Source organism: Lepidochelys kempii, chromosome 18 (genome assembly GCF_965140285.1).
Source record: "Lepidochelys kempii isolate rLepKem1 chromosome 18, rLepKem1.hap1, whole genome shotgun sequence".
In the NCBI taxonomy this organism is placed as follows: Eukaryota; Metazoa; Chordata; order Testudines; family Cheloniidae; genus Lepidochelys; species Lepidochelys kempii.
This window is the reverse complement of record NC_136397.1, coordinates 11,916,564-11,988,652: the sequence shown is the minus strand read 5'-3', so window position 1 is coordinate 11,988,652 and position 72,089 is coordinate 11,916,564. Positions and strand designations below refer to the sequence as shown.

The 72,089-nt window shown below is 44.7% G+C and overlaps 1 protein-coding gene across 3 annotated transcripts; it reads right to left on the bottom strand.

The window, feature by feature from the left end:
* Positions 1-16,752: 16,752 nt before the first annotated feature.
* DHRS3 (dehydrogenase/reductase 3) lies at positions 16,753-58,220 on the bottom strand. Of its 3 annotated transcripts, none has more exons than XM_073316660.1 (6): positions 57,210-58,220; positions 23,456-23,599; positions 22,132-22,251; positions 21,042-21,280; positions 19,938-20,063; positions 16,753-18,500 (listed from the first exon to the last, which is right to left on the bottom strand). In XM_073316660.1, exons 1-6 carry the CDS (start codon positions 57,402-57,404, stop codon positions 18,416-18,418), a joined length of 909 nt encoding a protein of 302 aa, XP_073172761.1. In that variant the 5' UTR covers positions 57,405-58,220; the 3' UTR covers positions 16,753-18,415. The 3 variants fall into 3 exon arrangements, with proteins under 3 accessions (XP_073172761.1, XP_073172763.1, XP_073172762.1); XM_073316662.2 differs by lacking the exon at positions 57,210-58,220 and adding an exon at positions 28,952-29,090; XM_073316661.2 differs by lacking the exon at positions 57,210-58,220 and adding an exon at positions 24,605-24,673.
* Positions 58,221-72,089: the final 13,869 nt, after the last annotated feature.

Sequence of the window (72,089 nt, the reverse complement as noted above, 5' to 3'; positions counted from 1 at the left end):
GCCCTCAGCAGCACCTGTTTTCATGTTTCAGTATGAACAAATGGCTCCCCATGGGCCATGTGGTGCTAGAAAAATAGACCATCAGTATTTGTAAAGGGGCAGGAACCGGTATTCCTACAAGCTGGCATCATGGCTGCCCAGGGTTCTCTAGTGCCCCACGGCTTTGCTGGTGGGTACAGGATAAATTCAGCATCCCCCCCAGAGAGGCCAGTTCACAGGCTGCATGCCAAAGGGAGTAAATCTCGCTCTTAAGAGCGCTACATACAGACAAATTGCCTGTAGCGAAGTGGAAGGAGATATCAAGTGTGCAGCCAGGAGGCATGGACCATCTCTGGGGCTGGAAGTGCATGGCAGAGTCCAGGGGTATCAGTGGAAGGAAGCTGGAAATCAGTACAAATATGGCTGAATCCTGGTAAGTATTAGGTCTTCTCCAGTGTGAATCATCTCCCAAAACCCCATTAGTCACTTAGCAGCCTCAAGGAGACAGAGGGGAATAGGCTAACGGGAACAGTCCTGTGCAGGCAGATGACCCAGTAGGTCTTCTCCAGCCCTTACTCCTAGAGCTTGGCACTCTCACTAAAGTGTCCAAGACGGAGGAATTCTTATGTAAGACACAGGTCCTAATTGATCAATTTGCCAAACTAATTTGTCTTTGGCCAAGTCGAAGTAAGAAGTGCTATTCCAATAAGCAGTTGCTCTTATTAGCAGCTGTGCCAGCAGGCTGGGAAACTGAGCTGCAGCCAGATTCTTATTCACTCTCCCACCAAGTCTGCATTTTGCCAGCTCTGTCAGTGCTGAACCATGTTGCTTTTCCGGTTGCAAAGGTGTGCTCTGTGCAGCCACGAGAAATGCCAGGTTTCTGCATCCGGCCTACGGTCCTGGCTTCCCAGGCAGGCAAGGGAGTAAACCTTTAGGAATGAAACCATGCTCAGAGGGGAGGATGGCAACTGCATAATGGGGTGTCGGATACCAAGTGATACCACAGCTCTAAGCGGGCGCTCTCTCTAGGCAGTTATCACAACAATTTACACTGACTTAAATGAGATCAGAAGTAGACCCTATATATATATATAGCTTAAACTAAGAGAAAATTAAACTTAATGGCTAACATACATGTAACGTTCTCTCCACATCTGTCAGCAATTATTTGTATTTTACTAGCCCTGCCAATGCAGAAAATGGTCAGTGAAGAAGAAACATCAGAATTCACTGGATTCTCATCAGAGCTTGGAATCTTCCCAGAAGGGATCCCCAATAGCCCTGGTTTAACCACTGTCCCCTCTTTCCTTGCCCTCTCCAGCATGGACTGTCTTCCACGTTCTGGTGGGATACGGCCAGAAGTAACAAAACCTCACTCTCCTCTCTGGCTGTGCACCGGTGAGACACAGCGGTTCCTCCTTTGAAATGCGTGGGGCTAACCTCGACGTGCGCCTGTAATGTTTCCTGTATTTCAAAGAGTGGCTCAAGCCCCTTTCAGCGCTTGCTTGGCTGGCCTCGGCCCTGGCCCATGCCTGGTGCTCGGGTAGCGGAAGGCCGTGGGCGTGAACGCTGTGCTCTCCACCTGTGCGGGGTCGGGTGAGGAACAGGTTAGCTGGGTGAAAAGTTCACTGCGAGCTGAGCTGTCTGTTCCCCTTGCTTAATTTATCCGATATTTGGCTAACCTTGCTCTGAACCCAGCCCCCGAGACCCTCTTCCTCCCAGCCCTCCCCATCGGGCTCTTGTCAGCCAAAGACACCTCCTCCCCGGCCCTGCTGAAGCGAGCGGGGGTTGGGCCAGGCATTGGCGGAAGACCTTGTTGCACGGGAGAGAGAATTATTTATGGGCTGCACTTTGACAGCCTCGTCCTCAGGAACAAAAATAAGAGCTCCACCATCCACAACGCTTTTGCCTTGTTCCCGTGGTCAAGAAACTCAGCCTGCCCTGGGCTGGACGGCACCCATCCCCCGTCCTGTCCTCTCTCTGCTCTGTCACGCTTCTAAGAAGGTGTCACTCTGCTCAAAGAGCTTGTAGCCTGTCATGGACTTTTGGTCCATGGACTCCCCGTTTTTATAGGCCTCTGCAGCAGGATTTTCTGACAGAGGCATAAGATACCCCCCCCCCACCCCCCTGCCCATGCACACTGGCATCCCGACTGGCTTCCTTCCCACATGTCCGAGCAGCTACCCCCAGTAGCTCCACAGGAACAGTCCTGTCCCCTTACTGCATAGGGAGGGAGTTCCCCAGAAGCAGCAGAACGGATGTAGCTCCACTGTGCTGGAAGGCGGGTAGCAGGAGGGTTTGGAAAGCTCATGCAGTCCACGCCGTAGCAGGATGGGTTACGGTTGGAGCTGGAAAATCCTTCATGGCTCATCCAGTTCTCCCTGACACCCCCTCCCACCCCCCACGGCACACAACTTTGTAAGGTTGCCAACCCAACGTGAAGCAAAGATGAATCTTGATGTAAAGATCATGTCGTGATGAAACCTCCAGGAATACGGCCAGCCAAAATTGGCAACCCAAGTGAGGCAGAGGCCGGGGTATTGGCCACAAAATTCTGCTGTTGATGCTTTTGTGGGCGGGAAAGACGCCTCCCCCCCAAGTGCTGGTGGCACTTGCAGCCTAAGCTATTTAGACTGTACACCAGAGAAACAATTTGCTCATCTCCGTAGGCTGAGCAGTTCCCCTTCTAAGGGGAGTGGCTGGGCCCCTGCAACATGTTGGTGACATCCCAATATCACCCCCCTACCTGGGCTGCAGCCGCAGCGCACGACTCTCGCTTTCTGGGCAAGCACAAGCCATGCCCCCCCCCCCCCCCGCCCAAGTCGGAGCCTCTCAAGCCAACTGGCACAAGCCATCAGAAACACTGCCCAAGAACGCTCAGTAATTGACATCCTCAGTAATCGCTGTACCGCACGGAGAACTGCCACCAGCTCCCTTTGTGCACGACAGAACATTCCTGGGCGGGGGGCCTTCCGATGCCCCAGGCAGACTGGTGGAAAAAGTACAACCACAGACCTGCCCTCTTCACACGGCTCTGCTGAGGACAGCTGGGCTGCTCTACACTGGCACGTGGATTTCAAAGGAGGTAACATTTTTCTTGTTTTTACTGCCACCCGGTAGCAATCTGACATGTTTCCCCCTCCCCGCCCCCTCACCCCCCGGACATAAAGGTGCATCCGTGGCCAGAGGAAAGCCCTGGAGTCATGCCAGCAAAAGGCAATCCTGCTGTGATGGTCTGTGTTCTGAAGTGTTTTGCTCACTACCTTGGTATTAGCCCTACCCCCAAATTAAAAGTTGATTGTCATCCCAAATCTACATATTCAGGCAGCCCGAGGCAATGTTTCTCAAGCTTTTTTGATACCAGGAACTGGCTTGTTACCTTCCTAAACTGTGTCAGGGACTGGTGCCAGACCACGGACCGGTCACTGAGAAACACTGGGTTGGGGGGATACAGATGATTCACGTAGGCCTAACTCAGCTGTCAGTGTGACAGCACATTACGGTCGAGAGGATTGTGTTCCAGGGAGTCAGAAAGCCCTTTGTCAGGATACTAAAGTTCTTCACCACTTCTTGAGTCATGCTGGCTGCTTTAGTGCCAAGGGAAACTAACAGAAAACAGGATGGGGGCGGAGGGGGGGGGGGGGGAGATTGCAGGGTCTTAAGTTAAAACCTCTTTTCTTGAAAGAAAAAAAAATCAGCCATGGAGGTGACAGTTTTATCGTACATGGAAATTCCTTGTGGTCTAAGAAGACTGTTTAACTGGCTTCTCAGGATCACCCCATGACCTGGCCATGTCACAGGGCTCAGTGTGTCTGCAACCGCAGACTGAAGCAGCTCTGATGTGGTCACTCACTTTTGGTGACACCATCCATTTCAACCCTCAGCCCGTCCACCTACACACAGACGCCACAACTGGCCTGTTTTGTAATAATGGATTCCCCCTCTATTAATGGAAGCCAGGGCAAGTATCAGGGAACAAGACTGAGCCCCTCCCACCTAACTCCTTGCATTGGTTTCAGGGCAGGAACACTGCAAAGATGAGTTGACTCTGTTTGGGCCAAAAGACAAAAGCTAAAAAGGCAAGATTACAATGAGATCAGAGGACCCCCCCACTAAAAACCTTAGCCTCTCTCACTATAGATATATCTATATCAAGATACATTTTTCCCAGGTATCATGGCCACGTACAATGTGGGCAGCTGCTGATGGCGCCATCCTGTCAAGGTACTTTAATAACCGTTATAATTTCCACTTACTATAGCTTGTATCCAGCATCTCAATGCATATTAGTTAATCTTGCTAACACCTCTTTGAAATGGGCATTATTAGAGCCATTTTTGCAGCTTGGGGCAGGGGTCCAACTGAGGCATGGGGAAGCTTAAGGGACTGTCATGTGCTTTAAAAATGGCCTCATTGAAGAGCTCTAGCTGTGACTTAAACCGTTTCAGGCCTTTCCACCACACCATCGAGCCAGCATTAGGCAATGACAGGAAATAGTGCAGAGAGGGCTAATGCCCAGCGGAAAAGGCTCCCTGCCTTGCGCATGCCAGACGCCCCTGCCTGCATTTTCACCAAGCTAGCGAAGGCAGCATGGAGGAAGGTCACAGCTCGGTCAGGCTCTAAACGAGTGCCAGAGTGGGGATTCGGCCTTGACAAGGACATATAGAGCTTTCTGATTATCGAGCCCTGTAATACCTTTTGAAACCTAAGGCTATAACTCATTTGTGTTTATATGTTTCCTTGCTTTAACCTTGTAAATAACTGTCTCATTTCCTTTTTTTTATTAAATAAATCTTCATATAGTTTCACCATAGGATTGGCTACAAGCCTGGTCTTTGGTGCGAGACCTAAAATGTTCTTGACGTGGGATAAGTGGCTGGGATTAGGAGTAATCTGAATATTGTTGTGATTCTTGATGTAAGGGGCCACCTACCACAAAGATACGCTCACCTGCGTGGCAAGACAGACCAGAGTACACCCCAGGGGACTGTGACTCTGTGTTAAGGTTGTTAACCTGCCTGCAAAGTTTGCACTTGGTGCAATGCGTTAGTGAAATCTAAGTTTAGACCTCACCACCAATTTGGGGGTTTGTGCTCTGGTTTTTAACAGTCTTCCCTGAGGTGGGTACCCATGCTCTTGAATCACCCTTAAGCCTTACCCTCAGCAGGTTCAGATCAACTCAGAGCTATTTGATTGGCTTAACAAATTGTGCCAAACTGTATTTGACAGCAAGCTCAGGCATCTGCTGGAGATGGACAACCCCCACCCCGCAGCCGCCCAGGACAGCACTGGACAGCGCATGGGTGGTGGTTTAGTAAGGGGAATGTCTACGGGTGGGATCCACAAAGGTACTCTGGGCTGTTCCACTGTGGAGAAACACGGAGGGCAAGAGAGAGAGACCCAGGCTCCAACCACACTGTTACTGTTTATGCAACAGGAGAGATTGAGGGAGGTCCACATCAGACTCCCATAGCTCAGTGGTTCAAGTCTGCACCTGGGAGGTAGGAGACCTAAGTTTAAATTCCTTCTCCTGCCTCTGGCCGAGAGGGGCAATTGAACCTGGGTTTCCAACATCCCTGGGCTAAAAGTTACAAGGTGGGGCACCAGCACCTCCCCCCTCCATACATTTTGGGTGAAGTGAGGAAGGTGCTTAGCTCATTCCCTCAAGAAATGTCTGCCGTTTGAATCCGGGTGGCGAGTGCTCATTCGTGGATCACTAAGCACAGCTAGGTGCCTCCCTGCAGTCTGGACTTAGGTGCCTACCTCAGAGAGGGGCAGGTCTTAGCACTCACCCCGTCATCAGTTTCTCCCACTGGCTAGCTTCGATGGCACTCTACCTAGCTTGCTGGCTTATGTGGATCACAGTCTGAGGTGCCCATCTCTCCCCACTGGTTGTATAAGGAGCCAAGACACTTAGCTCAGCTCCGTGGATGGCAGGGTGGTCCTGTGATAGTCTACATACCTAAAAGTTGGATGCTGTGATGCTCAGTGTTGCCATGGCTAAGTTCCTTGGGGGATCCCACCCCAGGTTCTTGGCCAACACTAACCGTCCCACAGGCAAGTTTGCTACCTACTGAGCAACCAAAATATTAAAAATCGTTAACATGTGGACTCTATTAAGCCATTTAGAAGGAATTCACATTCATTGTTTCATTTGAAATATACAGGTTATAAAACTTAATGACCACATGACAAGGAAACTATATGAAACACTTGGAGATTTACAGAGTAACTGTTACGATCTTTAAGCAGGTAGGCTGAAAATTGCTTAACGATAGGCAACACAACCTCTGGTTTGAGAGCTGGGATTTTCTGGCAGGTTCTTATTTTGACCCTGCCGACTGGTATTCAGTTACCACAGCAGCACCAAAGTAAAACAGAAACACAGCTTGTATCTTCTTTCAAGGATTTATTTCCTTTGTCCTGTTAACATGCAGTACTGAAAGGAATTGTAAGGATTTTAAAGAAAAGAAAATACCAACGTGATGGCTTAATTTCTCACAGCAAGTGCAGCACAAATGAACAGCAAACACATACCAAGGGAAAATGCAAGACAAAAGTTCAAGACAAAAGCATCCTGAGCGCCAGAGCAAACATTTCCACAACCAAATCCTGAGTCTTTGCATTTCTGGGTCAGTTTAGCACAGCAGCTAGTCTCTCTCTCAATGCCTCTTTCCCTCTTTCCTTCCCTCCCCTGCCCCCGCACGTAGTGCTACATGTCAATGGGCTAGAAGGGACATGTAATAGGGACACGGTTTCAAAAGTCTCTTCTCTGTGTTAACGAACAAAAATAAAAAGTGTGGATCTGCTGCATTATGTGCATTGAGTAGGCGACTGTAGTTTAGGGGACTGAACACAGGGCTGGGAGTCAAGAAAGCCAAGGTGCTGCTCCCACACTAGTCACTAAGTGACACTGGGCAAGTCTCTAAAGGGATCTGTGCCTCAGTTTCCCCATCTATAAAACGGGGACTATAACACTCGATTACGTTTGTAGAGTGTTTTCTGATCTGAGGTGGGAAAGTGCAATACAAAAGATTGTTATGATTGCTGCTTGGCCACAGAAGGCACTTCAGTTATGTACTCAGGTGCTGTGGTGGGGTGTGTGTTTGTGTGTGCAGGAACAATATAAGAAACTCAACAAAACTGAAATCTGTTCTGCAATGAGCAGCATTGAACAGAAACACCCCCACGTGACTTAGAGGACCAGTCCCACATGATGAATATTAATTCACGGATCACAAACACCCAAACCATTACCAATAGTCATGGTGAACAGTTCGAAAACAACTCATTTGCTGAAAAACTTTCAGTACAGAAAGTGTTTGTCAAATAAATTTTAAAAAACCTGACGTCTGTTTAAGGATAATTCATAAACAGAAAAAGGGGCTAATTTTGTAACTTGAATTGCTCACTTTCAACAGTTCCCCCAGGAGTAGTGAGGTTCTCCAGGGCAGGTTTTGTCCACCAGTTTAGGGTTAGATGCACCACGATCATCACCTTTTGCTGTGAAAAGGCTCTTTTATGTGCCCGTTTGCTCTACCCACTTTCAGGCATCATCAGCTTCTCCTTCACGAATCTCAAAATGTTTCAGGTTTGACGCCAAACTTCTGTGCTGACTGCAGCCTCGGGTAATTTATTTTCATGCCTAAATCTCTTATTACTAGGTTTAGCAAAAGAGCTGTCACATCAGGGTGTAGTCAACAAATCACGTAATATCCATGGTTATTGTGCAAGGCGTGTCCTATTGCCACATTGCCAGTGGAGTAGAGAGGGTTCGTATGTTTGACGGCTTGTACCTTTCCACTTCTTCAGTGCTGATCTACAAAGGGCCGTGGATGCTAAGCCCGCTCTCACTCCATCACTGCTACTGGCTCCATGACCTCTGGCGGCATGATTTCCCTTTAGCCAGTTTAGCTCATGGTTCTTCTGAGTAACAATCTTTCCAGGGGCAGGTCCAAGTCCTGCGGCTGGTGGAAGAGAGCAGTAGCTCCTGACCACTGGGTGGCAGAAGCAGCTCTAGCTTGTCAGGCTTTTGTGCCTGGTTCCTTGCACTGTGTGCTTTAAAGGAGCCTAAACTCAAAGATGTTTAAAGTGGGCTGCAATGTTAGCACATGATAAGGTGTGTACACAGGTGAGAGACCGCCTCTGGGGAAGGTGAGGTGAAGGATAATGTGCTTACACAGCACACTGACTCAGAGACACTCAAATTACAGCCCTTCTCAAGGAGAAAAATGGAAGGGGAAAAAATTATGTACACAGGTGTGGCGAGGAAATACCCAGGGCTTCACAAAATCATCTGGTACTGCTGTCAAACCTGCAAAGAGGGAGACCCAGCTAATATAAACTCAGCCTGGCTCCTATCGGCTTAGTCAAAGCGAGGTTCCTGTTTGGCTTCACTTATCTATAGATCAAGTCACTGCAGGAGAAATACACAGAGCGTGTGCGCTCCGGTATCAGAGAGGGATTCAGCTACAAAGTTAGTGCCATGCTGGTGTCTAGGCATAGTTGCGCAGTGCCCATGTGGAGTAGGTAGGTATTGTGTCTGGAGAGGGAAACTGAGGTACAAAAAGGGGAAGTGATCCAACACCATGCACACAGCCAGACTGTGAGTGAGACAGGAGTAGAACCTTGAGTTCAGTGCTTTAAATAGTTTCATGCCAAAGCAAAAAATAAAATTAATAGATCACATAGCTCTAAATGGCAATGTGTTTTAGAGGTTTTAATTATAGGGAAGTTTACCCTGCTTACCTGAAAGATTTCCTTTCTTCGAGTAATGTGGCCCACATATCCACCGCAGGAAGTACTTCAGTCTGCTTGCAGTTTGGGGACAGAACCAGACCTGCCAATCTCCAGCAGCAGGGGACTGCCTCGATCCCTTGACGTCCCCTCCAGTTGTGACAACTGCCACAGCCATGATAATTCCATTCTACTTCCCCAAATACAGATGATCTTAACTGCTCTTTGAAGAAAAAGCACTACAATTTCTCTGACTGCAGACCATGGGGCTAATTTTCTTTGATGAAATAAAACTGTATCTTTGGAAGTCAATTTCCATTTCTATTCTGGATGGCCTGATTGTCACCAGGTGTCCTGATCTCCGGACCTTAATATGCAAAGAAGCAAATTTTCAGATAAGCACAGATAATTTTTCCTATTTTTCATTGTCTACACTCCACAGATCCATTGCAGTGGGATTTTTCATAGCAGTGTCCCTGCAAGGTGGGAAGCTGGATCATCCTTTAAATAGGGACATACAAAATGAGGTTGGATCTTCTTTATCTTCTCCTGGACAACGAAGTAGTGGAGACAACTTCCGCCAAAAATGGCACTAGCTCAAGGTTGGATGGCCAATATGTAGAAGGTGGTGAATTTATGGACTGATGACCGCACAGGTACCTAGCAGATCTCATTACAGGAGACATGAACTCTCTGCCCAGAGATTGTCAGTGGTCTACACATTGGACTTTGATGCTTGACAGAAGGATGAATATTCTATGTTTTTACTTTGGGAATGAATGCCGTGACAGTTGAGGACTACTTGTCTGAATTAAAAGTAAAATATGGGACCTCTTCTGTCAAAGCTCCCAACATCATAAACTCGTCTGATTGGAGATCATTGTTATCAGGAAGTCTGCATAAGAGACAGCAAGTATGATGACACGTGCCATGTGGGTTCAATTGTGGCAGTGCTCTCCGGACCAGAATGATGTTTCAGGGTTGTGTTCCACCACATTGTAGGTAGTTGTCCTAAAGAAGCTTTTAATGTTGGGGTCTACACAAAACGTCATGTTCTTGAACATACCAAAAACATTGTAGTACAAAGACTTGAACTTTTGCTTGGACGCTCTCACAAACCCACATCAGAGGCATTCAAGGCTACGTGTCATTTGGTTGATGTGGCTTATAAACCATGGACTTTCCTTCAGCCAGTAGAATAAATTCTAGGTTGACTTCTTTCGAGGTTCCATGAGAGTAATAATTATTTTGTCCAAGTAGCCATTTTGAATCTGTTTGCTGTTGGAGGGATGATTGTTCTTTGCAATAGCAGTCTCCTGTGAAGTAGAGTCCTCAGATGGGCCAGGGCTAGGTTAACTGCGCCTGATAACCATAGCCTCTTTAGCCAGAAAATCATTAAAAAATCACTACCGCTTTCTCCTTCCTAGATTTTTTTGTATGGTCTTGGGGAGCAGTGAAAAAGGTAGGAAGGGATACAGCAGGGACCCTGCCCAGATTTCTGAAAATTATCTATCACCTCACATCCCAGGTCCCGAGACATGGGCTGCTGTTTCCAGATGCAAAGAGATAATCACCATATTGACTTACAATGAGTGAGGATACCTCTATGTGCAGGTTCCTCTCTGCTTAACCCATCTTCTGCCATATGAATCTTGGCGTTCATCTTATCCTTGACTCCTCATTACCAGACCAAGGAAGGAAGAGTGCTCTGAGACCTCAGTAGAGCACCGGGCTCCTGCCAGGGGATGCTGTATGCTCTCTTTTTGCGACCTCTCCATTTTCCTCAGCTAGCATTTGACATAAAGATTGCTCTTAGAAAAATCTGATTCTCTGCATTCAACAGTTGTGGGAGCAGAGAATAGGCAATGGGATCTTGACTGCTCCCAACAGATGTGCGAGGCTGGGATGTGGAGGGGATAACAGGAATTACTATGTTGGGTTTACAGGAACTCTAGTTCAGTGATGCATGTCTGTGCATGAGACCAGCATTCCCAACAGGCTGCAATAAGAATTGGAGTTTTGTGTCTGTGACACTGCTTGTTTTCCATTATGCACATCTTCATGCGCTGTTAACATGCTTCTGAGCTGAGACCCTGGTACCTTGAGACCTTGATTTATCCTCAGACCAGGCCTATGACTGTCTTCCCTGGTGCCATATGTCTGTGTTTATCATGAATCCAAGATACTCCAGTGTGTTTGTTTCAGCTCTCTCTGTGGACAGAGCCCTGAGTAACGGAACATTTCAAGAGAGAGACTTGAATTTCCTTCTTCTGTAAAGCCAATATTAATACCACCATGTTCCTGGAAGAGCCCCTGGGAGCACCAGTCAGGTCAAATGGTAATGATTGAAGTTGAAGAAAAAAAACCTACCATCCATCCATAAAGTATGAGAATTGTCCATAAAATGGGGCCATGAAGATGAGCTTCCTCTAGGAACTTGTTCATGTGTTCCAGACAGAGTGCTGCTATCTTTGTTCCTGATTATCTGAGGCTAGAAATAAGACTGAGAACAGTCCTTGATGAGGAATGGGCAATTATCATACTGATCTGAAGGAGATGAGGTATGGTCTCATTCATGTCTTGGCATTTCCATGGGCTTCTTGAATTTGGCAATGGGACAAAATTGTGTCTGTGATTCTTGCACAACTCTATAGGGTACCCCCCTCTGGATAATGTCCAGAGCTGTTGGTAGCCATTTGCTCCCAGGCTGAAAGAACCTGGAACTAACTGGGGGGGTTAAGTCTGCATAGGGCTGGTTGGGAGTCATGCAGAAAGCTCTGAGGCATCTGCGGGCAACTACTGACCTTGCCTCAGAATTCTGGATTTCTTCCAGCTACCACTTGCGAAGTGGTAATCTCTCTTGTACTTCAGGGACTTGTTATGTGATCTTTATTCTTTTCTGCAGTGTCTGGCAGGAGCCAAGATTGTAAATCTACTTTTCCAATGAGTCTCTGAATAGCCTCAGCTTTCCATAAAGTTTCCCACTGTAGCACTAAAAGAACTGGGATCACATTTGCCTGAGCATCTGGTCTCAATAACAAAGGTCCCATGTACCTGCATGAAACAAATTTGTGTCCCAATAGCTTTTTCAGGGAAAAATCTTTAGTCTATGTGGTTTTTAGCCTGAGAGGGATCATATTTGCAATACCATCCATTCATATGAGCATTGTATGTGAAAGCATGTGGAGGGTGTCCAGTAACATGTAATGCTTTTATTTTTATTTATTTCTGTTGTTAGGCTATGCTGACTGAGAACTTTCAGGCCCTGGCTGCCTGAAAAGGGTCTGTACAGTGAGGAGGCCAAACTTTCAGGTAAAGTAGTTCTCCCAGTTAGAAAAATGGAGTCCCTAACTATCATGGAAGACAGCAAGGTTCATCTTTGGTGTGATGCCAGGTTGAATTTGGACTAGTGCATTGAGGCACCATACGGCCTTATAAAATGGAGACCAAGGAGGCTAGTAAAAGTAAACAGTAGGTCAAGAAGCCCCCTACTTCCTGTTTGTTCTTCCACATCACACCACAGCCATCTGCTGCAGGAAGGAGGTCGAGGTGGCTTCGAGACACAGCAACCTGCAGCTGGGAACGGTAAACTGACCACTAGGACGTGGTGGCCCACAGTGGTTGCCGGAGGTAACAGGCTGATATTTAGGGGAAGGTGACCACAACAGTGGAAGGGGGTGACAGTCAAGACTTTCCTGGTCTTTAGGTGTGGCGGGAGATCTTTTATCATATCATCCCAGGGAACATGAAGGAGGATAAATAGTCATATCTTGTCTAGGGCTGCAACGGACCACGTACGCCTAGTTTCACAGTACTGCCTAATCTGCCTGAAAGAGTCCATCATCGGTTATGTCTGTTTTTTTAAATTATATATATTATGTGATCCCTTAACTCTGATTCGGACAGCTGGCCTTCCTCCTTGGAAGAGGGATTCCTCTTGTGTGTGTGAGAGCATGTGTGCACTCAGAGAAATCAGCACTGCACTCAGTGAAGGGGAGTAGGGGAAACCAGTGATGATTTTCTTTATTTACATCTCCTTTGGCAGTTTGTCCCTGTGATCCTGCTTCCATGCTGGGGGCTCATTGGGAGCTCAGACATTGCTCCAAAGATACTGCCAAGTGGCTAGTGAGCTCCTCGCCCTCAAAAGAGACTGGACTTAGTGTCTTGTCTTCCCAACAGTTCATCTCTCAGGGAAGGACTGTGAGGTTCAAGAAAGGCTGTGCCCCAGGCTCTATCCCCTTCTATTGTATGGGGTCCACGTGGGGCAGATGGAGCTGTGTTTCCCCTGGAGGTCGCAGGCCGGGCTATGAATAGGGATTGTGTAGTGGGAGGGAGGGCTTGTTATAGAGAGGGAAGCAGCAGGAGGAGGGAGCAGGGCCCAAAGGCCCCTTACTGAACTGTCTGGTGTTGACAGCATCTGGGCCGTGTCCAGACAGGAGAGACAGATCTTTCCTTGTGCCTTTCTCGGCCTGCCTCACTCCCTGAAGCCTGCAGAGGCGCCAGTCAAAGGGGAAGTGAAGCTCGGGTTGCCATTTGTCCAGGTTTTCCTAGGATTGGAATAGCTCTCCCAGACAAAACGGTTCAGATGTCCCGGGTTTTTGAATCTCGGAGGTGACAACCCTATGTGACGCTGAGGGGACAATCCCCCCAAAAGGCACAAGCAGCCCTGGGACACAGCTGGGAGTTAGATGGACACATTATAGAGCTGAATTATTAGTCAGGAATTTGATAAAGCGGAGAGAGCTTCGCTGTAGCACGGAGGGCCTGGGGAACAACTCAACAGTGGGGAGGCAGCTAAAACTGGAGGGAACTTCAGGGGGGAAAGGCGTTTCCTGCTGCCAGTGACTTATAGTGCTGGCTCTAATCCCAGCTGCAAGGAGGTTGAAATACCCAGACCTGTGGATCTTCACACGATGGAGAACGTGGTTGTAAAGAGATCACTTTTGACACGGCTGTTTGCTTGGTGACACTGGCAGCCGAAAATACAAGAGTTTACCCTCGTTGGCATCTTGCCAGACGCCAAAAGTTTATGACAGGCTCAGCCAAAGAGCGACAATATTTATCACCTTGAATCAGTTTATTAAAACCAGTGCTGGCATGCAAGGAAACCAAAAAATACAAAGTGCCTGATGCAAGGCTGCTCTGTTATCCTTTTTTCAGGCAGAAAAGCAGCTTGATTTCAATGAAAGAAAAATAACATTGGGCCAAATTCCCACAGGTGTGTCCCCACTAAAGACAAAGCACCCACTTAGGCGGAGTCTGAATTTGGCCTGTTGCTTTTTGAGATTTGGCAAGTGTTGGACGATCTGTTAGTACCTGAACGTGGGGGTGGTGGGAGCAGTCTGAAAGGCTTGTAAACCTAGATCGAATCACTCCCACCTACATGGATGAACACATTACAGAAAAGTATACAAGCTTTTCTTTGCAAATGCTGCAGTCACTTGCCCAGGCATGCGCTACAGTCCCAGGAGGCCTATGCGGATAGTTTCCACCAATGCTTAACTTGAAGAAAGAAATGGGGGTGCAGGACTTCACTGCATCGAGGGGAGCTCACTCTCTTCTCTGGATTCTTCTAAACCGACTCATCATAAAGGATACAGCTGAAGAGGGCAATTTTTTTTTGCTTCTAAGTGCACCAGGTTGCACTTAGTGGCATGGCTTTTCATTTTGGGGAGGGATCGCTCAGTGGTTTGAGCACTGGCCTGCTAAACCCAGGGTTGTGAGTTCAGTCCTTGAGGGGGCCATTTGGGGCACAAATTGGGGGATTGATCCTGCTTTGAGCAGGCGGTTGGACTAGACCTCCTGAGGTCCTTTCCAACCCTGATATTCTATGATTAAAAAATGTGAAGTGGGGAGGATCAGTGGCCTCACTTGCAAGGGAGTACTCCCATCCCCCATCCGCCCCCTCTGCAAATTACCACGTGCAAATACCAGCCTCTGACAACACACAGCACTGCCATATGCCCCCACTTAAACCCCAGGCACCCTGCAGGCTTTACGTCAGGACAGAACAAGTCCTAAAGTTTTCCTAGCATCTAGTTCTAAGAGGGGCAGCAACAGCCTCCTGCACAGGAAGAAGAAAATGCACTGTGGGTACTTTTCTATTGGGTCACACATTGGAATAAGTCGAGAAAACCTGAAAAGTTCTGCTAATTTCACAGGAGACCTCGACGGCCTGTTCCTGCAGCCTCATCTTGACTCCTTCTCCGACAGGCTAATAAATATATACCTCTGTCTTAGATTTATTCCAGACCCTCTGTTTGACATCTGGCTACAAGATGGTGGCACTGAAATGTGCAATAATGATATAGGGATTAAAAAAAGGGTGGAGAGAGCAGGGAAAACCAAAATTAAAATAAGTGGAAGGGCGGAAATTCTTTTGAGAAAGCCTTAAGGCTTCTACAAAGCATGCCTGCATGAGCCGTGCCTCCAGCTTACCCGCCTTACGTCTGAGGGGACAGAAGACCTCAACCAGCATTCCAGAGGAGGCGCTCCGTGAAACAAAGTCTTCAGAATGTATCCAGCCACGCAAGACACTAGTTCATAAAGGCGCAAAACATTCCTTCTCTTCGCACCAGAGGGAGGGATCTTGTCCAACTCGAATTCTAAAGAGAAGCGCCAATGTTTTCCTTGTTATTTTCTGTTTGCTGCATACCTCTCCCCCACTGTGACTGCTATTTGACCTGCTGTCCGCTCAGAGACCCTGAGGGGTGGGGAGAGCTAAGGGGGTGTGTGCGGGGAGGGGAAGGGTGAGTCTCGGGTGGCATTTGACTCGTTCATATTCATTAGAAAGAAACAGACAGTACTCAGTGTACAGAGGAGCAGGGATGGGGGGTTTGGTATATTCTGTGGGAATGCCTCTTTACCGCCTCTTTGAATTGGCATGTCACTAATTAATGGAACCTCAAACCAAAGTTTTAATTTAAGGGTCCCCAGCAGGGAAGCCCTCTTCCACCAGTTCTGTTTGTTCTTACAGCTGCAAGGCTGGCATGCCTGATCATGGATAATGAGAAAATATACAGGATTAGATGGGGAGAGGAGGGCAGCGTTCCCCCTCACCCCAAATGGATCTCAATACAGATGGTACCTTTGTATTCCTGGCAGATCCCTGGAAGGGCTCTCTCGTGAACTAACTAGAGCTCTTGCCAAATTCTCCTGCTTCTCAGAAAATAAATAAACCTCCAAGAGCCCACTGGGGGAACACTGGGGGTACAGAATCACAGAGACTAAATGCACCTTTGCAATCTCTCCACAGAGCTGCAGATATCTAGGGAATCAATACAAAACCCCACTGTAGGATGCCTTTTCAAAGCAGATGCCATAATTAAGCTTTGTGATCCTGACCTCAGGGGGAAAGCACAGTTAATCTCCAATATCTAGGGAAGTTGGACGCCATCATGGCAATAATGATCCCTCAGACCCTGATCCTGCAACGGGACCTACTGACTTCTCTGGGACCCTATGTAGGCAAAAAAGTCTGCATGGATCGATTTCTTTGCAGGATCGGCCTCTCAAGCCCGATCAACACTAAATTTAAAGTTAAGTCCACCCCACTGAGCAGTGTAGTTAAGCCAGCGTAACCCCCGGTGTAGACAGCGCTAGCTCGATGGAAGAATTCTAGCTACTGCCTCTTGGGGAGGTGGATTAGCTATACCAACAGGAGAACCCTTCCTGTCAGCGTAGGCAGTGTCTACACAGAAGCGCTACAGTGGTGCAAGCTGTGCCACTAACATTTCAAATGTAGACAAGGCCTTATGTCCGTGGGGCTTCCCGCAGCTCCGAATGGCCGGGAACATCAGCAAAATGTCTCATGGCCCGCATGAGGCCCATGGGCTGCCCACCACTGCCTTAGGTTGTGGAGCTCGCAAAATCCATTCATTGATGAATCTATATGGATATACACCAGCCAGGGATCAGACTGTCAGATTTTAAAAGCATCACCAAATCTAGCTCTTTGCTCTCCATTCTACACAATAGAACAAAGAGAGTATCCAAATGCACAGATCCACTTCCAGCTTTTCCAACGAAACACAGATCTCCTCTAGAAACAGATGTTTTATTATGTGGATTCTTCCTCTCGTCTTTACATTTTTTGCAAGTAACCTCTCCAACTGTAAGCAAACAACATTTTGCTCCCACCATTTGAGGACTGCAAAGCACTTGACAAACATTAAGGAACCGAGCCTCACAACAATCTTTGCTGAAGCACAATGAGAGAAGTGACTTGTCCCGGGGGTCACACACGCAGTCTGAGGCAGAGCTGCAAACAGAAGGCAGGAATCCTACCTCACGCTCCAGTGCTTTAGCCACAAGACTGTCCTTAAAGCACTTTTCTTGAGGTGCTCGCCGATCACACCTGCGGCCAAGCTATGCTGCAGTTATGATTAATACCTCCCTCGGTTGTGTTCTCTTATGTTTAGGACATGGTAGTATGCCCAGTGCTGCACGATGGATCGGTCATGGGGATGTGTAGCTGTACTTTACTGGGTTGTTAAAGAAACTGTATTGTACAAAAAAATAACAAGAACAATAAAAATGAATGTCTCGTTGGGAATTCTACCTCACTGCTTCCTCCCCTTTTTGGCTCATTTAGGGCTTGATCCAACTCTCACATAAGTCATTGGAAAGATCCCCATTGATTTCAATGGGGGTTACATCGGGCCTTTGCTCATTGCGCTTCCCACCTTCACATTTCATGTCCATGCATCACATCCTTCTACTTTTTGGAACATATTCCATTTCCTTCTCTGTGCGGGTTGATCAATGGGATTTCTCAGTGTAAGGACTGCTTGCATGAATAAGGGTGTGCCGAGGAAGGCCCTAAGGTTAATTTGTTCCCAAGCCAACACTGACTAAATGAGTGGAAATCTAGGGATTATTGCTAAAAGGAAATTATATTTCACCACAAATGAACAAAAATATTCAGAAGGACAATTACTTTCTGTATATGATTTCAGCAGTAGGCGGGACCTTCCACTATTCAGATTGTCCATCTCATGAAATATGTCTAGTCACTCCTCTTTCTGAGCTTGCCACTTCAGCCTTTGGACAGGCAACAATAAAGACTTGCTATGGCTAGCGCTGTCCTTCCACACTCAGGCTTCTTGAGTGGCCCCTGAGCGGACCAGCTATTTGCTCCTGTCCAGAGATGCAGAAGGAATGAGCGGAACAATCTGCTTCAATGGCTGTAAAGTACAGCCACCCAATGCAGTGAGCGGGGAAAAAAAGTGGGGTCCCAATAAACACCCTTAGCTAGTAACCCTGCAAAGCCATTTTTTAAATTCTCATTCAAAAAGCTGATCTGATATCAACACTAGTTGCTCTTCCTGTTTCTGTGAGCAGAGTGGGGAGGGATGTGCTGCACCCTGGTTGGAGCAGCCTAAGGGTACAATTAAAACGACAATTAAATCATAAAACTATGAGCGGATGTAAGAATCAGACTCTAAAGAACTAAACATTGTACAAACATCTCAACGTTTTTGTTGTTCTTCCCAAAAGTCCAGTCTAGCCATGCGGTCCTGTGCAAAGGTCATGTTGCTATGGATATGCCCTGCAAGAAATTTGTTGCCTGACAGCAGCACAAGTCACACGAGCAAGGCAGGCTAAAAGCCAAGACCGTTGATTCACAATCTTGTCAGGATTTTGCTGCTTGTGTTGGCTTCATTTTAGAATGAACTATGACCTCTAAGTATGACCAGGTCTATGTTCGCCCTTTAAACGTGTTCATACAGGTGTAGCTTCCAGAAAACTTGTGGATTTCTTCAAGTGCTGACCGAGGGAGAATGCTGCAGAGAAAGAAAATAAACACACTTTTTAATCTGTTCAAATGAGAAGACGCACACACACACACACACACACACACAATGTGGCATGAGGCAGTCATCTTTCCGTCAGAAATACCAAGGGTCCAGTCTTGCAAGCTGCGTGTTTCCAACAACTTCGGTGGGATCTGAAGTTGATCCGAACCTGGAATGACTGGCCCTAAGGGAGAAAGTGCTATAGAGTCTCTTCCTACTAAGAGAGAGCTTACTAAACAGGCCCTGGTAGAACAACGTAACCTGTAAGAAGGCATCATTCCCAGCCTCTGTTTCCCAGAAGCTGGGAATGGGCAACAGGGGATGGATCACTTGATGATGACCTGTTCTGTTCATTCCCTCTGGGGCACCTGGCATTGGCCACTGTCAGAAAACAGGACACTGGGCTAGATGGACCCTGGTCTGACCCAGTACGGCCGTTCTTATCTACATCTCTTAAATTGCAAGATTCTGTTCAATGTTATAAATCTTGAGAATTTATATTGAGAATTGAAGTGCTTTTTTCCTGTTGTCTTTTGTGCTGACAAGCTAAATGAATAATTCATAACAAATAATATATTTGACAGGTGCCCATTCTTCTTCTGGTTGTAAAGTGTCCACGAATGGAGCAAGGTTTTCTCAGATTTATTTGGTATTCAAAGGTATTTAACATATGTTGAGAATTTTGTTCACTTTTGGTTTCCTATCTGAAATCTGGGATGTGTCATTTAGTTGCGATTGGTGACATAAGTCACATGGCAATGTTTCAGTTCTGTGATTGGATGAGCTCTATTTTTAGATGGTTTCTGGTCTCAATGCTCACAGAAAATAAATTTAAAATGTGCTGTCCTCAATTATTTCAGTGAGCGAGACTAGGGTTCATTTTCTGCACACAGTTTCAAGTTCCCTTAAAAAATTGATCACATAAAAATAATTAATTTTGGTTTACATTTTTATGTTCTCATAGCTTTACAGAAAGAGTGGTCTCCAAATAGAAATGAGAAGGTGTATATTTTATACATTTTGTACAGTTGCTGGAATCTGGAGAGGGGGTTACTAAATAAAAAAATCAAATAGATAAATGGGTTAATAAGTAAGAAATTTCCTGGAAACAGATTGTCAGTACAGATCTCAGGGATCTGTGAGTTTTGAGGGCTGGATCTGCTTCCTCATTGGGGGGGTGGGGGCACATACGCAGATGTAACAAACTTAAGACAACTCTACAAATGGAACCGTGCAAAGTTTTCTCCCCATCCTTGATGCCCTCTGGCTTCTGTGGCAGGGGACAATCTGGTCCTAGGTAATTACTGTATCGTGCAACTGTCAAATGAGATTTGGCTTAGCAGACAGAAATCGGGGTTGCCTCCCATCTCTGCCCAAAGGGTAAAATGAGTGGGTCAGGCAGCCACAGAGAACTGAAATATTTACCTTTTCAAGATGACAAGTACATGCATTGTCCACGGAAGGAGGAGGAAGGCTTGGTTCAGCTGAACAGCTTTTACTGTTCTCCTGGCCACAGTCTCTGGCTTCAGTGGGGGGAAAAGATTGGGGAACCTGAGTGAAGAAATTAAGAAGTAAACTCATTACCTAATTAGGGTGCAGTACAATCCCAGTCCTTGGGCTCTCTGAGCTGCTGCCAGCATTCAACCACCCCACAAAACTGTCAGGGAGGAGCAGAGAGAGGATGAGACCCTGGTCCTATCACTCACTACCCAAACCAGTAAAGCTGGGCTGGCACCAAGGCCGAGGGGAGCATATGCTGCATTTTATAAGAGGGCATAACAGGGGCCGCTCCCTCCTCTTCCTCTCTCCTGCCTTTTTCTTGGATTAAATTACTGGCAGGCGAAAGACAAAAACCAGATGCTCCCATGCCTCTTAATACCAGGAACATGGATTTCCAGCTCCCAACGGCGACGTCACATTGCACCATTCACCACGGCGGAGGGTGCACGAACTGTGTTAGCAATTCATATCAAGAGATACGGGTCCACCACTGGTAAAGGGTTAATTTTGGCTAGTCATTAGCCCCTTGAAAACCGTTAACTTTCGTAGGAGCAGGCTAGGGTCCAGTGCCCTTCTCACCGCTGTCAGTGAAACTTTTCGCCATTCATTCCAGTGGGGGAGGATTGAGCCCCTCAACAGGAATAAAGAAGGAACTAGGAACTTGTCGTGTGGATTCCCAACTTGTAGGACTGTTCGCCCCTTTGAACAACCTCAGACATCAGTTTGATTCCTCTGCTCTGATGTCCACAGCTGGCTCCCAGTGCAAAAGTCACTTCTAATTTTCTCTCTAGAAACAATTGCCTGGAAGACACCCTCCCATAGGAAGGGCAAATTGAACTGTACACGTTAGGAGTGTACCAGCAAATCAGAAGAACCAGCCTGATGGCTTCAGGAGGCCTAGACTGACCCCTCTGCTCACAGGCAGCCAGATCAGATATCAAATTCTCTTTAAAAACCCCCAAGCATTAACGAACATGTTCAGCTGATTAATTTCAGTGAGATGATTTACACCATCTCCCCTGGACTGACCTTATTCTCATGCCCTGAAACATCTCTGTGCTGGTGTGGAATGGCAGGACTGTTGTAGCATTCACTCCAGGACAGTCCAGCAATCCCAAGGTCAGGCTTTCCATAAAGGCAAAGGAAGAGGCTTTGGAGGTGCAGTAGTCAATGGCACCAGGGATGGCTGACAAGGCCAAGACAGAGTTCAAGCAAACAATGTGCCCATTCTGCAGCTCCAGCATGCGTGGCAGGAAGGCCTTGGTGGTCTGTAAAGGAACGGAGAGAGAAACTAAAAAAAGAACTTCACAAAGGAGAGACACAACAGGAATTATAGCCACTAAGAAAACAAGCCTAGTGATGCAGGGCCCAATTGTGCTTTCCGTTGTTCAGGGGTATGCGGAGTAATTACATTCAAACTCCATGCTTCAGGCCCCGCTTCATACTGAAGGGAGCCTCGCTGCTCTGTGAGTGGTTCCAAAAAGCCTCAGTTAACCTGATTCCCGTGAACAAAACCAAACCTGTGCTATCACAACCCTAAGCCGTGCACAAAATAAAAGGCAATAAAGATCATGCCCTGTTCTGCTCAGATGCACATTATTTAGGGTAAAGACTTCAACATGGAGAGGAACAACACAAGTACATTAGTTTTTAACGGATCTAATTAGAAACTGAATGAGTTTAATGCAAGCTCTCTTCCTTGAACAATGCAGCCATGCATCTGGTCATGTTTCGCTCATGTTCCAGATGTGCATCAAACAGAGAAACTCTCTTTTGTGCGCCTGGGATTTCTCAAAGGAAATCAGAGTTTTTCTTGTAAGTCACAGGGTGAGTTTAAAAGAGCATCAGAGGCATTATAATTACTGGAAGCCTTTAATATGGTATTTTAGCAGAAGTAACTGAAATCAATTTGAGGGAATCTGTCAAACTCAATTTTTTCCTCAGACTTCTCTCCTCTGGCCTTTGCCTTTCACATTGTTTTTCCTGGCTCGTTTTCATGTCAGGCTGATCTTACCAAGCATCGTTTGGAAAAGTATAGCAGCAGCCAAGTGTTTACTGGCTGTAATTTGTCACTCTCATTTCCAAGTCTGAATACGCTGGATACAGGAGCTTATCTTACCCAGAACTGTCCCAGGGTATTTATGTGTTGTGATTTGAGTAGAGCGTCGTCATCGCTGTCCATCAAGCTCTTACCATGAACGACAGCAGCATTGTTCACTAGGATGGTGATATCACCCACCTGCAAAAAGAAAAAGGGGGCAGCTGATTGGTTACAGTGGACATCTCTTTTCACAAATACAGCAGTCACTTTGGTCCTTTTACTGAAGTGTGACTCCATGGCCTCTTCTGAGTTCCTGCCACACGGGGCTTTGTAATCTTTCTGGTGACTACAACGTACCCCAGGTAGCTTAAAGTAGCTGAAGCACAGGTACTTAACATTTGCACAAATGACTTCTCCATGGTTCTTTTTTCCAGGCAGTTTCGTAGCATGTTGTTTGGCTACTAATGAACTTCTACACCGTTTTGAAACAAAGACAAAGTGGTGTAAAACATTTGTCCCTACAAAGAGACACTCAAAAGGAGAAAGGCAGCTGGAAAGACGGCCAGGAGCATGAGAAGGACTAGCGATAGATCTATAGTTAAAAGAAGTTCTCCCCAAATCAACAGCCAGTTGCCTTTGTTGGGCTATTATTAGGATTCTCTTATATATTATTATAACTTGCATTTTATAATTCAGTTTCAGTCCTATAATATCTCCTAGATCAGGGGTTCTCAAACTGGGGGCTGTGACCCCCTCAGGGGCTTGCGACGTTATTACATAGGGGGGTCACGAGCTGTCAGCCTCCAATCCAAACCCCTCTTCGCTTCCAGCATTTATAATAGTGTTAAATGTAAAAAAGGTTTTTTTTAATTTATAAGGGGGGGTCACACTCAGAGGCTTGCTGTGTGAAAGGGGTCACCAACACTAAAGTTTGAGAACCACTGACCTAGATATTTCAAGAGAAGAGAGGCTGGCTCCGTGGTGGGATATTTGCTCTTTCACAGCTCCTTCCACACTCAGCTTCTTGATACAGTGTCAGGATCCAGCGTAAGACCTACCAGGACTTATTCCCTGCTGTCTTTACACTTTGTGCAAGTATTTCCTCTGTACAAAATTGGTGTCAAATGGACACCTGGTGTGAGTGGATAGAGAATTCTGATTTGGTAGCACTTCGTAACTTCTTTGCCCAGATATAAATGTCAAAGCAAGGTCAGAAGGCATTGGAGAATCAGGCCCTTTATTCCCTACTATCAAAGCAAGAAACGGACAGGGCCAGGCCTTTGCCAGATGCAGAATGTATAGCTGCCCTTCTTCCTAAGCCGCCAGAGAACATTTCCCACTTGCCATTGGTTAGGGGATTTTCTAAGCTCTGCCCATCACTGGATCCACCACACAGACCAACCTTTTCCCGGACAGCTTTGGCTTGCCGATAGACTTCCTCTCGGTTTCCCACATCGCAAATGAAGTAATGGCACTCTGTTCCCATCCTTCTAATCTCCTCTGTGGTTTCCTTAAGGCACTTCTCGGTTCGACCCCACAGGATGATCTGCAGCGAGAAACATTTGCTCAAGTAAAAATTGTTCCTGTTTTGAATCTACTGTAATTAAAATCTGTTTCTAACTTGAACAATTCAACATGGCTCATTTAATTGCATTTGCAGTGCCAGTCCTGTCACATTGTTTCATTTAGGGCTCCACTGATTTTTAAACAAAAATATTTATGTAACACATGGGTCTAGGGAACTACGGTGGTGGTGGTCATGCTGGTGGCCAGCGTTAAGTGACTCCATCGTGATGGTGACTGACGCACAATGTCCAGGTGAAGGCTTTTTATTTGCAAGCTGTGTAACAGTCGGCGCAGAAAATCGGAGCTCTGGGCCAAATGATTGGCCAGTGGCATAAGGTGATCATTAAATATGCCAGGCACATGGGCAATTAAAACAAACAAGCCATCAACACACACACAGTTTCTCTGATATAATCCTAATGTTGTCATGCAGACATGGGGTGGAACTCAGGGAAGTGGGTTAGGTTTAACCCTAAAAACATTGCCCCATATATACATACTGCATATTATTGCTGGTCATACATTGACAACTAAATTTTGTTAGCGCTTCTGCTCCCTGGTAAGGTAAAATACAGTCTAGCCGACACATGGAAAGTAACAGTTTAGAATGCTGACAATTTATAAGCTATTATTCCACGTCAATGGTTTTCAGACTGGGGTACGTACGTAAGCTCTCATCAGGAGCTACGCGAGAAAAATTCAGTAATGGCGGACAAAGCATTTTATTTTGTCAGACTTGGCAACCTAGTCATAGGTCTATTATGACGCTATCTCAGATGGGGGTATGCAGGAGACTACATCATTTGGAAAGACGTTCCCAGCCTAAAAAGTTTGGAAACCACTCTTCTAGGTGAATTCCCAATTCAAGAGAATGGAGGAGGAGGAGAAGCCAATACTATACCAAAGAGGAGGAAATTAAGCAAGAAGCTCATTATAAAACAATGTGGTGGTTTTCAGTTAAACCCACAAGAGCAAGGAGACTCACCATTTAGTGAGTTCAACAGGCTTTTTGTCGAAGGAAGGCCACAGACTCAAGCCCTATGATTCCTAAACCAACTTTGTCTCAGACTTGCTGTCCTGGGGACATTGCAGCTCCTATGCCATATGCTCAATATAATGGGTCAGCATCTGCAATGGGGCTGTGAGAACTCTAAACACACATTGACAAGGACATTTTAAATCAGAAACCTCAATTGTTACCTTTATTTATTTTGCAATTAATACATGCAAGCTCTCATTCAGCATTTATTTAACAAGCTGACAGCAACATTCTAGTTCCCATGCCTATGTCTTCCGGGACCAATTGCAGCAGCCCGCGGGGTCCCCTGAAGTGCGGGGCCCAGAGCAGTCGCCCTGATTCACCCTACCCAAGGGATGGTTCTGTCCATATCACTGCGAGCCATCGGAAACGTGTCATTTTACAAAAGTGAAATTACAGGACAGCGTGTATTCCTACAGACTTTAATGGCACTGACCTCCCCATGAGCTGGTAGGCAAAGCAGGAAAAAGAAAAGAAAATCTGTAGGTTGCTTATGCTCACAAGGCAGTTTTCACCACACAGAAATCCCCACAGAAGAGAACATTCTTAATGCAAATTACTATTCAGGATTAAGGGATCAACATGGCTAACGCAACATGGCATAACCAGTATTAAACCATAGAAGAGAGAAGAAATTCTCAGAGCCAAATGCTCCTCCTAAGTGGGTTATTCTGCATAAGAGATTAGAAAATTGGGCTCATAACAGGAAAGGCTTTTAGCCTTAATGATGGTGTCATTTCTGAGCAATTTGCTAATGCTGGTAGAAAATCTTCTGAAATACAGATCTTACGTGACTCTGTGACTCAAGCTTTCAGCCACTGCACTCCCTTTGATGATTAGTGTGAACTGATTGGTATTTTTTTTAACTGATTGTTGTTTTTTTTAAAAGGGTTAAAGAAGTAATACATTGCATCTTTAGGATTTTAGCTCTCTTTGACTTTTGGGTGACCAAGTGCTGAAAGACAAAAAGGTCCAGAGACTGAATTACATAACTGCCCGTAACGCAACCCCTAGAGTCAACTGGATGACAGCACAAGACGACAGAGCATTCAGCATTCCCTGCCCACAATAAAGCACTTGAAGAAAGTTTCCTCGCTGGACAAGATGAGCCACTTCATTATCAGCACAGGGCCTGATTCTCATTTACACTGCTCCTGCAGTACAAAGGACACTTGAAGTACAGCCGAACATGGATAAAAATTGACTGTACCTGGGTTCCAGCCAACTTCCTTAATGGGTTAAATTTAAAACGAATGCTGTTCTTTAAACCCCTGTGATCTTTATGTATCTTTATTTAGACACACACCCAGAAATACATACAGATATAGAGATGTAAGGAGCTTCTGAAGGGACCACTGTGTCTTTGGAGGTTTGTTGACTGTGTTCCATTTGGCTTCACAATCAAACAAGGTGCCTGAACTGCCTTTGAACCAGCTCTGAATCTGCCTGTCCCTCTTTTTCACACCCATTTGTTCCAAAGGCGTAACCAGAAGATACAAAAATTCAAATCTCTCTAGTTAACCCTTTTGCAAAGCTGCTGTAAGAAACATACTACATACGGTCTTGCTGTGATATGCAATGATAAAGCTAAGTGGGCAGACACTCACATTTCACTGGGGTTGTATGAGGACAACACTCGGGAGGAAAGAAAAGAAGCAGAACTTCAGTACTATGCATGGGGGATAGGATGCAGAGAGCTTTTAGAGCAGGCGAGATTGAGCCAGAGCCATTTTGCTGGAAACCTTGGCTCACAGAGGAGGTTGCGGGCAAGGAGAAATAGGTCTTCAACTTTAAAATGCTTCAAGAAAAGATCCACTACGGCCAAAAGTCTGAATAAATAAATGGCAGAATGTAGAATGCTCTCCTAGCCAACCCAACAGCCCCCCTGCTTAAAAGCCACCCTTTTAAAAGGTAGCCTTGACAAGCCAGTGCTTGCAGGTCTCTATGCTTCACCCTGTCCCAATGATCCCCACCACCCCCACCAAGCTTGCAAAACTGAAGTTAGCCTGTGTTCAGTGTCATCTTGTTTTCATAGCTTGGTTGGGAGCCACTTCCAATTTCTGCTCTGTAGACTCGAAGAGAAAGACAGAATGTGTGAAATTTCACAAGATTTTAATTTACTGTTGAAGAAGTATTTTTAAAAGGGTGGAGGAGGAGGAACAGTGTGACCACAGAGGGAGTTATGAAATACAAAAGGGATAATATAAAATTCTCTGGGCCTCTCTCACTTATGTATAAAGAGGGAAACAAAATACAACACTGATGGCTGCTTATGAAGGCATCAGGCAAAAATCTATGGAATTATGCATTTACATTCATGGGGAGTTTAGCCTGTTGTTTGCAAGGGGACTACCAGGTTCATGCCCATCAATGCAACTGGTGAAAACGTAAATCAACAAGCTGAAGAGGCGGAGAGAGAGAGAGAGTGAGCCAGACGGGGGAACCAGACAAGGCAAGAAAATGACCTATCCTCCCCAGCTGTCTGGGCTATCACACGACCGATAGATAACAGGAAACAGACTTCTCTCTCCATTTCCACTCTGCTTGTCAGCATTGCCATCTGTATGAGTCAAACGGGGACAAACTTACACATAATGATGTCAGGAAATACATTGTGAAGAACTGTACGAGCAGGGGACGAGTGTGCCATCGCATTATGGTGCAAGCGTGGGACATGGTAACATTTTGTAAGCCAATAATGGCTATTTTGGGACCTTGACTAACCTGTGGGCTAGCCTTGCAAAATGACTCCATCAAAATGTGGGCTGTTTTGGGTGGGGTGCGGTACCCTGGCCACAGCTCCAGCTCCTCTTCCTTTAGTTTTCCCAGCCCATGGCACTGCCCAGACTCAGAGTGTGTTAGCCTTTGTGGAGGAGAAAAGTAATGGCTACAAGACCAACCTTCCTACTGCCATTTTTGCTGGTTTTAGTGATGGGCAAAACTCAAAATGCTTCACTTCTATGTCTAGTCAAAACGTCTTTGGTCTAGAAACCAGGCTGAATACTCTCACAAGACCAGGCTCCCGTGTGAGGCTTTCGGTCTCTGTCTGACGTTTGGCCAGAAGGCTGAGTTGGCACATCCCTATTTGTCTTGCGTCTCTGCCTCTTTAGAGCTCAAATCCTGACAGAGTTTTGGACAGGGGCTGAGAAGGGACAGAAACCTTTTCCCGAGCCAAAGCACCAGTAGACTTTCAATCACTGTTGCAATCTGAGCCCTATAGTACTATCCATTGCTCCGGAACTCCATCACCACCGTGGGTTTTGGCCAGTAGATGCCTGTAGTCATTACTTCTTTTTCCTCCTCTCCTATGGTGCAATAGTTTCAGTCCCGTTTTTGACTTTTTCCTGGCGGCTTCTCCATTGTCCTTTCCCAACTAGTGTTTGCACCACCCTGCTCATAGGTGCCGGACTCTTCTGAATTCAAGCCGCCTTAACGCATTTGCAGCTTGACATTTTCTGTTGGCCACCCTGGTGAGGTTGCATCAGATCATACCACGACTAGCCACAGAGGGATTCAGAGTCACCGGTGGTCTTTGGTGCCCCAACTATTTTCCAAATAAGCCCTTTCCAGGGCTCTCACGGTCAGTGTCAGAACCCCTGCCTGTGTTTTGCAGATGTTGGCTCTTGCTGGTCTGTAGATGAGCAAACATGGTGCTCTGTGCACTGCTGTCACTCCTTCAGACGTGGCACTCTAAGCAACTGTCATCGTACCTTATGCTTAAAGTTAGCCTTAAGAGAGCTCAGTCAGCTTTATCTTATTGCAAAGAGCACATATGTAGCTTATTAACACCCTAATCTTGAAACGTGTCTGGATCTGGAGTTCAGGGAATGGCCCATTCTAAAGATAGGAGGCATTTGCAAAAGGCAGAGGGGGGATTTGGACTATGAATGCTCCAAAGTTCTGAGGTTTTTTGGATCTGGGATTCCAGTTTGGACACCAGTATTAAAATTTAAGCCTTTCGTCCCAAACTTCTTACAAAGTTCGCAGCTAAATGCTAGAAAGAGGAATCCTCACGGTGCTAGGAATTTCTGCTTTACAAAGAGAGATGCAGTGGTGAAGGAGACAGAGAGACACTGTTCCTTATTACATGGCATGTCAGGATGTTGCATAGCCATCCATTCATGGGTTTGGAGGGAAGGGAAGGAAAATTTAATCTCTGTCATGAAGAAGTTATTGGACAGATTGTTTCCCACCCTGGAAAGAATCCAGCCACCGTGTCTTCTCTCCCCCACCCACTCCTGCCCCCCGCTCCCTACGGCACAAGACACGCTCTCCTTTCAAAAAGTTACTGACCAGAAAATTGTTGAGGGCAGCGGCCCAGTGAGGCGGTTAATCCCCGCTGCGGCAGGGCTGCTCACAGAGGCTTCCTGCCCTGTGGTTACCTCTGGGTGACCCCAGTGGTTGGCAGTCAGGTGGAACGTGAAAGCAATCGCTTAGGCTACCAGCTGATGGTGGTGGAGGGATTCTTCCTGCTAGTGGACACAAGAAATATCGGGAGATTTATGATGGCACAGGAACTTTAAAAGTAGCTAGTGACTGCGACCTCTCGGATCGCTGCAGATTTCCCCAGGATGGATTCTCACGTTTGGTTTGCAAAACAAGCCCTATCACTTTATCTTCCCCTCTCTGGCAAACCACCGAGCTCCTTAGCTGGCCTTAGGAGAATCATTCGAGCCAGAGCCGCAGGCTCAGCAGACAGTGTTGGACTCTTAGGAATCTTTAACTCTGAACTTTAGGGTGCTAACGAGACATGCCCCCGGGATGCAAGCAGGCTCTAGCTGCTGTTATCCTAAGGCAAGAATGTCCCATCGAGGGCTCTGCTGGCTATTTGCCAGGCGCTTAATGCCCCCCTCCCGCCCCATAGGCTTAAATCCTAACTTTCCCCCATCAAACAAGCCAATGGGAGTTATACTGTTGGCTTCCATAGCATGAGGGATTTGTATAAACTGGTGCAGATATCAGCTGCCCCTTTCTGAACACAGATAGGAGGCCCACGGAGGCCCCAGCATGACCTGCTCCAAGCAGGTTTTGATTGCATCTCTGTATCAAAGAGAAAGGCAGCTGGAGATTGCTGTTACACACTGCAGAACAATGTGAGCTATATTTGGTCCATCAGGAGTGGGGAGGACCCTTTGGCCAGTGATGTCATAAAGGTGTCCTATGGCTTATTCACAGCTTTCAGGTGTCCTCCAGGGAGAGGTCACATAGCCAAAAGCAGAGCAAGAACAGCACGAGATTTTACAGGAGTGAAGAAGAGGGCCTGAAAAAGGTGTATTTTAAAAAAGTAGTAGAGAGACAGCACAAGAAAGATAAATTTCTGCAGGTGAGATCTATAACCCCAGACCTTTAGATATCGATTACAGGGGTTTTTACAAAAAGAAAAGGAGGACTTGTGGCACCTTAGAGACTAACCAATTTATTTGAGCATAAGCTTTCGTGAGCTACAGCTCACTTCATCAGATGCAGGAGAGCACTGGAAAAGCCATTTAATCTGCGGCCCAGAAGCATTGCTAGCATAAACTGGGACAACACCAGTGAACGGCCCCCCTTTTATTATGTCATCGGTGATGAATTTGGCCCTAATATTCCACAAATCTGACATATTGTGCTAACCATCAGAGAAGCTACCAGTTCACTAAATAAGGGCTGGAAAAGAGTCGATAGCTGGAATAGTTTTGAGAGAGAACGTCTCCCACTCCATGCTACTCACTCTATATTAGTAAGGGCATGTTTTAATGGATCACAGCAACTCAATTCTATGCACTGGTTAGCAGCCGCAGAGTTCCATCCCGAAAGTGGGTAGCATTTCAGAATGGATGAAGCAATCTTGTTTGTAGATCAGTTTGAAGACACTCTGGGATAAAGGTGTTTATATAAACATATCAGAGCCCTTCCCAGCTTGATCTCATTCCTGCTATCCTCACAAATCAAAAGAAACCACAGCATCTCCCAGCCACAGATTGCTAGAGATATTCCGGGTGAGTAGGATAACACTTTTTGGCCCCTCTCAACCTCCTTCCGCTATCACAGAGAAACAAAAGTCGCTCTGTTTGAGCAGGCATTTGCCATCGCCCAGGCTATTACCCATGTTTAAACAGAGAGCCTTTGTGCTGCCAATCCTGAAAGTTGCTGAATGGTTTCTGGAAGGACAAAGTACAGATAATCCAGAGAAGTATTTCAGCCTCATCCCAGTCTATCTGCAGAGCCCTGGCACTCACACCTCAAAGAGGCACATTTCAGTATATTCTATATCCTGGGAGAGTTTTCGGCATTCTGGACTCAGGGTGCCGTAGGCCCCACAGCCTGAAAAACATGATTGTATTTTGGTTTTGATGTTCAATGGATTTTTCTCCCCCACCCCTTCCACTCCCTTGCCCTCTGGGTAAATGCGGACAAGTTAGTTCAGGAGTACTTCACAGGAGAGGCATGCTAAAGACCCGATTACAGGCAGAGTGGGAGGGGTGGCTGTGCAGAGTGAAAAGTCAACCTTTGCTTTAAAAAGAAAAAAAGAACCTTTTGATGCCCGGAGTAGATCAAAATACTCAACCCAGCCCCTTGGTGAAATCTGTATGAACTGTAAGCATAGCTGTTGGAACGAGGGGTGCTGGGGGTGCGGGAGTACCCCTGGTTTGAAGTGATTTCCATCATTTACAGGGTTTACAGTTTTGTTTAATGGCTCTCAGCACCCCCGCAAAGCAGGGCAATGGCAAAATTCTGCCAGTTCCTATATTGGCAAGCAATCAAAAGTGCAGAGGGTGGGGTGGAAAGGGACAAATATGGGTATGGGGGACCGAGAGGGGTAAGAGGGTAGCCCTCAATTAGCCATTTCACACATAGGCTTTTCTAGACTAGGCTTTAAAGGTCTGATATTGGATCACATTAACTAGCTCAACCTAACAATCACTTCAGTCAAGCCAGGGCAAAAATTGGGGATTGGTCCTGCTTTGAGCAGGGGCTTGGACTAGATGACCTCCTGAGGTCCCTTCCAACCCTGATATTCTATGAAGGGAAGTGGTATGTTAGAACATGCTACGTTGGTCATGTTAAAGCCTGGGGGAACGTAAGTATTGCTGAATTTAAATATCACAGAGGTCTGCTAGATTCTACTGGGAACACCTCTGTGAAGGGTAATGAGGACATCCTGCCATTAAAGGGCCTGACTCCTCTCTCACATACACATATTTTGACACTGGGCTAACTCAACAGACATCAGTGGAGTTACTCTGGATTTACACTGGTCAGAGTGAGCAGAGTCAGGTCCAAAGTCTTGAGTTGAAGGCTAAATTGAGGAAGAAAAACAACCGTGAGAAACAGAAACAACGAGGAGTCCAGGGGAACCTTAAAGACTAACAAATGTTAGAGACAGAGTTATGGAAGAGAATATATATGAAATGAAACACGGGTTGGAGTTACATAAGGGTGCAATGCTTACGGCTGGGTCTTTCAAAGGAGACTAAGGTGTTAAACTCCTATTGAATTTCAACAGAATGTGGGTGCCCTAGCGCTTAGGTTCCTTTGGAATCCCAGCCCCTAATGCTTTATGACATACAAGGAGTAAATTGAGCCATACCTGCAAAGCTAAAATACTGATTTATTGTTTGAGGGGCATGGGGACAAACAAAGAGAATTAGCACAAATGTTTTACACAAAAGCGCTGAAGCTAGTCCACCATGCACCATTTCCCTGATGGCTACAGAGCAAGGTATTGTTACCATGTCAGGTGGGAACATTTGCTGAGCTATGAAGAATAAAGGTCAATTAAGCCTATGAAAGGCATCCATCTGACTGCCATAAAATGAGAGGCCTTCTGTACTCGCAAGGCCAGGAGGTGCTTTCATTTACAACGGAGTAAATGCAGAGTAACTACTGATGTGAGCACAGATATGCTGGATTTATAGTGGAGTAAAGGATCTGATCTCACTCCCACTGAGATTAATGGTCGTTTTGCCATTGACGTCAGTTCGAGCACAGCCGGGCCCTAAGTCAGATCAGAATCTAGTGTTCAGTTTTAGCTATTGAGCTCATGGACAGTTGATTAGAAGAGCAGTCCCTGGTATCTTCAGAAAATGCTGAATTAATGTTGCTCCAGGACTCTGACTGTTACTCTAAGGCTCCTCCTCTCTGAAGTCCTTGCTTTTGCCCTTTCCCAGTTTCCTCTCCTTTCAGACAGGAAAGAAGAAAATGAAACAAAAACCTTCTGTTCCCTGCGCTTTCCATCTCCAAAGGATGCAGCCAGGTGCACTCCTGCAGCACAGTGGCAATCCATCACTGAGCCCACCCAAAGTCATCTTCTTTCTTCCTCCATCACAAATGTTCCTCTCCTCCAGGTGGCGTATGAACATCAAACATATTTGAAATTTTCCTCCTCTCCGAAGCAGTCTTTCACATCTGGAGGCCAGGGGTCAGATCCTCAGCTGGAATAAACTGGCATTTCTCCATTGACTTCAGGGGAGCGCTGGTGATTTACACCACCTATGGACCTGACCCCAAAAGTTTAAATATAAAGGTTCTTTTAGACAGCAAACTCTGCATAGCAGGGACTGTCCTTAGTGTCTGGCCTTGTAAACCAGCAAAACACACTGTCAGCACTTAACAGATAGCAAATAATGGGGTCCACATCCTATTGTAATAGGACCCCTTGTGCTACTCCACTGGCACAGAGGATGCAGAAAATCCCTGGTAACAGGCAGTGTGGCAAGGGAGAAAAGGCCAGAGCATATTTTGGGTTGGTAACCAGACCTTTGAGGCTGCTCTGTCTTATCAGCGGGCAGTGCCTCAAAAATGGCCTAAAGCATCCTCGGGTCCTGTGCTCAGTGCAGCCTGGCCAAACCGGAGAATCAGCCCCAGTAATTCTCAGTCATGTAAATTAAATAAACAAGGTTTGCTCAGTTTTGTTCCTCCAAGTGAATCTCTGGCTTTTCTACTGTAAATGTTGACTTCCCAAAACCCAAAGGATTGTGTTAAAAATCACTGGTGGGCATTGTTATGCTATTCATTTAAATGCGAACCAGATTCCCGGTCTCAAATGGACCCCTCTTTTCCCCACAAGGAAGGAAAGGGGATGGAGAGAAGCAACTGAAAACCAGGAGTAATATGCAGACACCTGCTCCCAGTAAAGCTGGATCAATGGAGGCCTTCCTCGGTATAGTGGAAAGAACACTTTGATTTTCTGTCTGCATACAGGAATTTAAGATCATTTCCCTCCACTTTGTGAGTACAGAGGGCATTGTTCACCTATCAGGAGTATGTGAGGACAGGTGGCCCCATGCTGATTTCTCTTCAGTGGTTTTGCCAGTCGCTTTTGTCTGTAACATAAACTGCAACTGCAGATTGCATGGGGATCTGTTGTATAGAACAGTTGAGGAAGAGGAAGGGTGGGTTGTTTGCGAGAAGAGGTCACGCAGGAGTCAGCCTTTACAATCCTATTAACGCGGGGACAGGGTCAACTGGAGTGCACCGTGCCAGCAAAAGCACCAAGTGGCCACAAGCTGTCAGGGCTGCAAAGGTTCATGGAGGCATTTGTGGGGGGAAAGAAGTGATAGCTTTTTAACAAAAAGAAAAGGAGGACTTGTGGCACCTTAGAGACTAACCAATTTATTTGAGCATGAGCTTTCGTGAGCTACAAAGCTCATGCTCAAATAAATTGGTTAGTCTCTAAGGTGCCACAAGTCCTCCTTTTCTTTTTGCGAATACAGACTAACACGGCTGTTACTCTGAAACCAGCTTTTTAACAGTCAGTTTCTGCCACACGATGTGCTAGAACTTGCCTCGGTTCTGGGACATTAAAGCACCCAAAGCAACATCCAGTCAGAAAATTCTCTGCCTGCAACTAGTCAAAAGCAAAGGGGAGGAGCACGTTTGTGTGGATTCTTTTTAAAAATGTGTTAATTTTAAGTACTGCTTTGAAAACGTCTAGTGACAGAAACACAATGTGCCATCTCGGGAAAATATTGTCCAATTTTTTTTTTAACTGTTAATATTTGCTTAACAAACCTGGCATGTCTAATATGCGTAATCAGAGATTTCACTCAATTTAATAAAATCACTTGAAGTGGCATGTCAAGGGTCGTGTAAAGATGTTCACTCTGTACATTTGTAACACCCTGGTAAATAGACATATCTGATGATTATATTACTCTCTAATGTTCCTTTCAACAAAAGCTCACTGTTGTAATGATTATTGTATTGACTCTGATGTTTTCATGGCAAAGATCTGTAAACCTGTTAAAACTTCCACCATAAATAGTTTTTAAAAAAATAATCAAACTACTACACTGCAGCCCTCTCCATCCACTCTGCAAGACAGGCCCCACTAGCCCACATAACCCACATTCATATAAAAATTTCCACAGAGAGCTCAGGAAATCATGTGGAGATAAAACACGCAGGTGCAGAAAGCATTACTGTAGCAGACAGGGACCAGGGAAAAGCCAATGAACAAAAATCTAAAAAGAGTGTTAAAAGTTATTGGGTCTGGTTCGGGAAAATGATTTGATCCAACATCAACATATTGAACAGTGCCCTTTTGCACACTTGTTTTCTGAATTCAGCATTAATTATTATTATGATTGTGCACTGCTCATATCTCCCAGGATAATTGGATCCCACAGAACATAACATATCACAGGTTAAAACATGGGTGCAACAGGCTTATGCATTAACTGCAACAACAACAAAAAGTTACACTGACATTAAGGATTAAACCATTTATTTTTATAAAGCAAGAAAAGGCAGCATTTAGGTTGCCCATTTAGCCTGTAATGGCGCCAACTGTTAGGGTGAAGGGAAATATGAAATTCAAAGGTTAGTCATGACTGGTCACATAAGTCACATGATATTATTTCCGTCACCTGACTGGATGAGCATAACTCTTAAAATCAGGTTTCCGGTGTGACTGCTAATGGAAAAGGAATGAGCATTTGAACATGCAAGGTATAAAATTGGTGCAGAGAAAACAAACAATGTCTGTGGAAAGAATTTAAAAAGGGCGGGGAAGCACAAACAAACTGGAGTGATTTGTTTAGGAATTTGCTTGCACATTTGTGTAACATTTTTCCCTAGTATTCACCCAACTCTGTTACTGATTTTGGGCTTGATCCTACAGAGGAGCTAAGTGCTCTCAACATCTACCGAAGTTACACTTGAGGGATGAGTTGAGGACACTTAGCCCTTCTCAGGAAATGCTCAGTACATCTCTTTAATTCAAGCTGTAATGCTTTCCACCCAAAATTTATGTTGACTGCAATATACAGAGCAAAAGAGGATGTTTGGTTTAATTTACAATTTTCTTAATTTTAAATTAAAATGTTATTGACATTTTAACAGTGTTTTATTTATTTTTTTGTGGACAATATGGAGAAATCAGGGAAGAGTTTTATAATATGAACTGTACACCAGCCAGGTGATATAGTAAAAAAGGCAGATAAATTAACCCTCGGATACTAGGATGAGTCTAAAAACTTGGACAGCCGGTCTTGTGAATGCTGTTCTGTGACCTGGAGCTGGGATTTGCACAGCATTGTCGCCAGGTCCTGCCATGATGCATCCTTCTGGCTTCATTGCAATCCAGGGGATTTTGCATTTTATTGCACTGCCACAATGGGAGAACCCAAAGAATGGTGACAAAACAATAAACGGGTAAGAGGCTCTGACCTATGAGGAGAGCCGAAAGGAAGTTATACAGCTGAGAAGAAAGACAAGGGGGGATATGATAACCATCTATAAATACATGAGAGGGAATGACAAGGAAAAAAAGGAGAACATTTCAGGTCTCAAAGGAGAGGAAAGTATAACTAGGAGCAATGGCCTGAAACAAAACAAAGAAAATTTTAGGAGGAACACATTTCTAACACTAAGATCAGTTATTCATTATTGTTTACTTGCCTTCCACTAGGGTCCACAATGTGTAGGCACTGTCCACACGCACAGGAAGAGAGTCCTTTCTCAAAGAGAATATTTACCCATGAGACTATTGAGGGAACACTGAGTTATTTTAAAGTAGACTTTTTGGGGGGAGGTAATCAAAGAGTAGGGCCAAATTATGCCCTGATTTACACCCTATGCAACCACATGGGACCAAACTCTCACTTACTCTAGATTTGTGCTGGTGTTACTCCAGATATAATGGGAGACACTCTGATTTCACACTAGTATAGTTGGGACCAGAATTTAGTCCACTGACTTTAGTGGGGTGTGTTGTAATAATTGTGATCTAGCAGGCCTATCGCAACTGTGAGATCAATTATTGAAAAGTGGGTGTAAATTCATAACAATATGCAATAAATGGTGATAGAAAGACTGGATTAGTTCAAACAAAATGGTCTACCAGTACTATCCAAGGACTCTTTTGAAATCATGACTGGCAAAGAACAAGAGATTGCAAGTGGAAATTAATGGACCAAAATGGATGTGTTGGAAAGTAGGCCTAATTTGTGGAAAAACTAATGAGCGATGCCCTATTTTGCCTATCACACCTTTCTGGGGTCCTTAATCCCCCCCCCCCAATGGAGGGGATCAGAACACTGGGGGATGGGCGGACTAGGAGGAGTGAGTTTTACTATCATGGCTGCCACCCCCACCATCTATTGGGACCCCAGGATCTACCATGACACTGCTAGGCCCCCATAGCTCTGATCTTGAGAAATGCCCTCACCAGACTAGGCCAGAGAGAGGGAACGGATGACATCACCACTTCCATCACCTTTGGCTAAATCCTGAATAGCACCTGGAATGTGCCAATGGGGTTCCAGCTCCCACTCCCTCCCTAACCTAGCCTCTTCCTTACCCACCTTATTCATTCTATTCCCTTTAGTTTAAGAAGAGTCTGGCTTAGCTGTCCAAGATTGCATCTTTTGCAACGCTGCTGTGAACCCACCAGCTGCGAGGCAGCTAACAGCAATGCCCTAACTCCGGCACACATTTGCTAGTCACAGAGCAACTGATAAGACCAGGTGCTTTGCCCTTGTTTCCCCAGCAGTGAGGCTGCAGTAAAAGTCAACACCCAAGACAAAAGCTGCATTTCCTAGCACTGCTGTTCCTTTCTCTCCCCTTTTGTGAGTTTGTTTTGTTCGGTCTTCAAGGAAGCAGAATCAAACTTTAGCCACAGCTCCAGACCACACAATTAACTTCTCTTTTTCCCAAAACGGGCAGTTATCATCACCATAAAGATTGTCAAAGAGGCAGGTTTCCTTGCAAAAATCTCTGAACAGCTAAAGTGAAAGGGAATAAGGGATATTGTTAAAATAAAAACCTGCTTTAATACTTTATCTTTTAAATGCTTTAACTCTTTTTCTGTATCTTTAATAAAAGGTTCTTAATGGTAGTTGTGGCCTTGGGACTAAGCAGGCTGATCTCTCGGTATCTGAAACCCCAAACCATGTTCAACTGTTTAGTTTTGTACATGACAAAATCATGTTGATGCCTTTGATTCTCTGGGCTCACTTATTCCATTGCAATTAACATAATAGGTGAAAGAGGTAGAAGCCAGAGGGGCTGGTCTGCTCTTTCCCACAGCAAAGCCCACAGGAGGGGATTAAGAGGGAAGGAATAGTCCATAAGGAACCCCCGGTGAAATGAAGTTGTGATCTGTTTATTGGAAGCGGGGTGTGTGTGTGTGTGATTTGCCCTCCCCCCATAACACCCGGTCAGAGAGCAGCTCCATAGAAGCCCCGCTGCCAGGATCTCCCACTGGCCATGATGGCGGTCAGGATCCACCTTAAAAGTATGTGGGGGTAGTTCCTTCCTGCAGAAGTGTGGAAAGCCAGACAGCCTTAGGCTGATTAAAGAAAAAAAAAAAAAAGTTGGACCTAAAACTATCAGCATCCCTTGGAAGAGGTCACGTCCACAGACATGGTCAGAGTTTGCTCTCTGTTACACCCATTTAAATTAAGAGTGAATGAAGTTAGCATTACTTCGGATTTACATTGGAGAGAAACAAGATCAGAACAATTCATTTCTCTTCACCAGTTGAGGCATTTGCAGAAAGATTTTCAGAGGCGCTATCTGTCCGCGACTGAGGGTGTGCGCACGCACGAGGTGGGCATGTATTAAATTGCTGTTGAGTTGACGGGAGAGCGCTCAGCGGTTGATTTATCGCGTCTATACTAGACATGATAAATCGACCCCCACTGGATCGATCGCTGCCCGCCGATCTGGTGGGTAGTGTAGACAAGCCCTGAGCAGCAGCTGTTCCCATTGACTTCAGTGGGAAATTCTGGATGCTCATCACCTTTGACAGTCAGACCATCAGGAGCCTAACTATGGATTTAGCAGCCTAAATTGGCCTAAATCTGTGAATTAAGAACACAAAATCTTATTTTAAACTTTGTTAACTGCACCTACTCTGATTTTAACCACTCGAAGATCTCAGGTTTCAGAGTAGCAGCCGTGTTAGTCTGTATCCGCAAAACGAAAAGGAGGACTTGTGGCACCTTAGCGACTAATCCAGAGTAAATCGGTTGTCTTCAGTGAAGTTACTGTGGATTTACACTGCATAGCTGGCATGGGGATCTGACACCTGGGGTTTTAATGGCAATATGAAGTACTGCTCTTGAAATATTACAGTCCGAATGCTAGGAATGTTCTGACTCTTGTTTTTCCGCTGAACTCCTGATCAGGAACAGAGACTTAAATCCCTTTAGTGTTAAGACACTTACTTCCTTACTACGCTTCTCGTTCTGCAAAAAATTGCTGGGGTTGAAAAAAAAAAAATGATGCTGACGGTGGTCAAAGCCCATCACCAGTACAGCACTTCCTCTGTTTGAGTGGTAAACAAGTGTAATGATGTCATTAAGAGCTGGCTGACCCGCTGATGAACCCTGGGCTGTAAATGAGATGCAAGGTGCCAACTCGCCCTCGGCCTCCCCCCCACACACAGAGAGCCAAAGGTGTCAAACACCAATCTGCAACTGTTACATATATAACCCAAGGAACTGAAACCCTGCAGAGCCTCTTTGATAGTCAGCCCCTTAGTTTCAAACTTCCTCTCCCCATAAACCACACATTCAAGCAAACACAGGATAATCTCTGATGTGTTTGGACTAAAACACGAAAGCAAGAGAAGAGGGTTGTGCAATTTTGCACAGTCATCACATCCTGCAACCTAAAATTGAGCAACCTGACTCAGAGATGCTGGCATCCCCAGTTTCACAAGGTTCTTGGAAATGCTCTTGCTTCAGTGTGGCAGGAGCTAGTCGTATACTCCTGCGGCCTAGGGAAAGAAATATTTATACCAAGTGAGCTGCAGTGAAATATTGAATGTTTCTTTGCCTTGTAATGGAGGGGACTCCTTTTAACATTTCATTTGGAAGCACGAATTCTTCATTTCAGGCAACAACCTGGAGTTTTGCATTAAATGATTTTTTTGTTGGTAGCAGGGAAATTAGTGAGTTCGTATTCAACATAGTTTCAAGTTGTTAAAACTGGATCTGAGCATTTCCCGGTCCCTCCCCAAAGTTTAAGAGAGCCAAATCTCACTCAGTGAATATTCTAATCACAGGGGTTGGTGTCTCTGTTTACTAGTAGCAAGGAGGTTAAAAATCACAGATCCAAGAAAAACACTTATTTAATCTTCAAGCTGGAAAGGTTGAACCGTCTGGTTTTTGTTATTGAGCTTTAGTGACAAAACTGCCCGTTCCTGACAAGAGGAGGAAAAGGTGAATAGTGCACCCTCTTCATGCTTAATGTTGCCAAATCTCATGATTTTACCTTGTGTGGTAAGAAGAACAGGAGTACTTGTGGCACCTTCAAAAAAGCAGATGTTAGCAGACTCAGAGAACGGGTAGGTAAGGTCTCACTGGAAGAAAATCTAAGGGAAAACGGAGTTCAGGAGAGCTGACAGTTTCTCCTGGAGTCAGTACTAAAGGCACAACTGCAAACTATCCTGATGAAAAAGAAAGATAACATGAATAGGTAAGAGGCCAAGATAGCTCCATCAGGAGCTGTTTAAGGACCTGAAAATGAAGAAGAAAATCTACAAAAAGTGGAAATATAGACAAATTGCTAAGGAAGAACACAAAAGACTAGTACAAGCATGTAGGGACAAAAATCAGGATGTCTAAGGGCTTGTCTTCACTAGGGGGGTAAACTGATCTACATTACGCTACTCCAGCTATGTTATTCATGTAGCTGGAGTTGACATAGCTTAGGTCGACTTACTGCGGTGTCTTCACTGCGCTGCGACGACAGGAGATGCTCTCAGGTCGACTTCCCTTACTCTTCTCGGAGATCTGGAGTACCGGGGTCGACCGGAGAGTGCTCTGCCCTCAGGCTTAGGTATGTAATGCCTATTTCATGTCAGTCTTCATTAAAAAGGTGAATGTGACCGGACACTCAACACAATTAATATTAATGACAAGCAACACAAGCCAAAATAGGAAAGAACACTTTAAACGAATATTTAACTAAGTTAGGTGTATTTAAATCAGCAGGGCCTGATGAAATTGATTCTAGGGTACTTACAGAACTAGATGAAGTAATCTCAGAACCGTTAGCAATTCTCTTTGAGAACTCATTGGGGACAGGTGAGGTCCCAGACGTCTGGAGAAGGGTAAACATAGTACCTATCTTTAAAAAGAGGAACAGAGAGGACCCAGGAATTTATAGACTAGTCAGCCTAACATTGATACCCGGAAAGATACTGGAACAAATTATTAAACAATCAGTTTGTAAGCACTTAGAGGATACTAGATTATAAGGAACAGCAAGCATGGATTTGTCAAAAACAAATCATGCCAAACCAACCTAATTTCCTTCTTTGATGGGAATTCTGGCCTCACGGATATAGGAGAAGCAGTAGACATGATTTATCTTGATTTTGCTAAGGTTTCTGACACAGTCTCTCATGACATTCTCATAAGCAAGCTACGGAAATGTGGCCTAGATGAAATTACTACAAGATGTGTGCACAGCTGGTTGAAAGACTCAGAAAAGTTATCAATGGTTTGCTGTCAAACTGGGAAGTCCTTTATAGTGGCAGTCTGCAGGGGTCAGTCCTGGGTCTGGTAATATTCAATATTTTCATGAAAGACTTTGATAATGGAGTGGAGGGTATGCTTATAAAATGTGCAAATGACACCAAGCTGGGAGGGGTTGCAAGCACTTAAGAGGACAGGATTAGAATTCAAAATGACCTCAACAAATTAGAGCAATGATCTGAAATCAACAGGCTGAAATTCAGTAGAGACAAGTTCACAGTACTTCAATTAAGGAAAAAACATCAAATGCACAACTGTAAAATGGGGAACAACTGGCTAAATGATAATATTGCTGAAAAGGATCTGGGGATTCTAGTGGACCACCAATTGAATATGAATCAACAATGTGATGCAGTTGGGAAAGAGATTAATATCATTCTGGGTTGTATTAACAGGAGTGTCGTATGTAAGACATGGGAGGTCATTGACCCCCTGTTAGCAACGGTGAGGCCCTAGCTAGGGTATTGGGTCCAATTCTGGGCTCCGCACTTTAAGAAAGATTGGATAAATTAGAAAGAGGCCAGAGGAAAGCAACAAAAATGATAAAAGGTTTAGAAAACCTGGCCTGTGAGGAACAGTTAAGCAAAACTGGGCATGTTCAGTCTTGAGAAAAGAAGACCGAGAGGGAATATGTGAAGGGCTGCTGTAAAGAGGACAGTGATCAATTGTTCTCTATGTCCACTGAAGGTAGGACAAGAAGTCATGGGCTTAACTTACAGCAAGGGAAATTTAAATGAGATATTAAGAAAAATCTGCTCACTGTAAGGATAGTTAAGCTCTGAAATAGGTTTTCAAGGGAGATTGTGGAATCCTCATTATTGAAGCTCTTTAAGAACACGTTGGACAAACACCTCTCAGGGATAATCTAGGTTTGTTTGGTCCTGGCCAAGTGCAGGGGGCTGGACTTGATGACTTCTCCAGGTCTCTTCCTGCCCTGCACTTCTATGATTTGGTGTTTTTCTTAAAGCCCCAGCTCCTAGAGTCAAATGATTACCTGAGAATCTTGTCTTTTGTTTAAATTAAAAGTACATTGCTAGCCCTCATAGCTGCGAAGAAAACAATGAAATGTGACCCAACTGTACCCCAAAGGTTCAGAAACCACAAGGTTAATAAAAAGAGCCCAATTGTATTAATTTACTTTAAATCTCGTGATGTTTTGAGGACTGATGCATGTTTTCTGAACAGCAGGGGTTGGCAATACTGTTTTTTACTGCTGAGGAAGGATACCCCAATAAGTTCTGAAATGCAATTTTGCTAGGATTTGAAAGTTGTTACCATCTGATGCTGGTATTCAGTAGACTGTGTAAAATAAATTAATGGTTTCAGTCCAGTACCTTATGGGAAAATGTGCATATAACAAAATTAGATACTGATACTATGGTGCTAATTGGCCCCCCATGTGGCCAGGGAGATATCATGGACTGAATGGGCCATGGAGCCTAAACTACCTCCTTCACATCCCTACACAGGTGGTCTCATCCAGGTCAAGGTTGAAACAGAAACAGTACGACATTAAGCTTGCCATAAGCCCTGCCTACACTTCCGCTGACAGGGCTGTCACAGTCCAGATCCATTTCTGAGCAGTAGGTTTATACCACCACAAAGCACAATACAATATTAACACCCCCTCAACACACAGCCCCTCCTTCAATGTACAACGGCCACGGGTGACAGAGTGAGAACCAAATTCTGCTTTTAGCTATAGAGGTGCCACTCAGCTGACTTAGCAGCGCTTCGTGTGTGTAACCGAGAGCATTTCGGTTTTCAAATGTCTTTTTCTTGCCATCAGTGAAGTTCTTAGGCATTTGCTCAAGGAAAAGTTAAAAAGCGTGAATCGCTCAGGTTAGCACACTGTTGCAATACCATCAATAAATTGTAATTAAGAAGGTAGCAACGTTAGGGTGGTTGCCTGCAGGACCCTTACTTAATTAAGTGCAATTCACGGCTCACCTATGAGAAGGTGCAATTTAAATTCATTACAAATTCTGCTAAGGAAGCCATCTCTTCTCAAGACTATTAATTAGAATCAATTTAATCCCTGCTGGGACAAAGGTCAAACTACATGGATTTGACCCTTCTCTGCTGGCGTCAGCGTTATCAGCCGATGGATCTGGCACTGCCTGGGTCTGACTTGTCCGAATCTTCAATGTGCTGACACGATGCTTTGAAGAGGAGAGGTCGAGCCAGACTAAGAACATCCCTCCAATAACTTCTGCTTTATATTCCAGCCAAGCACTAAGGTATAAAACCCCGTGAGTACAAATCCACATTTGTTCTCCCGGGGGTCAGCTCTGAAGCTGTCACTGTTCTTTGGCTTTCAGGACTTACCCCTATCAGTTTGGCATCCTCGGCCTAAACATTTCATCCAAACTGAAAGCCAAAATGACTAGACTTGTATGTTTAATTTGGTCTAGAAACACAAGTAAAAGATGTACAATAAAGACAACTTGATACTAGTCACTAGATTTTAGAAAACTAGAACACGACCAACCTTCTGAAAGGAAGCAACAGCCAGAGTTTCAAAGGGTTGACCTAAGAAGATGCAGACTTTTCGTTCAAGTGTCAAAATTCAAAGAGAGAGCGCGCTAGTAATAAACACTTGTCTATTTCTTGTTCTTCCTTTAATCACTGCAATGGAAACGAGTCCCTCTATGGCTTTCATCAGACCCCGTGCCTCAGTTTCTTCATCCTATAACAATACTTTCCTGCCTCACAGGGATATTGTAAAAGGCTAAATTCTCTGGTCATGAATATGTCAAATTGCCTTTGAATTCTGATGTGCTGTCTTTGAATATGCTCTCTTTTCAGGTACCCTCTGAGGAACTGTGTTCGGAGTCTATCCACAGACTTCACTAAGGCCTGTGGTTACTACTGTTCATTATTATTAGCTGTATCGTGGGGTCCTCCAAATGCTCTGCTCAGGATTGGAGTCCCATTGTGGTAGGTGCTGAACAAACATATAGGAAGAAAGAGCAAGAGGAGCGGAGGGGTGTGCAGCCATTTTGAAAATCCAGGCTGCTTATTTACATCCCTAAATATCAATTCAAGAGCCCAACTTTAGGCTCCTATTATTTAAAATGTTCACCCCATTGCCTGGCCCTGATGTACTGACAAGCTAGTTTTGGACAAGTCACAACAAGTGAGGGAAGAAGGGATGGAGAAGGCGGGGAACCAGGGGTGCTGGGACAATTTGTATCGTGGGGGTGCTGCTGAGAGCCATTGAATCAAACTATAAACCCTGTATATGATGGAAACGGCTTCCAGCCAGGGGGTGCTGCAGCCCCCACCCCCAGCACCCCTGGTTCCAGCACCTACGCAGGGAACAGTAATAGAATTGTGATATATCACAGGCCAGCCACGTGCACAACTTGTTGGCTCTCAATCATTTCACAGGTGGTTTGTTTTGTTTTGTTTGCTTATCTGACTTAGCCATTGTGAGCTGATTTTGTTGAAGGTATCACAGCAGACGCACATCCCAAGGAAGGATTTTAAGGAGAGCACAGAGGCTTTATGGGTTAATTCAGGGAGGTAGTTCATGTGTGAGGGGTTTGTGGAAGAAGCAGATGAATGGGTGCTCAGAGGCAACATCACTGCAAGTCCAGCAGGGGGTGACATGATCAGAAACAAGACCAAAGACGTCGGGTGGAACAGAATTGCCAAGGGCCATGAAGGCGAGCACTTGGCTTTATTCATAATTTCGAAAGGCTCTTTCCTCAATCCCGCCTTCCACAATTACATTAGTGTTTCCAAGTCACCCCATCCCCCCTTCCTTCCCTGCAGCACTACAAAGGCCATTTGGGTACAGCACAAAACAGTCCTTGTATCTTCTGCTCGCCAGCATCCACATAGAAAAGAACAAAAACAACCACCAAAAAGGATATTGAACTCTTTATCCCTTCTGGACTTTTCAGTTGCAATCCTTTGACCGGACACCCTGAATGCATTTCTCTCCTAAAGCAAATTGCTGTGCCAGACTAATTAGGCACTAGCTCAACAGCATGTTCAACCATTTTATAGTGCAGTAAAAGCCATGTATAGATTTTAGTGCTTCAGGGGTAAAGAGTTCTGCCAATCTGAGTCAACTTTTCCCTAGCCTGCGCCAGACTCGAGATGTGAGTGCCATGTACACAGACTGAGGCAAGTTTCCAAGTCTTTATAGAGGATGGCACCACACAGGTGAAACAGGGACGGATGAAACCAGTAAAAAAAAAAAGGGACCAATACTGAAATCAAACCCAGCTCCTCTCCTGTTTGAAAAAAAGCATGGCTGTGTAGCACCTCTTCCTCGCTGCGACCCCGATGAGATTCCTCATCTGTGCTGAAACCTACCTAAGGTCTCCGATAGCAGCGTGAAGCTCTCCAAAGTGTACAGCGCTGATCTGCAGCTCACTGAAACTTCTGAAACTCGTGATTTCCCCTCACTACAGCGCTGCTGTAATGGACTAACCTTTGACATCTTTACGACGCCACGATAGGATATGGTTGCAAGACACTGCCATGTTGCGATGTGATTTTCTCCACCATGACATCGCTATTTATCGCCTTACATCATCATGTGGGGTTGCAAATGCCAGGTCTGTCCTTAAGGACAAACTGAAAAAGGCAGCAGCCATAACGCTGCTTCGCAGATACCCCAAGGTCGGCTATCTGACATTTCTGGCTGTACTTGCCAGCTAGAGATGGTGTCTTTTCGCATTTTATTCAAGCTGCTGGCCATGGCCTCAGTCCAGGTCAGAAGAATAAATGCCATCCATTCCTGGGATTTGGATCAAGGGTTCTGGCGCATATTTAATCAACAGGAAAGTTAGCTGCCAGCAGGAAGCAGTTAAATAACATTGCTGTGATTACATAATCCTTACAGAGAGGACGCCTTTCAAGAGTCTGTATAAAGGGGTAGATTCACTCTGAGAAGCTGTAGGTCAACAAAGCCAGCAAGGAAGGTTAATTGTTTGATGAAATCATTGAGAGGTGATTGAGGGGGCAAATAATCACTCAAACCTCCATGTACAACACAAAAGAGGAAATTCTTGATTGGCTATTACAATGCGCTCAGTATCTCTTGTAAGGTGCTGAGCACCCCGACACGAGCTCATGGAAAAATCCTGAACATTTCTGATGATGTTTTTCACTTTTGTTGCTGTCAAAAATCTTTTTCATGAAAATGCTCGTAGAAAATTCAAAATGCAGAACGTTTTCCCCAGCCCTCTCTCCTCAGCTCCTGCAGCTTGCAGATAGGTTGCACGGTCATCATGGGAACAGGTACGCAAAATGCAGGCACAATGGACAGAAGGGGATGGAAAGAGAGAGACAAAAAATAAATGTAATTGTCTATTTATTGAATGCCTTGTTGGCTGACGATAATTAAGTTTATTCATCACTTTAGAATGGTACGAAAGAAATGTAAAACAACACGTGTCTGGACAACTCCTAGAAATCCGTCTCTAGAACCAATGCTGGCTACTCTTCTCCTTAAACCCATAGGAATACGGATTATTGCCAATTCTTCAGTGTTCTCCGATCACCATTTCAAATCCAGTTTGGTTGCCACGGCTGCTATGAACGAGACTTCATTTATTGCCACTGAAACATGCCCGAACAACAGCTGGGGGAAGCAAAGTCCTGTCCTTAGCCCTAGAATATGTACAGCCTAAGCAGTCTTCCCCACTACTACCCTGAGAACGTGCATTAACTGTGACAATCGACCCAGACAAGGGACATCAGACACCATGGCCCAATCACACCTCATTCTCACAGGTTAGGCTCTCAGCAAGAGTTCCAAATTGATGGGGTATTTTGTACAATGAGGACAAATGTCCACTAAGAATTGGACTGAGACCTACCAACTCATCTCACATAGGCCACTGAGTAATGGATTTCTGGTCACTATTAACCTAGACCTAACAGCTATTCACAAGGTCAAAGGCTTTAACCCCCTATGACATTTCAGGGCATAATCCACACTGGTGAGGGGTTGTACAACCTGGGGGGCCTCACAATGTCTTTGCTGCTGTAGCACTCAACCTGATCACCTCACAAACAGCCAAACAGCATGCAGGTCACATCCTGAGTGTCTGTGTATAGCCACAGCCCTGGTCCATCAAGTCTGACCCCAGCAGCCTGTTAGCAAACACCAGTTACACTCTGGCTTCCGGCAGCATTGGTTACGACTTACAGGGTGACCCCAACACTTCCCCAGTCCTGGATTTCCCTCAAAAAAAACATATGTTCTGCACTGTCCAGCCCTCTCCTGGACAGCCCACATACATTATGGCCCTAAGGGGATCTATATACAACAGTTTGCTACCATAAATGGAGTTTCCCACACAATTCAGTTTAAAGACAGCATTGGATTATTTTTATTAAAGAATAAAACAAGTTTATTGAACTACAAAGAGAGACATTTTGAGTACAAGTATAAGGCATTAAAGTCAGAAATAGTTACAAGAGAAATAAAGATAAAACGCTTTCTAAACTTAAACTAGACTTGGTTCAAGGTGAAATTCTTACCACATTTTCCAAGGTACAGGGCTGACCAAATTTCAGGTCAGGCTCTGTTCCCAAATTCCACAGTCTGTTTCTTTTGTCTTAGGTGGAAAAGAGAGAGATGGACTGGGAGAGAGATCAATTGGGGCGTTTTTGCCCCTCTTTTTTATAGTTCAGTCACTCTTTGAAATTGCATTTTCCTGAGGGTTACCCCTAGATAAAGTTCATTTCCAGTGCAAGGATGAAGACAAAGAGTCTGAGGGTGAAAGAGGTTCCTGCTGTTGTCTGCTAAGATGCAGATCTGTTTGTTTCTACTCCCCTTCCTTGTCAAAGAATAGCCCTTGATAGGTGATTGCCCATCAGGCTTTGATGACACCTGGCAAGAGGCATCAGCTTGTTCTTTGTCTTTAAGAATCAGGTTTACCCACACCCTAGACTTGCCTGGCAAACACACTTCAGTCATGATTTCAGTTTATGTTCATAACTTTAAACATGATGTTGCTACATGCCTTTCATCATGATATTATTGACCGGTGAGTTATTAGTTTTTAAATGATACCTTGCAAGGCATATTTTGTACAAAAGATTATTATAATAGTTTGTAGGGTGTGAATACAGGGGTGCAATTCCGTCACACATAACCCCTTAAAAAAGCCCTGAAACCATCCAGTTCCAGTGCTGTAGTATCTAAAGATAAGTCTACACTGCGACTGGAGGTGTGACCAGCATGTGCTGACATCCTGGAGCTAGCTTTAGCTTTAACTTTAACAAGGGGGGAGGGATAGCTCAGTGGTTTGAGCATTGGCCTGTTAAACCCAGGGCTGTCAGTTCAATCCTTGAGGGAGCCATTTAGGGATTTGGGCCAAAAATTGGGGCTTGGTCCTGCTTTGAGCGGGGGGTGGGACTAGATGACCTCCTGAGGTCCCTTCCAACCCTGATATTCTATGATTCTGTAAGTGCTAACAGCAGCGAAGCCCTGGGGAAGCACTGCCTTCAGCACAGGCTAGCCACCCAACTAAATCTCTGGTGGGCTTGTACAGCCCTCGCTCAATCCCCGACTTCACTGCTACTGGTATTCGTACTAGCTAAATTAAAGCTAGGGTGGGTATATCATGCCTCCAATACAGTGTATGCAAGCTCTAAGCGTTCACAGAACAGGAGTTTCACGAGCTACAAAGTGATATTTATCCAGCAGAGACAAATGTCCTCAATGTACCCAGATATCTACACCGTGTTAAATAACTTCCTTCTGTGCAAAAAGTCCCCTCAAACATGCACATCTGCTTCCCTTTTTGCGACAGGTCAAATCGTAGCTTCAGTATGTCTGGCTTCAGTATTGTTAGGTAACTAAACCACTCATTTCGGAAACCTCAGATGACGACCTATGGGTAGATAGTCTCTGACCTGCTGTCATTTTGATGTCTCTACACAGTACCAAGGAGCTTCAGTGCATATATTCATACATTTTGATCCAAAATCCAAACCTTATAACGTGCTAGTTTTATACTGAGAGTTCAAAACATTGTACATAAAGCCAACTGAATGCTTATTTGCACAATACTTCTTGCCTACCACAGCTGGCCCTGGAAAAAGGAGATTGGGAGTGTCAGTTTCTTTTGTAAACCATGTTCTGAAAGGATTTATGATTTCATCGTGCCAGATCACATGACCTAAAACAAATTCAGTGGTGAATTATGGTGCAAGTAAGATCAACTCCTCTGTTCTGAAGGTCCTTGGATAGGAAACCACCTTTTATCCTTACACTGGAATTCACCTGCTCTTGAGGAGGTTAAGTCTGGCACTTTCATTGTTTTGAAGTCAACGTAGACTAGAAGCCACGGTACATTTATAATCAAACTACATGTCAGAGTCTGGTTTGTTATTTGTATTGTGATTGTATTCGATGGCCCCAGTGATGACCAGGATCAAATTGCCCTGGCTTTACAAACACATAGGTAGACATGAACCCTATTCTGAAGATCTTAAAATCTAATTTGAAACAAAAGGCAATAAAATGAATTTACTTTGGGTATGCTAGGTCAGCCCTGCCAATACAGGATCATACCCATTCAGGATGAAAGTCAAAATCCACCATATCACAGATTTCACTCCTTTGTCATCTTGTGGGTATTAGAAATGTCTTCCTCTGAAGAATGTTTCTGCCCTAGAGGTGTGTCTTGTTTGGACTTATGTGGCAGATTTAAATTCCTATAAATTAAGTATCCGATGGCAGGTGCTTTACACAGAAGAGAGTTTTCAAACACAAAATAGCAGGGTATTCAGAGTCTTCAGCAGTGCATTCCGAAATGGATTATTGAGTCTCTTTCTAAAAAGGGCACATCAGAGCAGTGGATAAGTCTTTCTTTGAATTTCAGACTCGGTAGTATGTCAGCACTTCAAGGCCTCAGTTTCATTTGTAAGTCCATCAGTTGCCATAATGCAGTTGATCTTTTAATATATAGAACTGGGCAAAAACACCTCAAAAATGTATGCAACTATCTACACACATATATACAAAAGGGAAAACAACATCTAAACATGATTAACAAAGGCCAGAGTCAAACATTCAAGGGCCCATAGATACAATCCACATGATTACTGTGGAGGGATCATGAGAAGTACTCAAGGTCTGCAACTTGGGGTGAAACCTGAGTCCTTCCTCCATCCTTATTCTCACTGACTTCCCTGGAGCCTTGTTTGAATAAGGACTGAGTAAGATCTTAGCTGGAACAGAGTAAGGAGTTCAGGATTTGCAGCATTGATGTAGATGGAAGTTGCATATACTCATCACCAAACAGGATTTGACCCAATGGGAGTTTGTCTACATTAGGAAGGACTTTAGGATTTGACCCTGGACATTTTGCTTGAATAAAGCCACATGGGATTTTGTTCTTTGGTTTTAGGCTGGGGGGAGGGGGAAAAAAACCCAGCAAGCCTTTAGGTGGAGGAAATATGAGCCAACCCAAAAGCCGTGTTCAGTTTTCAAAGCAAAACTTCTCAAGTAATACTTGCAGAGAATTTTGTTCACCATCCCAAAATAATTACTGTGTTATTATCAGGGCGGCCTTTTACAGCTGCCCACCATGTCGTCATCCTGGTTAATAGTATTTTGCAGACTTTGTGACATAATTGTCTAGATTCAAGTGCTGACAGAGTGAGGTCATGGCCATAAAACAACACATTCAGCCTGACAGGGGAATTCTCTCTTTGTCGTTTTTATTGGCAATAGGAGATTCTCGCCATCAAGCACTGGCTCCTTTCTGTCCAGTCTGCCTGCCTTATTTTCATACCACAAGCAAGTAATTCCCTTTAATCATCTTGTCTCTGCTAGTGCAGGGAAGTGGCCATCCAGAAGGTGTAACAGGCCAAGGGGGAGACATTCCAATGCACACTTGAGGCCTTAACTTACAAAAGTGGAGAGTTCCCATAACACCCATTAAAAGGTTCAAAAAAGAACTAGTTAGGTTTATGGAGAATAGGTCCATCAATGGCGATTAGCCAGGATGGGCAGGGATGGTGTCCCGAGCCTCTGTTTGCCAGAAGCTGGAAATGGGCAACAGGGGATGGATCACTTGACGATTACCTGTTCTGTTCATTCCCTCTGTGGCACCTGGCATTGGCCACTGTCGGAAGACAGGATACTGGGCTAGATGGACCTTTGGTCTGACCCAGTGTGGCCGTTCTTAAGTTAATGGGAGTTGAGGGTGTTCAACATCTTTGGGGAGGTGTGCAGCACCTTGAGGCATCAGGCTTGCATTAACACAAGCTCAAGGCCACTCTGAGTTACTATCTGATAGTTTGTGCAGCTCTCTAGCACCAACAACAACACTGACAGCTTAGAAGCCACCACCGGTCCAATCTACATCAGCTACTGTTGCCAACTGGGCACACCTAGTACAGATAAGAACCGACCTGCAAAGATTTCCAGAGAAACTATGAATACTACTAAAAACAGATTCACTCAGAAAAAAAACGATGGGACGAACAAAAAAAGGCAACAAGAGAACATTGCTATAATTAAGGTCACCTGTAGGAATGCTTTGGGGGAATGCCCCTGGATCATTTCTGAGCCCAAGTTTCATGCATGTCAATGCAGTGCCCAATGAAAATCAATTTTGTCCAGCTTCCAGTAGAGGATAGCCCAAGATGCACTGCAAAATTCAGATTGATATGTTTGGAACCCAAAATTCAGTCCAGAGGTCGGAGCAAAGGGTGATCTCTATGCAGTAATTATACAGGCTTTTTTGTTAGCTTTATTACATTCTGGCAACGACAAACATTACAGGATGTGTCCGGTCAGAACAACTCTTCGTTTAGTCATGGCTCAGTCTAAATAAACAAAACTATCAATAAAGTAAATAAAAATTAGTAACGGAGAAGTGAGACGTCAAGAAAACTGCCTTAAAAGGGTGATTTGACAACGGAACAGATGGCTTGATGTGGTAACCAAGACTCCATCATTGGGGATTATATTAAAAAAAAAGGGGGGGGGGTTGACAGATTTTTGACCACACTAGTGTAACAGAAAATCCTGCAGGATGCAATGAGTTAGACTAGACGATCCAAGCGGTACCCTCCAAATGTAACCATCAATGAATGAATCATACTCAGTCATTCAGCCCCTTATACATTCACTGATTTCACTCAATCTACTTTCTTGGTCAGGACTCCTGATGCCCAGGGTCCAGAATTTCCAACGTTAAGTCAATAACACGTCTCTTACAAACAGAGTTATGAAAAGGAGTGCTGGTCAATCGCAACTTATTTTCATAGTACGGCCCCATAAAGACACACCATCACAGACCCAACACTGAAATCACTTATAAAGGTTTTTTTTTGTTTTTAAATAATGCAGATCTGTGCTGTTCCTTTTGGCTAAAGGCCCATGATGACAAGCTGTGTGTCCCACTACACAACCTATGTGTGAGATTATGGCACAAGACCGCAAGCCACATTGTGAGCTAATGCTCAAATTAACATAAACCTGGAGTAAAAAGTTGTAACAGTTACAGACAACATCATGCCAAGCCTTTGGGATTTTCTAATCAACCAATAATCAGCCAAAAGTAAAGAAAAAAAGGTCCCCCTCTCCTTTTTCAGTAGTTGAACGGTAGTAATATAAACCGCAAATATGACTGAGCTGACCTTCGCAATCAGCAGTTCTGAAACTGGACACATCACTGGGGGGGGATAGTGGTTTATTTTGAACCAGAGCATTTGAATCCTTCCAGAGAAAATTCACAAAAGTATGTTCAAATGCAGTGGGTTGCTGTTCACCCGAGATAAGACAAGAACACATCCAGTTTCTTCTGCAAATAACTCTCTTTATATATACTAGATTTGTACACTTCTGCCAGAAGTGCTGCTAAACATCTTTCAATTCTACATCCCTTTACACCTGCCCAGCTACTTATTGAAATGTAAGTTTTGAAAACCTTTTCTCCAGAGAAGTTGAAAGGTCTCAGGACACAAGTAATGGGATAAAGAGCCTTTCATCTCTATGTTATATCCCTGGCACGAATTCATCCTGGGTCTAGTAATAACCCAAATCTCTTACTTTCTGACGGTTGCTGGTGGTCTCAGTCCCAAACCCTAGCTAACAAATATTCCCAACACGCAACTAAAACCAATGTTGCAACTGGCACTTAACTTGTCCCCCCGTTGGCCATTTCAACAAAAAGGCCAATGAATGAATGAATGAAGATGGAAAACAAAGTACCCCTCGAAGAGGAAACGCTCTCTCCTTGAGGTGGTACATCCAGATCAGATTTGAAGTACGTTGGCAGGACAGCGTGGGGAAAGGAACTTGCATGCTACCGCTGGCCATGATGCTTCTGTCCTGTCAATAGAGGACTTCAGTCTCCAGGGCTGTCAATCCAGCTCTTTTCGCAAGCACAGCATTCACTGACAGACACATACACACACACACACACACACCCTTATTTGCTGACACCTTTGCAATCTTAACTGAAAATTACACCGTATTTTAGAGTTTAAAGAATCTTCAAAATCTCAGATATTTTAAAACTGATTCTCAGTGAGATACAGCACTTGGGATAGTCTCTTGCTGTCTCACAGAATCTGTTTAGCCATATCTTGCATATGCTTAAAAAAACCCACCAGCAGGCCATGGTAAGAGGGATAGGATCTCAGGTGAAAGCCAACCCCCATTTAATTATCAGGAGTGACTTCATACACTAGCAATAACAACTAACCCCTCTGTAGGAAGATTCTAATCTCAAATACACGGTTGTATATCGCCGCCTACCTCCAAAACTCCACCACTATGCCTGGGTGCGCAGGCTCAGAGATGGCTGCTGTCATCGTGCTATCAAGGCGTACTGTGCATCCACCGATAGAACCGAATTTTTAATCTCAGCTTCCTCTCCCCATCACCCAGCAATGTTTGTGACCTCAGAATTTCACACCAGGGATAAGAGCCTGAGTTTGTAAAACTTGCTATCAGACAAGCAGGATCAACAGTGGAAAACCAACTATAATAGGTAGTTCCAGAGTAGACATAATTATCTGAAGTAATTAACTCGAATGGGAGAGGAACAGCAGGACAACAGAATATTTAACTCCTGTGTGTCTCTTGGCAACATACTAGAATATGGAATTTAAATTTTTTTAAAATTTTTTTTTGCAATTCTTTCCAGTTGTTTACAACTGAAACACAAAATTAAGGAGACTGCTACATTAGAGATGGGTTGATTCCTTTAGGAAGACACTGCATCACACAGAGGAAGTCAGCTTTTGAAGTAAAAGGGAGACCAGTTAAATCTCAGGGCAAGACAGTGGAAGTTATGAAAACTTTCCCTAAACAAATACTGAGGAGGAATACCGTTGGGTTTTATAAGTCAAGTTCCACTCCAAGAATTCCTGCTTTATATACAGACCACCATCTGTTACACAAAGGGGCCAAATCGTGCTCAGTGCAACTCCATCAGACTTAATGGGATAGAAATGGTGACATTTGCCCAAGGTTCTCAGTGAAGACAGTTCCTGAGACAGATGATAGCCAGAAAAGATGACAGAAGACATGGAGAGCAAAGACAGAACATACTCTCTGTCCATGTACCACCACATAAATGATAACATGGGCATATTTTCACAGAAAGTACTAAACTCTCCAATACTTTATCACCTTCTAGTTAGGTTTACCCCTCTCTCTGAGACATTTTATGATTCTCTATATGACATAATATACAAATGAACTGTATTGTGAAACAGATGACAATTATTTTGTTTTCAGCTTTACACCCCTGGTGAAAACAGCTCCCTCTCCCTCCACACCATGTCACTTATTTTATTGGGGCTTATTACCATTGTTCTAACAGGGCTGCAGCTAAATAGCTAATAAAACTAGTTACAGAAATGGTGATACTTTCATAGCGCAGCCCCAGTCTGACAAAATAAATAAGTCAGGAATCATGGTATTTTAATAGATGATGAAAGTACACTGTCAGCAGATTGTCTAGGTCCAAAGTTCAATGACTTGTGTGTTCAGCCTCCAAGGAATTGTAAATCTCAATGCAGGGTTTAAACTCAAACACATACAAAACCCAAAGCTGTACGCCAGGCATAGCTCAAGCCACATACCCCTCCAAAGCTAGATGCAGGTAAATCTCAATGGCACACACGATGTCTAATCTGTAGACAGGTGAATCTTGGCAAACGGTTTCACATACACCCTGCAAGTTGCATATAGGATTTACTTTGAACAGGTATTTACTCCAGCTCCATGCACTATGCAATTGTCTCCTAGGAGCTGACAGTGGGGGATTCCCGCCAGCCCCTTCACAGCAGCTGAAGTGTAAACCTATCTAAGCCATGTTTCAGAGTAGCAGCTGTGTTAGTCTGTATCCGCAAAAAGAAAAGGCATACTTGTGGCACCTTAGTGACCAACAAATTTATTTGAGCATAAGCTTTCATGACCTACAGTATGCATCCAAGTGAGAGATAGCTCAGTGGTTTGAGCAGTGGTCTGCTAAACCCAGGGTGGCAAGTTCAATCCTTGAGGAGGCCATTTAGGGATCTGGGGCAAAAATTGGGGATTGGTCCTTCTTTGAGCAGGGGGTGGGACTAGATGACCTCCTGAGGTCCCTTCCAGCCCTGGTATTCTATGATTCTAAGTGAGCTGTAGCTCATGACAGCTTATGCTCAAATAAATTTGTTAGTCTGTAAGGTGCCACAAGTCCCTCTGTTCTTTTTATCTAAGCCATGTTGTGGCGTTTTCTTTCCCAAGTCCCACCAAGGCCAAAACGGAGGTTCCTATGTGATTTACCCCCAGCTCTTTTCAAGGGGAGAAAGACAATCAGCTTCATATCCCACCATAGGTGCTGGAATTAGGGGTGCTACCGCACCGCCTGGTTTGAACTGGTTTCCATCAGATGCAGGGTTTACAGTTTGGTTCAATGGCTCTCAACACCCCTTCATCATAGGTTAGATTCTTACCCTCTTCCTCCCCCCCCTTAACTTCCCCCAGCTCCAATGATTCTGGGGAACAAACAGCACAACGGGGGTTTAAGGACTGACTTTCAGTGGAAAGCCACCACGGTGAACTGACCCTGGCCACCTAGGGCTGCCCCCCCCCCCCCAAAAAGCCGGGCTCTGCCCTCTTTCCAGGCGCTTACGAATCGGACCAGGATCCCGTCTAAACGGCTGCAAGGGGAGGGGGATCAGCCCCATTGATTCCCTGCCTCTCAGGCAGCGGGTGCCCCCGTGCCCAGCCCTGAACCGGGCCCCACGCCCACCCCTTCCGCGTGCGCTCGGAGCCCCAGCGGAGGCGACAACCGTGTAAACAGAAAACGCAGCTCCAGTCCCTGCCCCGCGCAAATCCCGCACCCGGGTCCAGCCAGACCCCTCTGCAGCCGGGGCAGGCGCTGAGGACACACAAGCCAAGGCAGCAGGCTGGGATGACGGGGGGTTTGCAAAGCAGCCGCCCGCCCCCCTGCTGCTGAGCCCCACACCCACCCACCCCCCGGCGGGAGGGGGGCCTTTGCGGGTCCATTTCTCCCAGCCACCCCGCAGGGAGACCTGGTAGCAGCAGGTGGCGGCCGGGGGAAGGGGCTGCCCCCCAGCTCAGTCCTCACCTTTCTGGCTCCTCGTTTAGCAAACTCCCTGGCCAGGTGGCGACCGATGCCTCTGCCCCCTCCGGTGATCAGCACGCTCTCCCCGGACAAGTCCCGGAGCCTGGCCGGCAGCAGGATGCACACGGCCGCTTTTACCACCAAATAGACCATCTGCACCGGGAAAAGCAGCAACGCGCCCAGCCATTTCCAAACCATCCTCTTGATGCAGGCAGGGCAGGGTAGGAAGACCCCCGACCCCCCCACCCCCCCAAAAAAACTGTTCCAGCCCTTCACAAAACCAAAGCAAGAGAGTCTAAGGGCAGCACGCCCTCTTCCTTCCCCCCCCCAATCGGGGGAACAGGCTTCAACCCCCTTCCAAAAACCCTGGGGAGAGAAAACCTTGGAAGGGAAAAATCCTTCTTCCCCCCCCACCAGAAAAAAAAAGGGGGGGGGGGGGTCGGAGTAAAATTGTGCAGAAGACAGTTGCTTCCCCTCTCTCGCTGCTCAGCTCCCTTTGGGATTGTCACATGCAGGTAAAATGTTTTTCTACTGGAGGACAGAGAGTTTGTTTAAGTTAAAAAGAGCAAGAGAGGGAGAAGGGGGGGGGGTGGAAGAAAAAAAAATAAAACCCACCAACCCCTACACTTCCAAAGTGCAAAATTAAAATCCAGTTTCCAAATTGCAGGGTTTTATTTAAAAAAAGTAATAATAATGAAGCAACCCAAGTCTCCAAATTTCAGCTTGCAGTGCCTTCCAGGCAGCCCATTACTATTCTTAGACTCAGGAAATTGCTTAAGGCTTGCCAGGACTTTCTTTTTAAGAAAGGGTCTAGTCAGTGTAAGGTGGCTGTCGGTTTCTTAAATTTCTATATAAATATCTATAGGCAGTCTCTTCTGAGCCTGTTGCAAAAGGCAGAGCTGATTAACTGCCTCGCTCCTGTTTCTTTCACGTGGAGGATCTGTGATCACAGACAGGGAATTAGGCTGTGCACTGTTTCAGCTCTGGGTCTTATTCATTTCTCCCCATTGCGCTCTCTGCCTATCACAGCTGCAGCGCCGGGGAGGGTTTATACCCCATTGAGCCTGATTGACAGTTAAAGTGTTGGGGAGATTTTACTACTGTTTCTGAGTGGCTGGCTTTGCTCTCCCCTCCCCCCAGAGCTATCTCTGAGCCACTGCACATAAACTCTCACACACACTGAAACAGACACTCTCTGGGTTGCAAGCCTGCAAGCCAAGACTTGCTGCATGCCACGTCGGGCTTGCCGCTGTAATTGAAGAGCATTGTAACAGAGAGAGCCAGCTAACCGCCTCCTCCACGTTAATAAATTTCGGATAACGCGCAGGGATCTTACTGGAGTCCAACAAAAGCAAGAGAAATTGGGGTTAAGGGTCAATCCAGGGGGCTCATCTGTTCCTAAGAGTTTCAGCTTAATGTGGGCTCAAAGAGTAGAGGATCCCCTGGCAAAGCTAGGAAGTTGGTAAGGGGATAGACACTTTCACACTTTGGCTCCTGGTCTGAATCCAGGCAGCACACGCTGGTTAGGGACTGAAATCTGTTACCATTTGGTGGTTGCTGCATGGCCTGTGTGGAATTAATGTGGAAGATTTAATCCAGTTCCTAGTGGACCATGTTCACATCACAGGAGTCAATGAGAACTGGGAGAAGCCAAGCATTGAAAGAGCCAGGGAGACTGCTTCCCTCAAAGGGAGTCGCTTTTGGCCACTTCATTTAGGTGCTTAAAGGGGAGTGGAGCTCCTTTGAAACTCTGCCCATTCATTTCCCCTTCGCTTGTCCTAGGCTTTAGCCCAGTTACAGGGCAAGGTTACAACACATTTAGGTCAGGTCAATAAGATAAAGCCATGTTGTAACTGGGTGAAGGGGCAAATGTGTTGTAATCAGGTCTCTTGACTTGGTTGTTTTGCATTGGTCAAGCAAGTGTTTGGTTGTTTTATATTCAGTTCCATGGTGTAAATGCTCTTGAGGAGGGTCTGTTTGCACATTCGCTAAATATACACAGCAAATAATTGTGGTTACAGTTAGGAATGCTCATCTCATTCATGAACAACGAGCAGTCCAGTGGCACCTTAAAGACGAACAGATTTATTTGGGCATAAGCTTTTGTGGGTAAAAAACCCTTAGTGGGGTTTTTTATGGCCCAGTAAAACTTTTCGTCTTTAAGGTGCCACCGGACTTCTCGTTTTTGTGGATAATACAGACTAACACGGCTACCCCCTGATACTTGCCATCTCATTCATGCGGAGCTAAAAACAAAGAATGACATTTCCCACCCTGCTATTTTTATCAATGGTGTCTTTGATTCAACGACTTTGGAAAAAGCTGCTTTTTAAAATGACATTTGTATGATTGCAAATTTTGTGTAAACCAGTGATGAAAAAGGTAAAAGTAAAGGCTTTACCACACTAAGTCCACAAACTAATTCATGTGAAGTTCATCTTTCTTTATCTGTTATACTGGGAAGCCATCTAGTGGTCAAAAAGAAAATGGAAATGACTGATCTGGAGCAGTGAATTTTTGAACTGTTAGGGGACACTTTCAGATTTACATTTATTAAGGGAACAAACACTGTTAATTTGAATTACTTTTGAAGTGGGCTGGTTTGAAAAAAATCTGTACTTAAGTACTTAGGTTAGATTTTTCAAATGCACTGAAACGATTTGAATCATAGAAGATCCGGGTTGGAAGGGACCTCAGGAGGTCATCTAGTTCCACCCCCTGCTCGAAGCAGGACCAGTCCCCAATTTTTGCCCCAGATCCCTAAATGGCCCCCTCAAGGATTGAACTCACAACCCTCACTGAGCTATCCCTCCCCCTCTCAAACTCACTGAAAAACCATTGGGGTTTATTTAGCCTCCTGAGTCACCCTGGGCAGGTCTACACAGCATGGTGGAGTGAACCAGCTAGGGTCGATGCCCTCTAGGGAGGAGATGGGCTTCAAAGCCCAAGCTCCAGCTCCAACTCCAACTTCAAAGCAGGCCTACACAGCTATTTTTAGAGCACTAGCCCTAGCCTTGCTAGGCCCCGGTCTGTCAATCTGGATTGGGAAGCTTGCTCCAGTTGGCTGTGTAGACATACCCTTTTGTGCTTTTGACAATGTTACCTTCACATAAAAGTGGACTGATGCCAATGGGAACGTAGTGCTCACCACCTCTGAAAATAAGACCACCCGTATTTAAGTGCTTACATGCGGATTTAATATCTAATTTGAGGCTCCCACATCTGAAAACGTTGGCTGTGTGACTTGCTCAAGATCATAAAGCCTGGGCTATCAGGAACGGAAAGCAGCAGTCCTGAATCTCCGCCCCCATCTTGGTCCATTAGACCACAAGTGCCCTCAGAAAGAATGTAGAATTTAAAGAGAAACCTTCACAATCCTCATCCTTAAATGCCAGATTACCTCACATGAAGTAGGCCATCATACGACACAATACGCTTCGGGGAGGTTATTTGGGAGAGATGAAAATCTAAACTTTCTAACTGAGGGAAAGTACAGTCTAGATTTTAAAAATGAGATGGCAGCCCTAACCTAAAAGCATATGAAACAAGACGCAGTTCAGAGAGCTTCTTTTGCCACTTGGCAGCATTTAGCACCTCTGTGTTATTACAGCGATATTTTTAGAAAGTGAGTGGTCGGAGGCCACCTGGTATTGCAATTTTCGTCTCCATCTGACAATTCGGGAGGGGAAAAAGAAATTACACAGAGGGCCTAGTGTCTGGTTTGAACAAGGAGGACTCAGTCTCTGGGTTGGTAACAAATGTAGCCACCTCCTGGTGCGGAAATCAGGGGCGGTGCTAAAAACTAAGGGAAAATAAATGACAGTTTATTCAAAGGAGGAGGAGTTTTTATGTAATTTATTATATTTATATATAAATCTCTCTGTATATTGATATAGATACAAAAGTGTGTGTTTAAAAAAGTAAAAAAAAAATGAAAACATTGGCTGACATTATTCATGCATTTGAGTCAAAAGGCTAAATTCAGCTGTGATTTACAGTACATGCCCTGCCTTTGATGTCAATGGAACTACTCTAGTCAGTGGATATTTATCTCACATATGTGTCTACAGTTTGAGTATGCTAGGGAATACTGGGAAGAATAGTCAAGTATTATTTTATGATTTGCTTTTTTACCCTGTTAAAATTAAGCCCAAAATTTAGATTTGGAGTAAAATAAACCAACCAACCAACCAAAAAACCCCCAAAGCCAGCAAACAGGTTTAGATATTTAAACAGAAGTGTTTTCATAATTTCGTTTTCAATGTCAGTGAAAATTTGGATTATGTTTTGTATGGGTTTAAGCTTCCCCTGCAGCATTTGCAACACAAACACAAGTGCTTTGTGCAAGTGCAGAACGTGAGGCAGGCAGATTGACAATAAAAATTAAGTAACTAGTCTGTTTTCCCCAGAATGAATGCAGTGCAAAAAGTAAAACAATAAAGAAATGAGGCAAGGCATATTAGATTGTAAAATTCTTTCCACTTTAAAAATCTCGGGTGTTATAGAAAATTTTAAATATATTCTTATCCTAACAGCATCTTTTAAAATACCATTCTACACCAAAAGATGACGAAAAGTGGTATTCTGGAATTTCATGTTATTGTCTTTCAGTGACTGCACATCACATTTGCTTATTTTACGAGAGATTTTTGAGTCCCTTGCAAAAATCAAACTGGGTTCAAACAGTCAAGCTGAGCTGTTTCTTTCTGGAACATCATCATCAGCAATAAACATTCTGCAGGCTAAATTATCCTCCCCTCAGTTATACCAGTTCATCCAAATTGCTTTCAGCAAGTTTACACAGGTGTGAATGATTGAAACATAGTACACAGTTCTGTGGTTGACACTTAGGGCTTGTCTTTACAGTTGAGTTAACATGAGTTAGGGGCAAAACACTAGTTATAACTGGAGTCCTGTCCACACACAAAAACCCTTAAGTGTGGTGATGCTTCAACTCACTGTCGGGGGGCATAGGCTACTACTCAAGTTAGTGCAGCTCATCAGCTGCTAATATAACTCTGCAGCATTATTTTGCAGCGTGACTGCTCTCACTCAAGTTAGTCTGACTCGAGAGGACTTCATGGGAGTATAACTGCAGTGAAAACAGTCACAGAATCCAGCTCCTTCTCAGTTGTGCAAGCTTTTAGAAATAAAAAGAAGTTAAACTTGTTCATCACTAGAGTCGATGTGCCTCTGGATACAAGCCACTTGAGTAACAGGGTGCCATTTTGCATTGTACACCTGCACTATAAATAGGCTCAGGAAGTATGTTCAAAATGCGCAGCAAAGTCCTGATCCTGTAGTGACATATATGTGGGTGGAACCGTGCACATGTGTACAGCCCTTTTGTTTTCAATGGGTCCCACAACAGGCATAGTGGTCTGCCCTTGCACGCACAGTAGCAAAATGTCACAAACTTTCTCGAAGAAAAGGAGGGGAAAACGGAGAAGCATGATCAGAAGAGGGTGAGCTTTTCTGCCTTTTCAGTTTGCTTCTTTTGAGAGCTTTGCTTTAGAAGCATTATTTTGAAACAACTATACATTATCAAATAATATGTGGTCAGCAGATCTGAAAAAACCCTTTGGACACAGACCAGAGCTGTTACAAATTGGAAAATTCTTATGACAAGTAGCACTCGCTTTTTACATCATGCAGGGTGCCCTGCTATGGGCAATCCAGGTCACTGATTAAAATTAAACCTCTTTAGGGAAAAAAAAAAGCTCTTGCCAAGTTGAGGTGTTCTCCATGAAGTACTGCTGTCACAACTGGATAAATCAAGAACTGATTAAAATGACCTTTTTGTGTTTCTTGATTTCGTTTCCTCTTGAGTTCACATTTTCCCTTTGAAACATGTCTCAGTGACACTATGATCTCACAGTGTCCTTCTGTATAATTATCAAGGGCCTGATTCCATTTTCATGTAACTCAGTGGCAAAACTCCTGTTGACTTCAATTAGGAGCAAGACTGGGCCTTTAATTCTCTAGCTCTAGCAGAAGCTAGGAGAGGCCTGGGCAGTCCAAAAAACGTGTATTTCTCGGAGAAAGTCTGGGATTGGGAGTTTGCTCATGTAAGACATGAGTGGCTGGCCATAGCACTCAAACTGTGTCTCTGGGAGTAATTTACATGCTGGAGGCTGTGTGTGAGAAGACCAGGAGTGGTTGCTCTCACAGCAAATCAGTGCAAAAAGCACCCCAGGTTGGAGAACTGAGAAACACAGTTGTTCATCAGTCCAGATTATACCTTGGGTAATTTCACAGATGCATTTTGTGTACTATTAACTGCACGGGGATGATAGGTTTTGCACAGTAAGGGCTGGATCCAAAGCGTATTGAAGTCAGTGGAAAGACTCCCATTGCCTTTACTGAGCTTTGGATCAGACCTCTAAAGTTCTTTCACCTATATGTGTGATTCGAATGATTGACAATCACCCTGTCATGTAGTGGAAAAAGCATGCTGAATGCATGTAAATGGAAGCCACGTTTTGAAAAATGGATTCTATAAGCAAACTACCATGTGGTGTACAGGTTGCAGCCATTTGGAGAATATCATCATCTTTTATTTCATCCTAAATGATGAGAATAGAATTCTCACGTACAGGTCTTCTTGGAGAGTTCCATTTGCTGTGATGAACCTGACAAATCTGTGTCCGTTTACAGACAGCAAAAGCAAGAACAAGGTTCAATATGCAAAGACCTTAATACACGCAATTAGCAAACCTCTCATGCCTGGGACTGATTAGTAAGACCCTATAAGAGATCAACAACACTAAGCAAACCTATGTCAGTATGTGTCACAGTGCTATCCCTCTTTTCTGTTGGCTTGCTGCATGATAGTGAGCGGGCAGGCAAAGCAGAAGGACAGTGAGATACACATTCAAGTACTCAGGAACCAAACAAAGATGGCAGCCACATTCTGGTCTCTTTTACACTGGTGTAACCCTGAATTATTTTGATTTTAATGGACTTACTCCAGATTTGCACCAGTAAAACCCAGATTGGAATCTAATCCTGTATTTGATTGAATGCCTAATTCCTGACACCATCCCTTTAAGAAACACCAGACAGTATTAGGGCAGGAAGAGGAAGCCAATACTTTCTTCTTTTGGAAAGGCCCTCAAAATTTCAGAAAGCAATAGTTTGCTTTGTTCTGTGACCCTGAAAATAAATCCTATTAAACACCGTAATATGGATTTGACAAATGGAACATACATAGGCTAATTCCTTTAATGATCATTTGGCACCAGAAGTTTGCAGATTAATCTAAGAAAAAAAAAAAGCCAGACAAAAATCCCTTTCCTAAACCCTTTCTAACAATGTGCTTCTTTCAGAGCGTTCATAACATGCAAGTGTTCTTGGTTTGCTTGTGGTTCGGAGCTAGCAGTGAGCTAATTTTTCCCTCCTCTCTACACACCTCCCAATCCAAGATCCTATAAAGCGGTGGTTTTAAAACTTTTTTTCTGGGGACCCAGTTGAAGAAAATTGTTGATGCCCGCAACCTAATGGAGCTGGGGATGAGGGGTTTCAGGGGTGGGAGGGGCTCAGGGCTGGGGCAGAGGGTGGGGGTGAGGGCTGCGGGGTGGGGCCGGGAATGAGGGGTTCAGGGCATGGGAGGGGGCTCTGGGCTGGGGCAGGGGGAGTTGGGGTGCAGGAGGGGGTCATGGCTCTGGGCTGGGGGTGCAGGCTCTGGGATGGGGCTGGGGATGAGGGATTTGGGGTGCAGGAGGGGCTCTGGGTTTGGTGGGGGCTCAGGGCTGGGGCAGGGCATTGGGGTGCGGGGTTGGGGCGCGGACTTACCTCCGGTGGCTCCCGGTCAGCGGCGCAGCCGGGGTGCAGAGGCAGGCTTCCCGCCTGTCCTGGCACTGTGGACCATGCTGCGCCTGAAGTAGCCAGCAGCAGGTCTGTCTCCTAGGTGGAGGCACGCAAGCAGCTTTCGCCCGCAGGCACCGCCCCCCCTCCCAGCTCCCATTGGCCGTGAACCGGCCAATGGGAATGCGGAGCCAATGCTCAGGGTGGGGGCAGCGCGCGGAGCCCTGTGGCCCTCCTGCCTAGAAGCCGGACCCGCTGCTGGGCGTTTCCAGGGCGCAGCGTGGTGTTGAAACAGGCAGACACTAGCCTGCCTTAGCTGGGCAGCACCGCCCATGGGACTTTTAACATCCCGTCGGCAGTCCTGACCAGAGCAACCCAGTGCCTGACATGCCACGACCCACTACTGGGTCATGACCCGAACTTTGAAAAACGCTGTACTAGAGTGCTGATCAAAGCACCCAGCAGACTGAATAGTCTCATGCTCCATTTAGAACTGTCTTCCAAATAGCTCCTCCTCTGCTCCTCAGAACTGGGGCTCTGGGTGGTCAGTTAGTTTTGTGGGTCCCATAAACTGGCTCTGGGTATAGGTAAACTGGTTCAGCTATAAACCCTAATCTCAAACTTGAAGATAAGACATCTTTTCAAGCTTAAAAGAAATCCGAGTAAGTCTCTGATCCCCTGGACGCTTCCCTGACTAGTTGATATCCATCTTTCGTGTCCCAGCAGGTCTCTGGTACGCTAGTTGAAGCCTTCAGATCCTGAAAGCTCCAGGCCTTTCTCAGAGGAGGGTCTCATGGAGGCCTGGTAGCTTTCAAAAAATTAAAACAGAGCAGTGGATCTGATCCCAGAAGGGAGAACCACCAAATTTGAACCCCCTGATCATGGGAATATTATCAGTGGAAGGCCTGCCGATTATGGTCAATCAACAAGAATAGCTTGGAGCTAAGGATCCAATTAGTAGACAGAGGAAAAAAATCCTTGGGAAATAGGAGTTACGGGTGAGAGTTGATAGTAACCCAGAATTTGTTCTTCAGAAAATTCCAACAATTTGAACACAGTTATGTTGCAAACTGGAATGAAAACTAGAAATTTTGAAATTTCCCAAGGAAAGGAAGTTCTGAAAAAAAAGGAAAAGGAAAAAAAGAAAAGGAATTTTTGAAAAAAAAACAAAACAAAACAACAACCCCTGATTTTGGAAAAACTGAATTTGTTTGGTTTTATTTGTTTTGTTTTGAAATAGATCTTCCAATTGCCCCAACTCCTGGGGACTCTTCATGCTGTCCGGCTTCCCTGGAGTGGGGAGCCTAAAAGCCCTGAAAGCCCCAGCTTCTAGGGCTTCCAGGCTCTTGGTTCCATGGCAGGAAGTCTGGAAGCCCTGGGGACCTCAGCCCCAGGAAGTCCACACGATTTGGCTGCCCCGGAGCTATGGACTCTGGAGTCCCCACCTCAGGGCATGTCTGGGTAACATTTTGGTTTTGATGAATCAGTATTTCCAGCAAAAAAACGGTTTTGCCAGAAAATTCTGGACCAGCTCTAGTTAGGAGTCAGGGGGCTGTTAGGAAAGGGGAGCTTCTGAAACTCTTCAGAACAAGACACATTGCGATTTTTAAGCTTGGTAGAATAGAGCGGATTTGCTCTTGCAACTTGCTGGCGTGCAGCCATTCTGTCTCTCTTACTGAACAGCTACAGCATTGATTATTTGCATGCTGGAAGACATGAAGGTGGACTTTGCAGCTGAATGCGACGTGGGGCAAACTCACTGGTCAGCTAGAAGCTAGATTAGCTGTAGCTAGTAGTTGATTTACAGCGGGCGCTGCCCTCCTGAAATTAACCTCTGTGGTGTTTATTTACCCTACTATGCATAACTATGGTCTTTCGCAATTCTCCCTATATAATCAGGCATAAATGCCAATCAATGAGCTGGTTTGTCAGGGGAGAGAAAGATCAGCAATTGCAACAAAACACCCCACAGGTCCAAACTTTCCCACATGATTGACCAGCTAGCAGCAACTTGCTCAAATTGAAAGAGGCTCTTTCATAATTCCTTGCTGGGTGATATGTTTTAGCAGCATGCTGCCTAAAGCAATGAACTGATCCCAGGAGTTTTGAAGAAAAATCTTTGGCTTACATTTTTAAGCATTGTTGGCATGTTTCTTTCTTTCTTTCTTTCTTTCTTTCTTTCTTTCTTTCTTTCTTTCTTTCTTTCTTTCTTTCTTTCTGACCTTTTACCTAGTGTCTGTGAAACCACATGGGGATTCTTGTCTTACTAGTGTCCAACTAAATGGCACTTATCACGGAAGCAAACTGAATGACAGAATGGATGATGGGCCACAATCTGCTTGAAATTACACCAGTGTAAATCTAGAGTAACAACTGAACTGATCTGAAATTGATTACTAGAGTTTAGATACTACTTAATATGCCAGAGAGCAATTTAAATGGGTCAAGTGTGCCAAAAAATAGAGGCACAAATATTACATGTTCCAGATGGGTGCAGGGGGCTGCCTGCTTGGAACAAATCCCCTATAGTAATTAGTATAAAAATAATAAGAGAGTCAAATTCTGCTCTTGGATTTACTTCCTAGAACTCCCATACAGAGTGGTACAACATGCCAACCTGACCTAGTGTTCTAATAAGTCTAAAAGCCCGTACATGTCTATGAAAGAAAGAAAAAGTGTGATTTTTACCTTATTATTCAACGTATTATTTTTCTTTGTTTGAGAAACTTGCTGTTTCAGGGGCCTGTGAAGGAACGCAGTGTAGGTGCTGAGCACAGAAAAGTGAATGCTCAGTTCTGCAACTATTTGGCAAAAGAATGATACTATTCATATGGTGCATTTATCCGAGGATCTCAAAACAGTTCACAGAAAAGTGAAGGTATCCTTAATACCACTTCACAAGTGGGAAAACTGGAGTAGAGGTTAAGGTCTACAATTTCAGAAGTCTCCACCAATTTTTGGGTGCCAAACCTTATACCTAGGGCTTGATTTCTAGGGGTGCTGAATACCCAAATTCAATTGAAGTCACTAGGAGCTACAGGCACTCAGTACCTTGGAATATCAGACTCTTGGTATCTTAAGATAGGCACTGAAAAAAATGATGAAACCCAAATTCAATAGTCTTGTTGTACAGCTTCTACAATGGTACAGCTACAGAGCTGATGCTGTAGTCTAGATTCTTTCAACACCGATAGAAGAGAAAGGTTAGAAGAGAAAGGGGTGCTTCCATCAATGTAGGTAGTCCACTTCTCAGAAGCTGTAGCTAGGATGACAGAAAAATCCTTCTGGTTGTATCTATACCTGGGGTTAGGTCAACCTAACCATGGGGCTCAGGACATGACATTTTACACAGCTCTGAGCGATGTAGGAAAGTCTACCTACGTGTTAGGTGCAGACCAGGCTTCAGTTGTAGATGTGGACCTTAAGTGACTTGTCAACACCTACACAGTGAGTCAATGGCAAAGTCTGGATTATAACTCACTACTCCCATTCCTCCATGAGCCATTGGATCATCACACTACTCAGTGGCACTATTCTCATCAATGTTACTACTCGCATGAGGAAGGTGCAATAGTTTGGGGAATGTGTCTGTCTACCAGTTTATCAATTCCATTTTTTGTGTTGTGAATGCCTGTTGTATTTTCAACATCTGTTTTGAATGTGATCTTTAGGAGGCCTTTGAGCATTAATTCTGTAACTGGAACTTCACATGTAGGATAGAGGCTTTGTCTGGGAACCTGGCACAGAACAATCAAGGCCCATCAACATGAAATGGTTTTTCCCCTGTGGAACAATAGACTTAACAGTATTTTAAAAAGAAAACAAAAAACAAACAACTTTTCAAGCTATTAAAGCTGAGAGCCCAGAGATATGTTTTGTCAAGAAACACACCTAAAGGAGGAAAATAATAAATACAAAGGTCCTACATTCCTTACCTTTCTCCAGGAACGTCATAGAATCCTAGAATATCAGGGTTGGAAGGGACCTCAGGAGGTCATCTAGTCCAACCCCCTGCTCAGAGCAGGACCAATCCCAAATAAGAGAGGAGTAGCAATCATTACTGCCAAATATATTATACCTTTCCAATTAAAGGATAAAGGCAGAGATCTACTTGTTAGAGATACAGTTGGTGGTAAAATGTTAAAGTTAGTAAGTATTTATGCCTCTAAACAAGGTCAGATGCATTTTTTTTCAGAACATTCTTTCAAATCTTGTGGTTTTGGTGGAGTTATTATTGGAGCTTATTATAATTGTATTTAAAACCCCATGTTGGATAGGTCAGAAAGCAGTATAATAACTAATCTCACTAATGAATAAACATGATTTGATTGACTCCAGGAGGGGTCTTAATCCAAAGGAAAGAGACTACTCTTTTTCAATGCCCCCCAGAATGTACTTAAGAATTGATATAATGCTAATCTCTAGATTTTTGCTTAACACAGCAACGTCAGCATAGCAAGGCTACATCTCCTGATCAGATCATATACCAGTCTGGGTTCTTATTAGTAACTGGGAAGATACACTTAAAATAAGGTGGAGATTAAACACCCCACTTCTCTGTGAAAAGAGTTCAAGATATTAGAGAAGAAATGAAGCAACAGTTTAAGGAAAACAATGGTGACTAGATTAAAACGAGAGAGAGAGAGAGAGGACTCATGTTAGTAGAAATGCAAACATTACTTAGTAAGATTACAAAACTTAAAACCACTACATCAGAAAAAAAAGTCACAGAAAATATATCAGAAATAGAGGCCAGAAGCAAGTTAGATTTGTTACAAACAGAAAAAGCTGATCAGGCAGTCAGAGACACAAGACAAGGCCATTATGAAAAGGGTAACAAAAATGACAGATTACTAACTAATAGACTAAAAAATAATAAGAAAGTACAATTATTCCTCCAGCCTGGAAAGCCCAAAGAACATGGCAAGGGGCTCAAAAGGTAGACAGGAGGCTTTTGCATACTGCTGTAAGAGACTTTACTCCCTCAAGTCAGTGGACCATAAATTGATAAAGGAATTTTTAGCTAAAAGCTAACATACTCAAACTAGAACACCCAGAGCTAGAAGCCCGGGAGGAAGATATTAAGGAAAAGCCCTAGAAGTTATTAAGTCCCTTAAAAATGGTAAATCCACTGGCCCTGACAGACTTCCTCCAGAATTCTGACTTTTTTAGGGCACAGCTAACATAACAATTAACATATCTCATCCGTGAAATAAGAGAAAGATCTCAGATACTTGGCAAGAAGCACAGCTGTAGTCATCCCAAAATCCGGTAAAGGACTCATCCAACAGTGTGTTTTACAGGCTCATCTCCTTATTACATCAAGACGCAAAAATTTATGCTTCAGTCCTAACAAATAGATTGTTAATATATCTAGGTACTTTTTTCAAAGACCAGATGGGTTTGTATTAAATACGCAGTTCATTTAGCGTTCACGGAGTTTTAGACCTGATCTTCTTCTCTGCCAGTGAGCCCAATCTAGTTTTATCAACAGATGCAGAAAAAGCTTTTGACAGAGGAAAGTGGCAGTTCTTAAAATTAAATTTGGTTTAGGCCCTAAATTTCACCATTGGATTTCCATTTTATATTCCAATCCATATGCTATTATTAGAGTAAATGGATCTCCATCAGAAAAATTCACCCTTTTCAGAGATCCACGCCAAGGATGCCCTTTATCACCTCTTCTTTTTGCCATGGTAATGGAGTCATTCACCCAATCAACCAGATATAAAACTACTATAAAGGGAATCACAACAGGAAACACAAAAAAGCCTTATATGCAGAATTCGTGCAGTCTGAGGACAATATGAAAGGAATCAGTGGTCTCAGTCCAGCTTTTAAGAAAAAAAGGCCTGCAGGCTCCCTCATGGCAAGATTTGGAATTTTTTTTTGTTCAGCTATAGAAGTAGAAAACTGGGCAGAGAATAAGGAAACTTCTCTAAACTTATCCTCAGAAAAACTATTGTTATAGAAACATAACAAAGTAGCCATTCTAGCAAACAGCCTGCCAAAGTGATGAACTCTGTCTCAGCAGAAATGATGAATCTTGGTGCGAGCCATCAGGAAACCAAGACTCTAAGAAGTTCTTTTATGAAAGGTAAAACAAAATCTTACCAAAACAAATTCCCCCCTAAAATCAATAAGAACAACCCCCGAGTCAATCAAATCCCCTGTCAATCAAATCAAATTTCCCCAGATTAGTCAGCTGAATTCCCTTTCTCAAGATTTCTTTCCATGTCTCTCTTCACCACAGCTGCTCCGTTCTCCTTACCCCAGTGTTGGGCCAGGCCGCTCTTCACAGCTGCTACTGGATGCTTGCCTTCCTGACAGCTGTGTGCTCCCCACTGCTGCTGTCACGGCCCTCCTCCTCATTCTCTGTTCTAAGGGCACAGCTACCTTGCTGCCAGGCCTCACAAGAGGACAGTTTCCGGGGTACCCAGAGCATTCTGGGTGTGCTTCAGTGGGGCTGTTGCCACTTGCTTCCAAGATATAGGGAGACAGCTGGGAAAAAATAAGTTCTGAATGGTGTGTGTCAGTGTAAAGAGCCAGACCTCTCTTTTAATAAGAATTCTGTGGCTAGAACTTGTGAATAACTGGGACCAGAGCTTCTCTGGGATATTTTCCAGTGTCTTTGTGGCTGTGTGAGCCTGTCCCAGAGTCTAAGAAACTGGATTTGTGTGGACGAACTTCCCCTGGCAAGAAGGAGCAGCAGCTAATGGGAAGTGGCACAGAAGAGAAACAGGAAAAGCTGCAAGGGTTTAGGATTGCATGGAAAGATCCCAAAGCCAACATTGTGCAAACGTCTCCAGGCCAGTTTCTCTCTCTGTAATGAGACAATTACATCTTACTTCCTAAGCCTCATGCTTTTGCTGCCATGCTTCACTTCCCCAAACGAGGCATACTTGTCTTCTGTAGCCATGTTGCTTATTTGTAATTGCGTGTACTAATTGTAATCAGCTCCCAGACATTTAGTAATGCTGGTCTGATGTTAATTGTGTTCTGTTGATTGGCCAGAGGTATTCACAGAGTAAATACCAAGTCTGGCGTCCTCCTCTCCCCTTGGGGCAAAACTGCTTC

Excerpts from the sequence above, each read along its gene's own strand:
- DHRS3 (XM_073316660.1), bottom strand. The coding sequence starts at position 57,404 with ATGGTTTGGAAATGGCTGGGCGCGTTGCTGCTTTTCCCGGTGCAGATG. Across the intron at positions 23,600-57,209 it reads CTAAACGAGGAGCCAGAAAG|ATCATCCTGTGGGGTCGAAC; the intron begins GTGAGGACTGAG and ends TTCTCGCTGCAG. Across the intron at positions 18,501-19,937 it reads GTACTTGTCATCTTGAAAAG|CATTCTCCCTCGGTCAGCAC; the intron begins GTAAATATTTCA and ends CTTTCTCTGCAG.